Genomic DNA, 72,089 nt, shown 5'->3' on the forward strand with positions numbered 1-72,089 from the left:
AAATCCCAAGTTTCTGCATGCTTTAGCAGAGATATAATCGACGTGACGGCGCCAGCTCTCAAATCAGGAGTAAAATAAACGCCTAGACATTTAAATTCAAATACCTGTTCTAACATTGTGTTCCTAACAACATATGAATACACATCAGGGTTTTTTTTCTTGTAAACTTCATATGGACAGTCTTGGACAAATTCAAATTCATATTCCATTTAACGCACCACTCTGAGATTCTGTTCAAATCTTCTTGGAGCATTTCCACATCTCGTTCACTAGTGACAACACTATAAAGAACGCAGTCATCCGCAAATAACCGCATTTGAGATACTATTCCGTCACCAATGTCATTCACGTAGAGGAGGAACAATAGTGGTCCCAACACGGAGCCCTGGGGAACACCAGACACAACCTGCACTCTTTGAGACTCGGCGCCATTCATAACCACAAACTGCTGCCGTAAACATAGGTAATCTTTTACCCATGATATCACTTGAGGGCTAATATTATAAAAAGACATTTTTTTGAATTAGTAAAGAATGCGTCACGGTATCAAAGGCCTTTTTAAGTACAAAAACACGCAGTCCACGCTAAGTTGCCTGTCCAGTGCCTCAGCCAGATCGTGCGCAAATTCAGTCAGCTGCGTAGTACACGATAGGCCCCTTCGAAAACCATGCTGACGAGGATTAAACAATGAATGTGCGTCCTTATGTGCTGCTATACTGGTGAACAAAATATGTTCGAGTGTCTTGCACGCAACTGAAGTTAGAGATACCGGTCTATAATTTGATACAGTGTTGCGAGGGCCAGATTTGTAGATTGGCACAACACATGCAATTTTCCAGTCATCTGGAAGGCAGGATTCTTCAAGCGATTTTTCAAAAATTATCTTTAAGTAGCGTGCAACCGACTCAGCACACAGTTTGTAGAATTTGTTTGGCAAGTCATCAGGACCACCAGCCTTAGCAATCTTCAGATTCTGCAGCAGAGACTGTATGCCGTTGATGCTGATCACAACATCATCCATAACACTCGCCACTGGCTGGAAACTCGGGGTATTCATATCAGCATGTTCGATTTCAGAGCTGCAAACAGAGCTGAAATATTTATTAAAGAACTCAGTTTTTTGTGCATCATCATCAACAAAGGTGTCCTGTATGGAACACCAACGAGATCTGAGCGCCGGAGAAAACAGGAGTTGGCGATGGTGTACACTTTACTAAATGGACTCCAGGTTACGCCAATAGGCATGGGGCATGCATGTTTTGTAATACCCCGTACATCAAAACAAACCTTGCTAAACCTCGCCAAAAAACCCCGTTGATCTCGGCTCACGCAAACACAAATCATACGTAATCAGCGGCAGAAGATTCGCCACCACCTGGAAGTATCTTCGTGCGCGCACCATCGCGAACATTTTGCGCATTAGCTAGAAAGAAATTCAACACAGTACGTAAGCAACCCGCAGCACCATTCCTCGTACAACTTTTTGACGCGCACTACGAAACGTGCGGCCATGCTGGGGGAAGTTGTGAGGTTGTCACGTTATTACGCTGCAAACTGCCGTTAAATCGTTAAACTTGGTCTAGGTCGCCTGGACCATGCAGGGAACCATGAGCTGAGTAACAAGATGGCTGTCGTCCACGGTTTTAAAAAACGTGGAGAGGGTTTACATGAGAGTGCTGCCGCCGCTTTCGCTCTAGTGTTGGTAGTAGTAGCTCTATGGCCGCGTCATAGCCGCGGCAGACGCATTGGCTCCGGCGCGTGCCCAGCTGTGCGCCTCCGTTGCGCAGTAGCCAGTGTGACACTGCGCCGGAGCCGCTTCATAGCACCTCTCATTTTGTGCGCATGCGCAGAAGTATGAGAGGGGGGGGGGGGGGGTATACATATAGCGGGGCGTTTGCCAGTACGAATAGCCATAGAGAAGGAGTGCGAAATTGCTGCTCGGCGGCAAGTGATACTCAGCTGCTCAGCATAGCTCACGTTACGTACATCCTGGCATATCCGAGCTAAGCCACTGATAATTTTCTTTATCCTTTCCGCGATGTTTGAATGGCTTTGGCGCTTGGCTGCTCACCCTAGTGTCACAGGTCGAATCACGCTGCATTTAAATTTGTGCGAAATACGAAAGCGCATTCCGCGATGTCGGTGCGCAATAATGAATCCTGTTCTGTTGGGGATTGAGAGTTTTAGCATGGGCGTGTGCCTGATATTACCAATATGATAACGCATATGCCGTTTCTACCAGTGTCGCGCTTGCTTAGCAGCTTCTTCCGCATGGTCGTCTTTACTGCAGATGGCGTACTTACCCTACTGATATCTAAAAATGATATCTGTTAATCCGGGGCCCTTCAAAAATGGCTTTGCACACAACCTACGCATAGCCTTGGGACGTTAAACTCCTGAAACCACTGGCACGACTCAGTTCTGATGCGCATCGACGGGGAACGTAGCACTATTGAGCGGCCGCCTAAGGTCCACAGTCCGTGGTCTGCAATCTGCAGATCCACACTGCTACCGCATGTTTACGCAGAGACACCAGGTTAATTCGCATGTGAAATCGTGTGTGCCATCTTCGCCTTTGCAGTTGTATGCGGCACCAACTTTACGTGGTGGCGGTCGAGTAAGTGCACATATTTTAAGGGCCCGCCAGCGCTCTTGGCTGTTGCCGCAGGGGGTGGATCATTAGTACTATTTTTTCATCAATACTGCAGCGCCCGATACTGAACCGGTACCTCGCATTGAACGATTCCTGCCCCCTGCGTAATTTCTGTTGACAGCACGCACGGCAGTAAGCAAATCCGTCATTTCATGGAAGCCCACAAGTCAAGCAAGACGCTTCCCCGCCTTTAGGCAACCACGGTGCAGCGTGCCCCTTTGATCAGCGCGTAAAAACTGCCCACCGGTGGACATAATCGGCGCTGTGCAGTTGTCAGGCTGTGCTTGCATCCGTCGCGCCCGCGAGGAGACGGGCGCGAGCATCACGCGGAGAGAAAGCGCGCGCAGCACGCGAACACGGCCAGTCAGAGCGCCGCGGCGCCGTCGCTTCCGATGGACATTCAGAATTCCGCGGGAGGAGTACGGTGCTGTAGTCACGCGGCAAACTTTAGGTTGGGGCCCCTATACACCACAACTGGTCCCGCACGAAGGAAATAGGCACGTGACAGCATGGCTGAAACCCGCCGCTTTGCAGAAACAAAAGCGCTCCCGCAATATTAAGCATCCTCGTCATCCCTCATTCCATATCCCTTTATGCCCTGAGGCAATAAGCATCGCTTTAAAAAAACTTCAAATAATGCGACCTCTAGATTTATCGTAGGAGTAAACAGCGATACAGAAAAAAAAGTGGGTGCATAGTTGGAGAGGGATTGTAAGTTGTTAAAGGAATGAAGAGACGACTATTGCGTTCGTTTGATTCAATAAATTAAATCACCTATATAGAATATAATATCAAATATATAAAAGAAAATTTGCACCGGCTCTCTCCGTTGCGGCTCAGGGCCGCCTGAAAGATTTGAGATGTCAACAAGATTAATACTGACCAGCCTGCGTAGGCGAGAAAGGTGTGAATTAAGGTTGTGAATCAAAGCGGGACAACAGGGCTTCAGTCACAAAGAAACCGTGTTCAACGCAGCAAATTGCTTACGAGGGACCTCTCAGGCCCTGCGGTGTTATTCGAAGCGAGACACTGCGTGAGGTATAATTCCGGTCACAGTGAGGCACCCTCTATCAGTTATCAGGGTTCTGCCAAGAGAAGAGTGAGGTCAGGGGTACAGCTGTCTCTTGGCTCGATAGGCCTGAATCAGCTCACTGAATGTGTACATGCGCTTTCGGAAGACTTCCGACACAGGGAACGCCTGTTCCCGGTGTACCAGACCCCAGGCTAAGCTGTTGGGGGCCTCATTGCTGAGGTTTCCCAAGTGCGCAGGCACCCAGGGCAGCTCCACATGGGTGGGCGGGTTGGCACTGGCTGAAGCCAGTATGCAAATAGTAGGAACATGAACACGCCAGCTTGCGAAATTTAATTACTAGTGCATTGTTTGAATATTTGTCAACATAACGGGCTTCCGTGATGGCAGTTGCAATGGCGATGGCTGCTTATTGGGCCACTTCTGAGATTACTTAGGGGAGAGGGAGCTTACAACCGGCAAGAATCCTGGTTTGATTGCGCATATTATCCATCGACGGGGACATCACATGACATTCTTCAAGACGTTCAGCATAAAAGGCCCCATCCGTACCGTTTTTACTTCAGTGGGAAAGGCAGCGGCAACGGCACGAACATGCTTCTAACCAGGCAATTTTTCTCTCTACAGTTGCTGCTCTCCGCCATTGGTGACACAACAACAGCACGTTTCCGGTGACAAGGACACACCCTCCTCAAGATAGCGGCCATGGAATTCACCGCCTGGAAGATCTTCATTACAACCGGCAAGAATCCTGGTTTGATTGCGCATATTATCCATCGACGGGGACATCACATGACATTCTTCAAGACGTTCATAAAAGGCCCCATCCGTACCGTTTTTACTTCAGTGGGAAAGGCAGCGGCAACGGCACGAACATGCTTCTAACCAGGCAATTTTTCACTCTGCAGTTGCTGCTCTCCGCCATTGGTGGCAACAACAGCAGCGCGTTTCCGGTGACAAGGACACACCCTCCTCAAGATAGCGGCCATGGAATTCACCGCCTGGCAGATCTTCATTACAACCGGCAAGAATCCAGGTTTGATTGCGCATATTATCCATCGACGGGGACATCACATGACATTCTTCAAGACGTTCAGCATAAAGGCCCCATCCCTACCGTTTTTACTTCAGTGGGAAAGGCAGCGGCAACGGCACGAACTTGCTTCTAACCAGGAAATTTTTCACTCTGCAGTTGCTGCTCTCCGCCATTGGTGGCAACAACAGCAGCGCGTTTCCGGTGACAAGGACACACCCTCCTCAAGATAGCGGCCATGGAATTCACCGCCTGGCAGATCTTCATTACAACCGGCAAGAATCCAGGTTTGATTGCGCATATTATCCATCGACGGGGACATCACATGACATTCTTCAAGACGTTCAGCATAAAGGCCCCATCCCTACCGTTTTTACTTCAGTGGGAAAGGCAGCGGCAACGGCACGAACTTGCTTCTAACCAGGAAATTTTTCACTCTGCAGTTGCTGCTCTCCGCCATTGGTGACAACAACAACAGCACGTTTCCGGTGACAAGGACACACCCTCCTCAAGATAGCGGCCATGGAATTCACCGCCTGGCAGATCTTCATTACAACCGGCAAGAATCCTGATTTGATTGCGCATATTATCCATCGACGGGGACATCGCATGACTTTCTTCAAGACGTTCAGCATAAAAGGCCCCATCCGTACCGTTTTTACTTCAGTGGGAAAGGCAGCGGCAACGGCACGAACATGCTTCTAGTCAGGCAATTTTTCACTCTGCGGGTAAGACTTTCGTTCCCTTGCTATAGAAGTGATGACCGCTTTTTGCTGCTGCTGCCTTTCCCACAAAGGATGTGCAATGTAGTTATGTCAGTGAAGGCGTTCTTCGCCAAACTGTTGTTGCTGTCGGGCGACATTGAACAAAACCCCGGTCCTGAAACGGCTATTATCCTTCAAAGTTTGCAAGAGGGTCAGGCAACAATTTTTAATAGGCTAAGTGACATAATGGAAAGACAAAGCAATCTTGAAAGCATAATGTTTGATTTCAGGGTAAGCTTACATTCACTAGCATCAAGGAAAGCCGTCCTCGAAAGCAAAGAACGCGAGACTGTTAGTAGAAATAGAGGTATGCAAATATGTTCGGAAAAAGTTGATATGACAGCCAAAAAATAGATCACTTAGAGAATAGCAGCAGAAGGATGAACCTAATTTTCTTTGGCTTCGAAGACAAGGAACCACGCGAAAGCTGGCAAACTTCTGAAAACTTTGTTAGGAATATTTGCCAGGACATGTTAAAAGTAAACATAGGGGACATTCAGCGGACCCATATGATAGGCAAACACACTATTGAGCGTAAACGACCAATAATAGCAAACTTTGCATCATACAAGCACATCGAACTGATCTTAAGCAACGGCAATAAACTAAAAGGCTCTGATTATGTTATCTCACGGGACTACTCTCGACGTGTGAGAGAAATTCGTCAGAAGCTCTGGGCTCTTGGTAAGCCAAAAAAACTTAGCGGTAAGGACAAGGAGTCCCTAGTATATGACAAACTAATTATAAATGGGGAGGCTTTTGGGTGGGATGAGGATGCCCAGTCTGTAAATAAACTAAATAAGGAATGACCAGTTTTAAGTAATAGGAAGTTCCAAAATTCTGAATGCTCTGTTCTCTTAATAAACTGCCAAAGCATTAAAAACAAAATCGATGAGTTTTATGGTTTGGTACAGATGCTCAACCCAGACAAAATTTTTGCTACGGAATCATGGCTAGGCCACTCAGTAAGAGACAGTGAAGTGTTTCCTTCGCGTTATCAGATCTTTAGAAACGACAGGAACTCTAGAGGCGGCGGAGTATTTATTTTAGTTAAGGAAGTCTTGCAGTGTACTGCAATTGATGTTGAAAACAGCGATCACGAATCAGTTTGGTGCAGGCTTCCCACTCGTGATAAAGGAACGATAACGTTGGGTGTAGTTTACCGTCCACCCAGCGCGCGACCACAAGTTATCTCATCACTAGATGACACACTGGCTTCTCTTCCTGATAATCGCATTGTGTTAGGAGGTGACTTTAACTTTCCAAACTTAAACTGGGATGAGAGCATGCGCTCAGATGTAACCTGTTCAGCATTTTTTGACATGGTTTGCAAATATGGGTTTGTTCAATACGTTGTGAAAGGCACACGCGGAAATAACATCCTTGACCTGTTATTTTGCAATGACCCGAGTGTTGTTCATGATGTTTCCCCAGTAGCGCAAGGTGGCGGGCCCATGCGGGTCCGACATGGGCATTGAGGGCTGGTGGCTGCCCGCAATAAATCTACATGGGTCGCTCGTGGGCGCAGTGCTGGCAAAAAAGGTTTGGGCTCCCCATTTTATGCCTAAGTGGGCCCATCGTCAGCTACGCATGGGCTTAAAAAGAGCGGCCAGCCCACCTGTGTCCCGCCACAGATACATGCGGGCAACAGTGCGGGCTCTATCATGGCGAAGTATGGGCAGCCCCTCTTGGGGCTGCCCGTGCAGCGCCTTGAGGGAGCCATGGTGGTTTTTTGTGGGCAGAGAGATAGTATTCCCGCCTTCGGCCTACATGGGTCCTGTGTGGAAAATACAGGGGCTAAACTTTGGGCTGCACAGCGGTGAAGTGTTGTAGGCATGCAGTTTTGGCTGTCTGAACAACGCCTACGCTGGTCCCGCATCGGCTAGGCGTGGGCACATTTGTCATTTCCGCATCTTCCCCGCCTCTATCCTAAACAGGGTATGAAAGGGCTAAGTATGGGCTGTATGCATGCCGCCACAGATACATGCGGGCAAAAGTGCGGGCTCTATCATGGTTCAGTGTGGGCAGCCCCTCTTGGGGCTGCCCGTGCAGCGCCTTGAGGGAGCCACGGTGGTTTTGTGTGGGCAGAGAGATAGTATTCCCGCCTTCGCCCTACATGGGTCCTGTGTGGAAAATACAGGGGCTAAACTTTGGGCTGCACAGCGGCGAAGCGTTGTAGGCATGCAGTTTGGGCTGTCTGAGCAACGCCTACGTTGGTCCCGCATGGGCTAGGCGTGGGCACGTTTGTAATTTCCGCATCTTACCCGCCTTTATCCTAACCAGGGTATAAAAGGGCTAAGCATGGGCTGCATGCAGTTCGTGTGCATAAAATATGGGGTCACATGATGGTGAAGTGCGGGCAAATCCAATAGAGGCGGCCCCTGCAGCACCCTCAAGGATCCAAGGAGGCTAGCTGCGTGTGGGCAAACATACAATATTTCCGCCTACAGCCTACAAAGGCACTGCGTAGAAAATACGTGGCGGCGCTTGGGCATATATCAGCCATTCCCACACCTTCCCCGCCTACATATCTGGTAGAAAAGGGCTATGTGTGGACTATGCAGTGGCAAAATGTGTGTGCGTGAACCGGGGCTATACGATGGTGAATTGCGGGCAACCGCGATGGGGGCTTGCCGTGCATCACTCTGACGACACTGTGTGTGGAAACATGAGTATATTTCAGCCTGTAGCCTTTGTAAGTCCTGCGTCGATTATTCTGGAGTTTGCAGTGCAGAAAAATCACGCGTAATGTTACCGATCAGTGCCCGGCGACACCTATGGACATGTAGTTCCACTTACATTAGCCTGGATGCATATCCTACATTACATGTAAAAGGGCTGCATGGGTACCACAGCGATGGAGCCTGGCCGCATGGGTGAAGTGCGGGCATATATATATATATATATATATATATATATATATATATATATATATATATATATATATATGCATGCTCAGTATATGGGCTGCCACTCAGCACGTTGATGAAGTCAGACGAATGTGGGCAAATAGCTTGCATTCCCGCTTTCAAGCTAAATATATTCTGCATAGAATATGCAATTCAGCATGTAATTGAAGTTATATGTGCTTCAAAATGGCAAAGCATATAAGTAGACGAATTCCGGCTGCCAGCAATAGCTGAGGCGGTCCCTCTTCCGACCTATACTCTGGTACAAATGGTTCTTGTCAGTTTTGTTGGGGGTCATTTGATAATTTGAATTTTTTATGGTCGCTTGATGTTCGATTTAATGAGATTTTGCAGTAATACACATTTTGTTGCAATCTACAATAGCACCTTTGAGATTAACTTTTTTTTTGAAGTTGAGTAAAGCAGACTTGTTCTGCGGATCATATCTTTGTAGCATAAGGCGAAATGTGGTTTACGAGAAACTTGGTGCTGTGCTAAAAAATATGCAGTGAAAGCTCGTTATTCCGGTCGGCAAAAGACCAGAAAAAAGAGACAAGCTAAGAAAACAATGTGTAAAGTTGTTCTGCAAGGAGCTGAAACATTGTCGCCTGCTTTTGACATCAAAACTGCACGGCAATGATGCAAGGAGGCGCGGAGCCCCTTAGTCTTACTGCAATTTTGTAACAGTTCACAGTATATATTTACCATGACGCTAATAGCCACGCAAATAGCCATGCGCCAGCGCCTAGCGTTCTTCCCAACGCCGTTCAAATCCGGCGCGCTGCTGCCAGATCACGTGGAAGGACGCAGCACACCGTCCTCCCCTCCTCTCTCTCGGTGCATTACGGAGTGATATCCGGCTAGGCCTTACGCCGCGCCGTGCTGCTGCTGTTCGTGTGCTGTTTGTGTCTGATTTCAAAATCGTTCCTTCAAACTTCCGTTTGGATTTCCTGCTTATCGTAGCTTGCGCCGTGTCTCAGCAATGCAGCCGTTCGCGTACTTTGTGAAAAGTGACCACGCCGAGAAGCATGGAGCCGTTTCATATTGACAACACAATCGGCTTCAACCGTAGCCGCCGCGAAGCAAGAGAAGAAAGCGGTTACTGGAATGCGTCGAGTCTTCGTTTCCACGACACGTTCGACTTCAACCATAGCAGCCACGAAGCAAGAGAAGAAAGCGGTTACTGGAATGCATAGAGTCCTCGTTTCCAGGTGAGACCCATAGTGTAGCGCAAGAGTTCGTGCAATTTGCGACCGCTAAAATAAACGAGCGAGCGCAAAGGCGAGAAGAAGCGGAAGGGACGAGGCTCTGTCAGCTCTGTCCTGTTCGTTTCCCTTCGGCATTGCGCGTGAGTCACTGGTTGTTTCCGCGGCAGCAAAGTGCATTCCACATCGAATCATCAAACTGCTGGTCCGTCAGTGTTCACAGTGTATGCGTTGCGACGCGAGCGCCGAGGTGTATGCATAGATTTGTTTGCTGAATGGCAGGCACGCGTAGGAGCCCTAAATGTAAATGTGGCAATTGTATACCGCCCAGCAAGGCGCGTGACTATGTTTTGGGCTTTCGTTAAGGTGGTTTCCCGACTTCTTGTTCATTATTCGACGTGGGACGTGATCGTGCACTGCCTGCACGCGTGTTTTTGACGCCAGTATCGGCCCGTTGCGGACTGCCGATAGCGTGCGCCGCTCGGTCTGTTTAGCGTTCTGTTATTCGCTACGCGTATGTGCGTCTTTATATTGATCTGGTGTGGCGTCTTAAGGTTAGAACACACCTCTAAGAGCCGATTACACCAGCTGTCAAGCTCAGAGTGGGAGGGGTGTGACGCGTCAAGGCATGCAAGCGACTGAAGCAGTAAAGCCTGGACTCCACGTACGCGAAAACTCACGCGAAAGCGACGGCGGCAGGCGACGCCGTCGCGCGAAGCAAAATGCATGTGTCGCTTGCCGTGTCGCTCGGATCTGCACACACAGAAAATTTCGCTCGTCGCCCGGAAGTCCCCCACGCGACTGGCCAATCAGAGCCCCCCAAACCCGTTTCCGGTTTGTCCACGGTTTCTCACGGGTACATCTCACGAAACCCGCCCGTCGTCTTGGTCATCGCCACCGTCGATAAAATATTTGGTTTTGTAGCTGAGAGGCACACCCGCATGATTTAAATAATTCAAACAAAATTCTTCTTGTGTGCGGGAGGGCTAACAGCATTTGGAGCGGGCTACGCGAGCGGGCGTGTCGCGCCGCGGGTACCGGCGCTCGATCCACCGTGCCGCTGCGCTCCAACTGTGCAGAAACACTCGCGGCGCGCATTCTCACTGGTAAATTATAGTTTGCTCACTTACAATCAAACTGCGGTGGCAGTTTATGGGAGTGTTTTTACGAAGCCGGAGTGCACAGGCACCGGACGAAAGCACACCTCCCTCGTGAACCCGTGATGTGACTTCGTCTCCGCAAGCACGCTGTTGGTTATCTACACTGCCGCTACACCGCTGCCGTAGAGGAAATATTCCTTTGGCCCTGACTATGAGGCACACTCACAAAATTTTCAGAGAGAACAGGTTACGGGCGTGTTTCTAAGCTAGAGTGTGCTAAGCACGGAGTCCACTGCGCACGTCGCGGGTTCGCGTCGCCTGCCGCCTTTGCTTGCATGGAGGTTGCCCATAAGCGACGGAGCGAAAGCCATCCGTCACCGCCGCCGTCGCGTTCGCGTTCACGTGAGTTTTCACGTACGTACATGGAGCCTAGGTGTAGAGGCGAAAATTCGCGGCGACATGCCGCGCGATGGGCTGAGGGCCGCCGAAGCATTGTCGCTCATCGCGTCACCCAGGTTCTGCGTTTGCAAGAAATTTCGCCCATCGCCCGAAAGTGCCGTGCGAGACTAGCCAATGACGGTAGGCCTTGCGGATGAGTAACTTCCGATCCGTCTTGCGCGCGAAAGTCGATTTTTTTCAGCAGGCTTTCCGCGCGGAGCAACAGCCGACGCATCCCACACCATGGCAGCTATGCAAGAATTTATTGAAATGCTCATTAATGAAGTTCAAAATTAAAGGGTGTTGTGGGTATGTCCTACACGCACTTAAGTCGCAAGAGCGCAGGAATGTCGCGTGGCGCCTCATCGCAGCGTCCCTCGGGCGCACTTTTCTGCGTCACGTGACTTTGTGTACACTAAAAATAAAATTATTATCTCAATATATTTTCAATGTTTTATTGTGTTTTATCTTGTATGAAGCCTTAAGAGCGTTGTTATACGCGTTAATTGAAGCAAAATGACTGAACGCTGAAGCGGCCGCAATCGAGCAACACTGAAAACGCGCCGCTCCGACGCCGAGTCCCGTCGCTTCGTGCGGTTTGCGCCAGCGGCAGCGATGGGCGACGGCGGCGTCATCGCGCGACGTATCGCGAAGGAATATCGCCTCATGCGGTTACCGCTTGAGTGAATTGAAGCGACGCGTCACTTCGATACCACAACAGGTAGCTGCCTGCTCGATCACTTTTGTAACATTGGTAACGTTGCCTGCAGCTGTAAAGTTCTTTTAATTGCTGGCGGCCGTGAATAAAAATCATTGCTAAATGATGACGAAGAAGTAGCCCTAGAAAAATAGTGCTTTGTAGCCCTTTCAAATTAAGTGGTTTTGAATAACCTAAGTAGTACAGAGCTTATCATAGAAACTAGTGTGAGCAAGTGGCGTTATGTATTCGAAGTTTGGCTGTTTAAACATTTTCTTGTGGTTTTGTGAAATGCCAGCAATACAAATAATTATCAGGAAGTGCCAGGCATTGTGGGTGCAAAATACACAGCTGGAAATTATGATATGCAGGTGAAGTGCCTTCTCTTCTGTAGTGAAGAGGTCTGAAAAGAGCTTCATCGGAGAAGATGTCTCCACTGTCCAGATTTGGGGCTGTTCTTGTCTGTGCCCGTTCAGCGTACATTGCAGAGCACAAGTATGTGTCGAGTTTCCTCAGATCTGCCTTTTTTCACCTCTGCATTGAGATCAGTGTGTTGCAATGTCTGCTTTGGACCAGAACATTGATGGCATGTATTGGCATTCCCCTATTCAAAATAACGTGTGTGTCTCTTCTCAATAGGTCATCATCAGATAGTGCCAGTTTCATGCTCAGAAAGAAGCAGTGATTAAATACAGGGGGGTCTCGGCTGGCCTCGGAACCCTTACAAAACTAGCGAGGAATCTGAGACTCCCTGTACTAGAATGTAGGGAGTGTATGAATCCGAAGCAAGCAACCAATTTTCTTTTTTTGTTAATGGTAGTAGAACATTTGTTCTGTCATTTCTGAAATTTTGTGGTAATTTTTACAAGAATCATTAACACGTTTTATTAAAGCCGAGATGAAAAAAATGCAGTTGACAGCACAATACAAAGGGTGGAAGAAAAAGGGAAACCCGCACCCTCATACCACGATTGAGTTCAGAGCTAGCCGCTCAGCTCCAAGGCTACACAGCAACAACGAGCACACTGGCATAGCCTCAGCTCAGCCGCTTTCTCTCTCTCCCTCTTTAGTTCCCTCCCCACCTGTTCTCGAGTCACTAGAGACCCCCTTCAATGCAGCCAGGCTTTAAAAAATGCCAATATGAAGTAATGGGCTACAGGGCAGCATTCTAAGGTGATATTACAGCATGAGAACAATGCTTTTATTCTTTTTTCCTCTAGTATCCATCTTCCATGGCACTCCTCATAGACAATCATAGTAGAAGGATAACCATGTCAAGCTTCTGCAGAAATGCCGGTGTCACATGGCACTCCTCAGAGACTAGTCCAGCAAATACGTCTTATTTCACTTGATGAAAAGAATATGAATGGTGTTATATAGCGCAGCTATGAATGCACCTCAAAGGTGAAACATTACTTGGACTTGACAGCTTCTCTTCTGTGGCCTCTCACTGTATAACGAAAGTAGAAACAGCGCTAATTTTTACACAAACCACACAGAAAGAACAGGCAGGACAGCGCCCGTCCTGTCTGTTCTTTCTGTGTTGTTTGTGTAAAAATTAGCGCAGTTTTTATCGCATAGTGCATCCCTTCTTTTTTGTTTGTGCAGTACTTCTGTTCAGTGTTTTTTTGTGGCAGGCCTCATGAAAGCTGGCAGCTTTCCTTTCATTTTTGCCTTCTCCTCTGACGGTGTTCATATTACTAGACAAAATATAGTTTACTGAAAGGCTGAATTCTAAATTGTACAGCATCATTAAGGTGCCCTCTTCCTTTTTAGCACATGCCATTAATGGTGATGCCTACTGTTGCCAAGTATCTTACATTGACACAAATTTGTTTCACAAGTGCAGGGCATGCTTTGCTCTCATGTAGAGTTTGTGCATTTACAGTGTATAGTTTGTACATGGTCTCTTAGTTGGTGACTGACACAGTGGCCTCATTGGCTGACTTTTATATTATGAAGGTTAGAATTTGTTTTTCTCACTGCTGATGAGCTTTACAGGAGCTTATGATGCCTTCAACAGTAATGTCTTTTTTATTGCTTTAGGATACTGAGGCTCAAATGAGCTGGCATCTGAGGCCAAAATACCAGTATAACTTCGTGCCATTTGTCAGCTTCCTTTATGATGTGCATAACTGTTCAAGTAGGAAATAATTTCAGGTCTTAGTGGTTCTTCATTTGCTTTTGCTTTTCAGCCTTAATGCCAGATGGCAGATTTTGGAGGATAGTTTGTCACATCCTTCATCATTGAAGTAGGTAGCACAATGTACCAGCCGTGACAATTGGTCATTATAACTAAGCACCCCACCCTCCCTTTATGAGGACACCAAAGCTGAGATCTGATGGCAACTTTGATGAGTATTGACACCTGAAGTGGTCTTGTTACAAGCATAGTGTTACGGACGACTTTAAAATTTCCTTATGCTATTGGGTTCAAATCATATTTTTGCTTGCTGTCAAACTCGCTCAATGGCACTTTCATTGTGAAAATTAGTATAACATTTGGAAAAGGCAGCCTGGTCCTTCATTGAATGTGAGTGGTGCACACTGGAATCCAGCTCCTGCAGCCAATCATGGGGGTCATATTGGAGGTTGTGTTAAAAAGTAATGAAGCATAGATATGAAAATGGTGATACACAGTTATTACCATTTTGTGGCCCTTGACCAATTTCTGTCACCTTTTGTGTGAAGAAAAGGCATACTGACTGTGCTCATGACAATTTGATGATTGTGCAAAATTTCAAAATGACCATTTTACTACTTCTTTATGAACATGTACTCTCTAGTGTCACATAAGGTGTAATGACAGAACTTGTCTCTAATTTTTCTTTGCACTTCACTTTTGTTTCTATTTTTATTTTGTATTTCTTAGCATGAACACCACAGGCCATGCACTCCTGTATTACTTTGTATAAGGAAACAGTGGCAAGTCAAGCATCTCTGCGTGTGGGCCCCTCGTTGAACACTATTCTAAGGCACAAAGTTGTTTGCCTTGGACTATATAAATAGCTCATGCGCTTCTAGCTGAAAAAATGTTTCGTTCAATTTTGACTCCAAGAACTTTGCTAACTAGGCAGCATGTTGAGGACACGTTAGGTTTACTGCAGGTCAACCGGCAGTAGTGCCTTGTTTGGCAAAGGCATGGGCAAGAACTGCAATTAGAAAATTGCTCTTACCAGTCACTGCGAAGCCGCCGCGGTGGATGAGTGGTTATGGCACTCGGCTGCTGGCCCGAAAGACGCGAATTCAATCCCGGCCGCGGCGGTCAAATTTCGATGAAGGCGAAATTCTTGAGGCCCGTGTACTGTGCGGAGTCAGAGCACTCTAAAAAACCTCAGGTGGTCGAAACTTCTGGAGCCCTTCATTACGGTGCCTCTCATTGCCTGAGTCACTTTGGGACGTTAAACCCATATAAACCAAACCATAAACCAAACCAGTCACTGCGTGTTGATTTAAACACTGGCAGTGCTCCTACTATTTTATTTTCAGTATTTGCTACCACACATACTAATCTGCGATTTTCAAGGATGATGTCAATTTTTTTAAATAATTGTGCAGTTAAAGTTGCATGTTCTAAAATTCGAAGCAAGCAGTTGCCTTTTGTACTTCACTCTGCTAACAAAACTCGCCACTATTTCATGACACCATCAACGTCAAGGTGCAAGTCTTGTGTTGGTAATAAACGAAATGATTTCTTACTTTCTTGCTTCAGCAGGCGTTAAAGCATACTGCTGTTGTTGCTGTGAAGCGTACAAATACAATTATTATCATATTCCTGGCTGCAAATATGGCTAAGAATTCTTATATGCGTGTTCTTTTTCCTTTAGGTGTTTCTAAATTCAAGGTAGAGAAGGCAATGTATGACACCGTGAAGGGAATCCCAAAGGATACAGTATTTCACAAGAGAACTGCCATTCCCATCTCGTCAACAGAAGCAGTTGTACTATGCAGTTCCAGTGGAAAGGGCTCAGGAGGTGACAGCGGAAGGCAAGGAAAAGGTTCTCCACAAGGCTAAGCATAGAGGGCTGGGATAGTCGGTTCTGGGAAGAATTATGAGACATCATTCCAGCGTACAAAAAATATGTCTGGTGTCCGTGATGTCTATCCTATTCGTTCGTGTATTTTTCTGCGCTGGAGTGTGAAAAATAGATGCACTGAGAGATAATTGCTAGCTGTAGCTGGATTTATCTCAGGGGCATATACTCACTCCATCAGTGTATGTGAGAATTACGACTCTGGTTTGTTAGGGGTTTATAATATGAAAGCGCCAAACAAAGGATAATGCCAAACATACAAGACGTGATCAAATAATTGTAGATGTTGTCTTCATGTGAAAGTTTATTTACAGGAGGTTAATTGATGGGTTCAGTTAGCTCGCGTGGGGATAAAAGCAGCTTAAACGCCTAGGCTCTATGTGCAGTGCGGCAGTGCATGATCAGTGAAATTACTCATAATGAACAACTTTATTGAATATGTACTTCTCATGCCAGGGAAACAGAAGACGGACGGTACTTAGCAGTCATTTGCTCTGAAGCTTGGATTTTAGGCACTGGGGCCAAGTGATGCTGATTCAGTATAGGCATTTGTGGGTGCCGCCACATTTGCCATCGTCCATGAATCCTCTGGTTGCCTCTACTTAACAACGAAAATTTATATGTTATAATTTGTAGCCATCACTGAAAGCATTTTGCATGAAAATAAGCTTGAATTGAATGCTAGCTGGCCTATTGTTTAAATGTCAAGATGCCATGATGGAAGTGACGGTTAGAGTCCATCATGTAGCCCATAATGAGCCCCTGTTTGCTTTTACCTTCTCTGCTCTCTTGTCTAGCTGTTATGCATACAGTTTTACAAATCACGTTATAACTTCGGCTACTTCAGTTTACATGTAAAAAGATTTTGGCTACTTTTTATTCAAGCATAGGTGTGCTTGAGCACTCTTTCGCTAGCTTTGCTGCATGCTTTGTAAAAATAGTTTGTAGCATTGAATATGACAAAGCATATCTTAGCCACTTTTTTTCAAACTTAGCAGAGACGGCCCAGTTGGGCCTGTAGATATGGCTCGAAGCGGTTGCAATACTTTGTTGCATACATGTTGGGAGGAATCATGCGACTTGTGAGTTATGTATATGTGTGGCAGCAAACATTGCTACTTTGGAAAAGGCGCCAGTCTGCCATACAATATCAGCGAAGCTTAACGAACTCCCACTTGATCTAAACTAATTTGGAGCCCTGCACTGCAGTGTCCTGAAGCCATTATTGTTTTCTGCCTTGCTGTGAGAAGCGGCTCTTGCAAGTGATCTGCCTGCTTAGAATCAGTCAACTTGTTAAGATTATTCACTTAACTCATAATCAACTCGGACATTTTTTTATAACTGGAACCCTAACGCCTAGATGCACCAAAAGAAGTGCATCTCACTGGAAGGTGTGCTAGGCACTATAGTGGACAATGCACAGTACGCAGATTCTAGTGTGGGTTTGTATGTGCGCAAGTGTCTGCAGCTACTCTGCAGTCAACTGCACCAGAGGCTCAGGATGTGTATAGCAAGCTATACCTAAACAAAACTCATGTGCGCTCAGGCAGCTTTGGTTTTAATATTCAGCAGGAAAAATAATCTGGCAGCTTTATTTTGCACATCTGTTGGGGTTTTACCAGAGCCAGAGTTCATCGCATCTTGTTTAAGGTTTCCTTTCGAATCATTAGCATACCACCCTTGTCATTTTGTATGTGGCATTCAGCTGAAAGTAAATTTCAGCAGTCGGCTTTTTATGCTTTGCTGCCACTTTTTTGGAAGAAATGAAGAGGAATGGCCTTCTAAATAGATGCAACCAGCCATGCAGCAGTGCTTTACAGTTCTGCGCCCTGTGCGCATAAAAAGTCTCAGTACGTGGATTTTGTCACCCTGAAATATACTCGCATCTGATATTTTTTTTAGTCGAACTACATCTTATCTCATTTTTGTACCCATCTTTATGGGCATCTTGTAATCATTTCTGTAATTCCTTAATTTCTCTTATTTTTGTTTTCTGCAGCAGTAGAATTTACATATCAATTTATTTCTCTAGGCTACCAAGTATTAGTATCTCTGAGCCTCGTAATGAATCAAATTACCGGAGATGCTACATTGCTGTTGATTGTCTCAGAAAGCCTGACTGTGTTAGAAGGACTGTCATGCTCAATATCAGCTGCAATGCCAAAATATGATAGGAATTCAGATTATGATGCAGGCGTACCCAACTGTGTTGTAAATATATGCAGTTAGCTATGAATACAAAAGAAAATCACAACGCAATATTTCACATTTTCATTCACACAGCATGATGATGAACAGGGGCAAGGGAGGAGGCACCTCAGTGTTTTTCGGTGTCTTCCCCCTTGTCCGTGGTCATCGTTGTACTTTGTGAACGAAAGTGTGAAATACTTGCTCATCCAGACACTGATTTCAAGCAAATTAATGCAAGTGGGGTGCTTTATGTGAGTAGCATTGATTTACTATAAAGCAGAAGACAGTTGATTTACTGCAGAGGCTTTGCAAGTCGTATTGAATGTGTACTGTGTGTTTACACCACTGAGCTAAATTTAATAGCAGTATTTGCTGGTTGTCTTTGTACTGTGATTATTATAGTGTATTTCACACAAGTTCATGATTTTGTTCTGTTATTCTTCAGGCATTGTGGCTACACAGCTGGAGTCAAGCTGCTATCAGGGAAATTCAACCTATTCGACTTTGTCAGAAAAGATGCACGCTATGATGCTAGGGGCCTCCATCTTGGCTGTTCTGCCAATTTTGTCTACCAATGAAGCTAAGGATGCTTTTGTGCAAATGTGAGCATTTTTTCTTTCTTTACAATACGTGCTTGCTCTTAGTCTTCGGCAATAACAGAAATGATGTGGTTATGTGCATGCTCCAGTGTACAATCATGTGAAAAATTATGATGCTGCGAATGTGTGCCACACTATGCCTAACTGCGTGCAGGTGCCTTCTGATGAAATGCTCGTGCCATCAAGGCCGGCGCAACGAGATTGATGGATGTTAGTGCACCTGACTCGACATCAGGAGTGCTTGACGTTTTACATCATTTGGCATGCATTCGCTGGGATCTCTTAATTTTTCTCACGATAGTACGTCCAAACTCACAGCATCTCAATCAAGACATTCTACGGTATACCAACCACACCAAATCGAATGGTACACCGACCACACCAGGAAACACTAAACCAAAGCACACCAGAGCCGGTATCAGACAACCGGGTCACAGCACAGAAAACCAGACCAGAACACACTAAAGCACACCACACTACGCCACATCAGGACCCATGTCTGAAAATCCTGGTCTGGTCGGAACACCAGACACGGTCACACCAGAACCCGTGTCTAAAATAGCCAGTTTGGTGTAAACACCAGAAACGGGCTGGTGTTTTTTTTTCGACTGGGTATATGGCATTTCTTTAAATTGTGCCTATGAACTACTCGCAACGTATTGATTCCTTTTAATATAATTTTGATGCATAGTGTTTTGTTCAGCTGTAGTTTAATTTGAGCCCTCTACATATGGTGAGTCCACTTCAGATTAAGTTGGGACTTCGAAATTGCCTCATGTTGCATTTGGATTTGTAGACCTGAAAGCTTCATTTTGTACAAGTGTATTTGAAAGAGGAGTTTCAGTATATAATATCTAGCCTACTACAAGAAATTAGCACAAGCATTAGCATTGCTGTTCATAGTGGCAGCTAGCGATTATGTTCTTAAATCACTCATTTAGCTCCAGACTACAATTTTGCCATGGTTCAAGGTGGCCTTAAAGTAATGGCTTCACTTTTTCTCCCTTACTTTTTAAGAAGCGCATGGCATTGAGTCGTGCATAAAAGGAAGTTAACATGATGATGCGAAAATGGGCGTTTAGAAGACAACAGAGAATTATGTTATCATTAAGCTGAGTCACACCACTGTGATCATAGGTCTCTGAGTCCTCTGTATTATCCTGTTCAACATCCTTCTGATTTTTTGTTGACTTGCACATGGTTCCTCGAAGAGGGAGTTTTATGAATGGTTCAGTGTATGGTTTTCATGGCATAGTTCACTTCGTATAATCCGTATAGTCTATTTCAGATCAAAAAGCTAGCACTCATTGAGAGTGAGCCAGCTGATGAGGCTACAAAACTTATTATGAAGACTAGTGAAGACTCCTGTGGCCCTTATGTAAACATTGAAGGGGCGGGGCAAAAAAGAAGCATTTAAGAACCTTCGGCTGTACAGCGCAAATTCTGGTGAGTACATGTGAATCTTCTGAAGGTTATAGACACTTTGTGAACACATCATCTAATTGCAGGAAAAAGCTGCTTTCAATTTACTTGGTGTGGTTTTCAGCACTTCCGTTATCAATTACTGAGTAGCCATCCAAATTTAAAAGACTACAGGTACCAAATGTTTGCTTGTGCGTTTTCTTCTTTCAAACTGCGTTAGACATTGTATACATCTACGACCACTAAATAATTTATTATTTAATTCATGGTGGTGGTTCAAAAGTGAAAACACACACGGACCAAGAGACAAGACTCACACAAACCAGCACTGATCTTATAACTGATTTTTTTATTAGGAAGAAGCACGTCATATATATACACACTGAAAAACGGCGCACATGTGCATGTCAACAAGACTCCTAGTGCTAGTAAAAGATAAAAACTGCTTTAAAAGCACGTGAATATCTGCAGAACCACTACCCACTAAGTAGCATATTGATTTCTTGAAGCGAGAACGTAACAGATGGCATACTCACGCACCCTCTACTTTTTCTGATAATATGAAACGCCTCAGCTACTTCTCTAGAGCGCTGGTTAGAATGAGCGAACAAGACACCAGTATCGTAAAAAATGGTGTACATTTGCACGTGAAACAATGCTTAGCTAGGTTAGTTTCCTAAAAAATTAGCGTGCTCCATGAGCCGCACGTTAACGCAGCGGCCAATTTGACCTATGTAGGTAAGGCCACAGGACTGAGGGCTTTGATACGCTACGCCAGTCTTACAGGGAACATGTCTATTTTCATGATTTATGTTGAAAGCATTTCTTTTGCGCCCTTCACGCTTTCTTTGAACTGCCGCCCCCTCTCTCTAGCTTGTTAGGTGCAGGGAACAGAACCTTTACCCCATGCTTGCTTCCCACTCTATTTAATCCGGTGCGACAGCATGTGGACATATGGCATAACCCACTACCTTTCTTCTCCCATCTTCCGAACCCTTTTCCATCCCCGAGGTACTTGAAAACGGTTTCAGCTCACGGAGTACTTTGTCTGCACTCGAAACGAGAACTTAGTCCCAGAAACCAGCTTCCCTACATCTGTCTATTTGGGCTAAGAGACTGGGCATCATTTTTTGATAAGATTTCTTTATTGCCATGCCTAAGCATCCCGTAACAATGCCACTTTTTGCAAGCTTTTAATGAAAGGACCTGTAATTCAAAAGGGACTTTTCACTTCTAGGGGAATACTGACAACAGACATGGTTGGGTTCGAAAGAGAATTTTAAATCAAGAAATTGCAAGACTCTTTCTTGAGGGACTTCATGTGTGAATCTCAGCCCCGACCAATTATGTGCAAAACTATGAACATTTGACACAAATTCGGGATTCACGGACCTAGCCAGCACCAGGTAATCAGCCACATAACAGAAAATGCATATGCAATAACCGGCTAGATCAGTCTCAACTTACATATCAACCCGGCTTAGATAAATGTTACCGAGAATGGGAGCTACCTTGGCACCTATGCACACACCCGATTTTTGCATATAAGGTCGACCATTCCACTCAACAAGCGTGTTACTCAGGTAGTAAGATAACAGTTTCAGAAAGGGACCTGTTGTGATTCAACACTCATTTTGGAGCATGCATTCATTGTTGTCCTCTGTGATACATTGCTGAACATACTGGATTAGTTCAAAGTGTGGAACAGAATAAAACAAATCAACCACATCTATGCCTAAACCATCACATAGTGCCAGGCTCTCATTTCGGTGGAAATCAGCTACTGCCTCAGAATTAGGTACGAGAAACGGATCCTTTACGCGAAGTGACGACAAATGCTTGCAAAGATAGGTAGACACAACCAACTGCCAAGAATTGGTCTCAGAGGCGATTGCGTAGAAAGGAACGTTAGGCTTGTGCGTCTTAACACTACAGAAAATTTCTAGCACCGATGTTCAGAGGAGGCGATGAATTTACTTCGGAAGTTTTAAGTATGAAGGTATAGCAAAGAAAGTGAAGAAAGCTGAACAATCGGTGCTAGAAATTTTCTTTAGTGCTAAGATGCACAAGCCTAAAGTTCCTTTCCGGGCAAGCGTATCTGAGCACAATTCTTGGCTGTTGTTTGTGTCTGCCTATCTTCGCAAACATTTGTTGTCACTTCGCGTAAAGGATCCGTTTCTCGTATCTAATTCTGAGGCAGTAGCGGATTTCCTCCGAAATGAGAGCCGGGCGCTATGTGATGAGAGCGATGAATGCGTGTTCCAAAGTGAGTGCTTACCAAAAATATAAAAAGAATCCTTCAAACAAACTTGAGCGCCGTCTTCAAGAGCTACATACAAAATATATCGAAGCTATCAGTACAGCAAAAGATATGTACGTTTTCGGACTAGCTGAATCTATTTAAACAAATACAAAAGCTTTTTGGAGCTATCTAAGAAAGACGCGCAAGGAAAAGACTGGTATTCCGAGTATTCTTCACAATGGAATCCAGATATCTGAAAGCAGCGCCAAAGCGAACTGTTTTAATAATTATTTCCAATCAGTATTTATAAAAAAGAAAAAGATGAATACTTTTCTAAGTACTACTTCCAGTGTGCCAAACATAATGTCTCCAATCACGATTACACTGGAAGGTATAAGTGTTTCAATTGTATGAATGAAGCCAAAGCCACTGGTCCAGACAGAATCTCTCCGAAGATACTCAGAACCTGTTCTTTCATTATATCTCAATACTTACAAATCATATTCTGCAAAACCCACGAAGGTGGCATACTCCCTAATGATTGGAAAAAGCCTAGGTAGTACCAGTGTTTAAAAGCGGTTCTAAATCCTCCCTAACTAACTATAGGCCAATTTCACTTTGTTCCATATGTTGTAAAGTTTTTGAGCACATTCTTTATGGAAATATTATTACACTTAGAAGGAAGCAATTTTTTCTTTCCAAATCAGCATGGTTTCCGCAAAGGAGTGAGCTGCACCACTCAGTTAATTGAACTATTTTATGAGCTTGCAGATACTGCCGCAAAAACAATGCGTACCAATGCAGTCTTTCTTGATTATCGCAAAGCATTTGATTCCGTATCACATGATCTGTTAATACACAAAATGAGAACTCTTAACTTAGATACAAAAATCATCAAGGTTATTGAAGACTACCTGATCGACAGAACGCAAAGCGTAGTTATTGGTGGCAAGAATTCGAGTTTTGCTCAAATCACCTCGGGAGTGCCGCAGGGCTCTGTGCTAGGACCGCTACTCTTTTTAATTTACATCGATGATATCGCTTCAAACATTTCCTCACAAATGAGACTATTTGCAGACGACTGCATTGTGTACAGAGCCATTTGCAATCAACCTAATATAGATGCAATCCAGCATGACCTAAACAGTATAGTTTTCTGGTGCCAAAACTGGGAACTTAGCCTGAATACAGACAAATGTTACCAGGTAACATTTACTAAATCAAAAATCACTAGTGAACCCACCTACAAACTGGGTGATTCGATGCTAAGAAAGGTGAATGAAGTTAAGTATTTAGGGGTTCTTTTGACGGCAGTCTGTCCTTTTCTAATCATATTACCACGACTGTCCAAAAAGCTGGGAAAATGCTTAGCCTACTTACACAAACCCTTAGGACTGCCCCTCAGATTCTAAAAATTGCAGCATATAAGTCGCTGGTAAGGCTGCAATTAGAATATGCGTCCGCATTATGGGATCCCCATCAGCGGTACCTGATTGATAAAATAGAAGCCATACAAAACCGCGCTGCCAGATTCATACCAAGGCAGTACTCCGGACACTTAAGCGTTACAGAAATAAAGAAACAAGTCGGACTAGAACCGCTACACATAAGACGTCAAAAGCACTGCCTGAAACTACTACATGCAATATACACTGACTCTACAGGCATTGACAAGCTTACATACCTCAAACCCCCCCATTATGTTTCAAACACAAGAGACCACAGTTTCAAAATACGCGAAATTACCTGCAAAACAAACTACATGAAGTATTCCTTTTCTCCCCGTAGTATTTCTGAATGGAATAAGTTGCCGGTTGACGTCGTGGGTGCTCCCCGAGATGTATTTTTAAATCTAATCAGTGATTTGTAATTGCACTGTTCTTTTAAGCCATTGACTATGTTTTGTCCTAAAGTGCATGCATGCATGGTTTTTTGTCTTTTTTTCTGTTCTACTGATCTTGATGCATTGCTCTTTGTCATCCCTCCCTATTAGGATTATTATATTCATGTACTCGTCACTTTATGCTGTACCCACTCCCCTGCTAAAATGCTTCGGCGCTGCAGGGTGTACTTTAAATAAATAGAGTTTGAAGAGCATCGTACACCACGGCTGCCGCCGCTTCCCCTTCCGAGCATGCGGCGTCCGCCCATCCGGCATCCATCTCAGGGACTTAAGATTTGTGGAGCGCCTTTTCCTGGGCCCGGCGGCGCGGCTCGTGATGTTGTGGTTGTGCTTTTCTAGAAACTGGTTTGACGAGGAGGTAGGAGTGGATAGGGCGTGGGATGGAAAGGAGCGTGGGGTTGTTAGTCGCAAATGTGAATGCCTAGAGTATTGAGGATGTGGCGTCTGGTGGTTGTCTGTTTAATCGCGTATACTGGTTCTCTCTGTGAGCCTCCAAAAGCTCTCCGCCAGTATTTTGGATACCCAGCAGGATTAGTTCCTCGGTAAAACTACTGAGATGTAGGTGGTGGGCTGTCCTGAACGCAGTCCGAAGCATCACGTCCAACGTGGAGACCTCCTCAACTCTAGGTATGAGGTAGAGGAAAGTGTATAGGAATCTACTCGGGATAAAGAGGTGAAAAAGACGTTGTAGGTCGTGCTCCTTCATGCCCTAATGGTGGCCCTAAATTATTCGCATGATGCGAGATATGACCCGTTACCTTCTTGAGTTTGTTTATGGTGAGACTGTTCCTACTGTTTTGGATATGATAGCCCAGGACCCGGAGAGTGTCCACTTCCGGGATGGGGCTATTGTCCAGAGCAATGGCTATGGGAGCGAGGAGAAAGTCGACACAGAATCAGTAGAATTTCTATGGTCGTTCGCTTCTTCGGGGAAGGTTTACGAACCCCTCCTCTAGTGTCGTTCGGCTTGGAAGATTGCCAGGAGGCGAGCTTGTAGATGATAACAGCATTGCATATATTTACAGCATACATATACAGAAAGCCAAACTGGAAAAAGCAGAACTGAATTTACAAAAGAACAAACTTCGCGCTACTTACTCATCGACCGGGCAGGTTAGAGCCTAAGTAGCATCACATTACATGCTAAGCATGGAGCCCCAGCGAAGATTGGACTGGACTGCATCCGTTTACATGCGCTTTTAAGCACTTCATTAACAAAGGACTAAGGGCGGTCTTTTTCAGTGGCCCGCCCTAAGCAATAATTCTTCAATCAAAAATAACATGAGAGATGGGGACAACCCATTGGCTTGGGCATAGCCTCGAACCCAGGGTCTTGTTAACAACACAAACTAAATAAAAAAACAAATACGCCACCACTCTCTCTCAAGTGAGAGTATCTACACGCTCTCCCTTCGGAGCTAATCCTTGCCTCAGGCATACCGCCACCCATCATCAGTCCGTGTCGTCCGTCAGCACGAGAGGAGGGGGCGAAAGGGCCCACGACGCTGCCGCGCTATCGACTGCGGGACACAGCTAATATGCATGAAGGTGTTTGTCTGCCGCTCCGGGAAACCAGATTAAGGATCGCCGCTGTCCTCCCACATTCATGGCGATTACTGCCTGTCCGCCATGACAGGTGTCCGTCACGGCCCTCCTAGGGATGCGCTTTTGGTTCACGAGGCACGGCGGGACGCTGCGGGTGCCTTCCCGGCGATAGCCCACGTCGTTAGGGAGGGGGGGGGGGGTCCGTGCGTCAAGCGGCTATTTTCGTTCCCCGTATGTACTCGGGGGCTCTCGCTTATACTGGGGAGCGGTTTCCGCGTGTGCTGGCATCCTGCTTCCTGCAAATGTATGCAGCTGGAAAAGAGGGGCGGCCTTACAGAATCTTTGTCTGCCGATGTTAACTTTGTCATCCCAGAAGCTTGTTTTTATCTTTGCTGTTTTCAATAACAGAAACCTATCTGGCCCTCCTCGTGACTTACTTGACCAGGTAGAATTAAGCGATCACTTCATACGGCTTCACGCCACCTTTACTTTACCCATATACCAAAATTTCGATTGGCGTACACGTCAAGAAAAGGCAACCAGACAGGAGGTTGAACTTGCGCAGCAAATTCCTGCCGCTCTACAATGGACTGTTATTACCTTGTTGAAGAGCGACAGCGTTCAGCGCGGCGCTTCACCGTGTTTATCCATAATGCGGCTTTTCCACGCTCTAAACAGTCCTATGCGCGCAAAAAAAATCACACAGAATCCTGGCGGGAGCATTCTATTGCAGGCAGAAATTTTATAGTGTGAGGTATGATGCCAATGTCCTTTTTTTAAGAGTCTCCTGAAGTGTATCCCAAGGCAACACAACACTAATACCTATATAAATCATTGTTCAATAGGGTGTGGATATGCAAATATGAAAGAAAGGCCCTCTTGGAGTGAAGCCACTCTTAATGGGCAAGGTCCACATATGGAGTCTAGAAACACCTTTTGAGGCTGATTGAATCTGCATCCGCTCAATTCGCTTTCACACACAGGTGCCAGAGAAAAAACATAGGGCTGCAGGTACCTGGTTGGAGGATGTAATGACCACTCAAAGAATTTTTCACCTGCCTTTTGGATAGACCGTACAGGTGTACTAAACAAAAAAGACGAGGGAGCAAACCGAACGTACCAGCCCAAAACTCTCGGTTATGACCAGAAAAGAGAGATGCGCACTTAGACTCCTATTAAGCACTCCTTCCAGGAAGGTGTGGTGTGGCTTGTGGTTCTGAAAGATAAAAAGCCTCAAACAAGCTAATGGAAAACAAGTGCACGATAGATAATGTGGGTGTTCAATTTTCAATTCCATCTTGTTTTTTATGAAAGTGCATTTAGTATTCAATTTCAAGGTGGGGTCAAAGACCCCACCTTGAGCAAACGAAAATATCTTATCCCATGGCGCGCTTTGGGCGCAGATGCCCTTGCGCCAAAAAAATCACTGGCATCATCATCAGCAGTATACGATTTCGTGTATGATTTTTCATGTCATTTCTGATGCGTCGGGTTCGAATTTCATGTATGTTCTTCCATGTGATTTTTATGTTACACTTTTTTCGTTGTATTGTTCAGTTTTCTACAAGGAAGGAAGCATATGTTGTATTTTCGGTCTTGGTGCCGGTTTCAGTTGATTGGTTAGTCTTGTGTTTTTTTATACATGTGTACTTCTTATTTTTTGTTTTATGTATTATAGGACAAACGGTTATAAATATCAGTGTCGTCCTCGAATAAAGGTTGGTCATAGTTACCATTCGACAAGTGAGCCTCGTCTCAATTCATTGGAGTCCGGGCACCGGGCCCCAAGTCTACATGGCGGTTTTTCCCTACTTCCCGCTCGATTTGCGCAGTGTCCCAGGAAACGTCGCAATTAATTCGGAGGCTCCGGAGAGTGCGATTATTTCAATGCAGGAAGGTATTTTAAGTCTGCAATCGCTGAATCCCCGCGTCAGTCATGTCCGCGGTCTTCTGTCCGGGCACTCTCGAAGATGGTGAAGATAGAATATTATTAATGTGGGGCTTCCAAAAAGAAGAACACGGAGACGAATAAGAGAGAAAAAGCACTAAAGCAAGCAGGGGCTTCAGTGGTAACTCCTGTAAGAAGCAGGAGAAAAGCAGACGAAAGGCGGGACGGTTTCTGCTCCTCGCTTACCTTTGTGATTAGGACGCAATTCTAGCTGTCCAGCTGGGCTTGAAGGCCAAGAGGAAGAAGTAGTTGGCAGCGAAGAAAAATTCATTGAAAGTGAGAGCAGGAAAGAGGGAAAGAGGGATGATTACTCAAAAAGGAAAGCAGGAAGAGAGCTTATGATTTTCTGCCGTGCTGCTCAGTCCCTAGGGTAGAGAGAAGTGGCAGGGTGACAACAGGGAAAGAACAGAATTTCGAATATGCCGGTTGGAAAACACAGCTGCTCTCTCCGCAGGGTCATGAGAATGTGCGGCTGTTTTTTTGCGGGCGCAGTACTACTGCCGGTCGATTCTATACAGCTTAAACCATGTTGCTAAACGAGTAGGCACCGCGACAGAAGATGACAGACCGAACGGACCTGAAAACTGTCCACACTGCTGTCCTCATTGCTTTTTTCGCCATTCTCGTGCTGGCTTCCGATAATCTCTGGAGCAGCGAGACAGGTACCGACCACCAGAACTTCATCCGCTCAAAGGAAATGTGCAGGTGGCAGCACTATAAGCGATGCACGACGCTTTGCAGAAACAAAAGCGCTCCCGCAATATTAAAAAAATAATGCTCCCTCTTATTTTTTCAAGTGAAGAGACGATCCATGCCTCTAGCAGACTGTCGTCGGACCATCCGCTGCTATCCTGTGCATGCAATTTATACCACACGTGTCACACGTGTTCTAAGAAAACTTACATGTACCATGAAGCTGACTGCCAGAACAAGACATGAAAATAAAACTTCGCTTTGCAAACTATAGCTGTTCGCGAAAGATTAGCATCTCGCTGCTTCTGAGCTACTGCTTGTGTGAAGAGCACGGCGACGGGATCAGTCGCTCTGAGCACGCGCATTAACCGAAAAAAGAAAACATCACTGCTGCCAGACGCGAGACTGATAGATGTTGAGACTCGAAAGAAAGCTGCCGGAACACCTGAGGGAAAAAGCATCTTCTACGACAGTGGCGGGAGCGGTGACGTGGAGTTACGGCTTTGTGCACCATTTGGATTCTGTTTAACCGCAGCCTCTGGCTGCCGAGCCATTTTGGCAGCTAGCCACAGACTCCTAGTATCAGGACGCATGAAGGTTTGCGGTGCGGTATTCAAGTTGTATTCAAGGCTCCCCGGTTGCCGCTGCGAAGTTCATCGCTTGGACCTATTTCATCTGAATCACCAAACCTTCTTAATGGTGGTCAATTACGGCTCATGGTTCCTTAGGTTGGCACTGTAAACCACGACAGCGCAGATGTCATTGATATACATAAAAGCCTGTACTCCCGTCACGGAATACCGCTAGAGGTTCGGTCGGGCAATAGTCCACATTTCTCTGCACCATAATTCGCCACCTTTGCTGCCTTCTACAGCTTCAAACACATCACTAGAAATCCTCATTATTCACTAAGAGGGAGGCGGTACGAATGAGTCGTACTGTGAAAGACGTCCTCGTCGAGGCGAAGGATGCTTACCTGCTCTTCTCAGCTATAGAAATACACAAGGAGTGAGCGGATTTAGCCCTTCTGAACTTTTAACGGGACGGCGATTGAGAATGCGAATCCCAAAATGGAAAAGCAGCTTCCGTACTGGCCGGAAAGAGAGGAGGTAGCGGTCAGAGATGAACCTTACTAGAAAAAGACTGCTGAAGACTTTCACAGAGAGCATCGAGCCAGAGATTTACCCTCACTACAAGCTGGCGACCAGTCTGGATTTGGGCAGATCATGTGCGTGCTACAGTTTTGAGCTGTGCTCAGCATACGAGGTCTTTTGTAGTCAAAATGAAGCATGGAACAGTTCTCCAGCGGAATCGCAGGCAACTAGCTCCCTTCGTGTTAAATTCAGCGCGTCCCCAACTTCAACCTCATCGCAAAACAAAAGTGGCAGCAGCCAGCCACCGACAGCTGTAACTTTAACCAATTTTTTTAAGTTCCACGCACCGCAAGAGAAGAAGGCGGAAGCGACGGTCCTCAAAATTCTCGAAACTACTACTGTCCTCGTAGCCCTCCTTGCCACACCTCCCTAGAATCACTGGAAGAGCGAGACAAGCACCACGCGCCACAACTGCATCATCAGAATGGAAAAGCACAAAGTAAAAGAGGTGGCAAAAGCCATTCCGCTATAGTAAATATACCAACGTTTAATCTAGACTTGAGTATTTTCGTTCTTGAAACGCAGGAGACGGCCTCCTGAATCGTGGAGGAAGACGGTGTCCGCGGACGAGGCGGGCATGGTCACGTGTTGCGATGCCTGTTCCCAGAAACTGAGATTTCGCCCATCGGGACGAGCCTGCTTTAACGCGGCATACAGCAACCTACCAACTTAGGTAGCTGGTCATTAGCCCCAAGTAGCATGTAGCATGTTTGGCGGTGCGGTATTTTAGAAGAGTCCTATCAATACGCGCAGCATTTTTCTCAGACGCAATTGTCCTCGAAATTAGCAAAACTGTTAAAACTCAACCGTTAGAAGAATAACAACTGCTCTCAGGATACATGGTCAGCCCATCTGAGTAGCACGTCCTAAGCGAAAATTGCTGCAGTACCTTACTTAGCGATACCACCTTTCGCTATGTGGCAACCCTCGGCGGACGGTTTGGGGGAAGTGGGAGGAGTCGAGAGCGCTCCGCCTGTAGTTGTACGGCCTAGAAGCGGGACACTGCAGAGATTCTGTGTGAGTGACGTAACTTCATTAACGTAACCTCCTTTCTCTAAATGCTTTGTCCCCCATTCGTGGCATGGACTCAATATTTCTTGTAGAATCCGGAACTAGTTTAGTGCATTACAACTCCAGTTTTATCCGCTTCTTGCTGTGAACAGTCCCCAGAGAACAACGGTGGACAAGCGCCCACAGAGCGCTAGCAGGTTGTTAAAAAGAATTGAGACGACTGACACATTATTTTGATTTATTTAATTACAATACTATTTAAAATATATCCAGTAAATGCTCCAGTATTTTAGAAGTCCTACCAATATGCACAGCATTATTCTGAGACGCAATTATCCTCAAAATTAACAAAACTGTTAGAACACTACCCTTAGAAGAATAACAACTGCTCTCGGGATACATGGTCAGCCCATTTGAGTAGCATGTCCTAAGCGAAAATTGCGGCACCACCTTACTGAGCGATACCACCGTTCTGTATGTGGCTCCCCTCGGCGGAGGGTTTGGGGTGAAGTGGGAGGTGTCGAGAGCGCACCGCCTGTAGTTGTACGGCCTAGAAACGAGGCACTGCAAAGAATCTGTGTAAGTGACGAATACTTGATCATTAACGTAACTTCCTTTCTCTGAATGCTTTGTCCCCCATTCGTGGCATGCACTCAGTCTTTCTTATAGAATCCGGAACTTGTTTAGTGCATTTCAGCTCGAATTTTATCCACTTCTTACTGTGAACAGTCCAGAGAGAACAACAGCGGAAAAGTGCACACAGAGCTCTAGCTGGTTGTTAAAAAGAATTATGAGACGACTGATGCGTTCATTTCATTTAAAAAATAACAATACTATTGAAGATGTATTCAATCCACTGATATCGCCAGCTCTCCCCGTGGGTCCGTGGCGCTCAAGGGCACTGAAGTCCAGCTCTCTGCGTAGGCGAAAAAAGACAATGAGAGTGGCGAATCAGAGGAAGACACAGACATTGGTTGCTAAGAAATTGTGTTGAACGCCGCAAATTGCTCGCAAGTGATGTCTGCGGCCCGTGCGATTTCATTAATGCTAGGCGGTGAGAAGTGGTTCTGGTCAGAGTGGGGCACCCTCAGAAATTCCGGCTGCTCCTTCAGTTGCACTCCCCCGCAATCGGGAACAACTTTCGACAGTCGCAGTATTTGACACTGCATTTCGTGCCTACGTGTAACAGAAGTATTTGTCGCTGTGCGACCACGTCCGCTCCTTTGCATGTTGTTATTACTTGATCAAATGTTTAGGGTAACCGCCTGTGGTGAAGGAGGTATGTAATATGCGAGTAATTACTCATTGGTATCTACCCTAGCGCAGTCAAACGGCTACAGAGAAATGCTATACAGCTTTCTCAGAAACTTCAGAGTTAAAGAAAAATTCGTCCTGGTCCCGGGTTTGAACCCAGGACGACCGCTTCGACTGAGCAGTTGCTCTACCAACGGAACTAACCGGGACGGCAAGCTTATGGTAGGGCGAGAGCGAACTGATCAATAACTGGAAATGAGAACAGTTTTGGTGTGTTGGTCAAATGTTACTTATGCTTGCAGCCGTGTTAGGCACGTAGAAAAACGAGTCGATTAATCAAAAAGAGGAGCCTAGGCTGTAAATGTTTCGCGCTTTTTATATGTTACATTTTCTATGGTCCCGTCGTTGTGCATTCTCAGCAAATGTAAAGATGCTTGCATGAGCACTTCATACTTTAAAGGGACACTGAGGACACCTGTACCCATCTTTGATCTGTTCTTAGTAAAAACCGATTTTGTGACTTCTCTGACTATTTTTATCTTCATACAGAAGAAAAAAACGCCTCTATTGATAGTTCCCCCGCCGTTCGATTCAAACACGTGACGTCATCACCTGCAAGTAATTCACGATCACCATCTGGAAGTGAACAGTCATGCTGCCTAACCTCAGGGAACCGCACTAAAAAAAATAGTTTAAAACACTGCACATTCCTTACAAGAACAGGCGGATTTAGCGCCACCGTTCATTTTCTTTAACATTTGTAGCAAATAAAAGTTGAATTTTCAATTAATCCAGGCGCTTTTCATATTAACTCGTGAATATATCGATAAAGATCAATATCGCTTTGTCTGTAACCCACGACTGATTGATTCAGCGGGCGCTGATTTCGACAAAAAAAAAACGTGTTTGCGCAGTGCATGAGACATTCGCCGCTTAAGTGACCGCGCCAATGAGCAACATGCGGCTGTTCTATGTGAATCCTGTGCCACTTTTTAGATGAATGGCGTACGTATTAGTACCACAGAGGTCATGAGGAAAACCGCCGCAGGTGAATGTCAAGATTATTCCGAAATTTATGTAGTAGGTACGTCACAATAAAGCATAATTTGGGAAAAACGCGACTAGAAACAGCGAGGAACCGCTTCAGCCGGCTGTCTTTAGGTCGAGCCCCTCGGCGAGGTCTGGAGCTTCCCGGCAGAATAATAAAAAGAGATATGTTGCCTTTAACCTTCCTACCTGTCGGTTTGCACCGTTCATTCTGTATCGATTGCACTTGCTTTCTTACGCCTACACATGGACGACTGTCCGAGTTAACACAACATATTCCCTACCACAAATAGCTCGAAAATTTGTTGGCAACAACCAATGTCTGCAGAGAGAACCCAAGAGCAAAATGAAATGCGGCACTATTTAGCAAAGGAATATACCACCACAAAACTACCACTAAGGGAAGGGGCGCATTAAGTAAGAAGGTTGACTGCAGGCGTGCATGCAAGCCCTCCTATTATTTGATTAGAAAGAGCTAAATGGAGTTTAGAAGTTATACGCAATTCACGCATCATCGCGATGGATCCTGCGACGGTTAGGAGGGCGATTTCATACGACTTTAAGCCTTTCAACATCCTTTTATTTCTTCATACGCATACTGTCTATGCAGCACTGTTCCTCCAACACCTACTGAATGCATATTCTATAACAGGGATAAAGTTTTGTAGCTATAAGAGTAATGAAGCTGCGTGAAGTAAATTTTCTTCTCGATAAGATGGCGGAGCTGCGTTTTTAAGGAACTGACGCTTCACTGGTAGCAGCGTTCGCTCCTTTCTGCTCGATGTAAAAAAATAGCTCGGAAAAAAATTTCCAGGCACAAAAGTTTTGTTTTTATTTGCACGGCGTATACCACCTATTTTGATCCGGATTCACAGACCCTGTTGTGCCGTGAAAAGGCGCACGACCTGACGTCAAGAATAACATTTTTTGTTGCTTTCTCAGCTCAACAACTACAAAAGACGATACACGAAAAAAAAAACTGCCAATCAAATCAGAAGTCAGAGCCTATTATAACAACTGCTTGTAAGCTGTTATTGTTGCGACAAATTTCTTAACGTGAACGTCGCGGCAGTTTCATTTGTTTGCCCAACATATGTATTTGCGTATTCCTAAAGATTCAAAACACATCTGCGAAAGTACTGTAAAGAGCACAGAGAAACTTAGTAGAATCGACCGCGCTACACAAATTCAGATGCATGCGCCCCATTTCCTTGAGCGTTTAATTCCTATAAAACAGGCCCTGCGTGTTTGCTCTGCCACAGCTAGAAAAACTTCAAAACGCGCTTATTTTTCGAATGCTGATTTCCTCAGGATTGTCTGCCGGAATAACCAAAAGTCGTCCACGCATTCGAGTGTGCCTTTGGCCGTTGTGTATGAGTTTGGTTTCCCCTTGATGCGGCAGGCACTGGAGTAGTTTTTGAGCACTCACGATACCGGTTACTCTCCCTTGCAGATGCACATTGTCGTAATCACCTTTAAGCGCACGTGGAGTCTTTCTTCATTTGTCCTGTGTTTTGACGCTAAGCCTATCTACCAAAAACGGCTTGGAAACCCAGGAAACAATCAGCCGTTAAATGCTGAGAGGAAAGGATCAACTTGCACACCCGTTCCCCACTGTGGGAACGACCGCCAAACTACAGTGTGTGTGCGAGTGGCAGCGCGGTAGTTAGATGCAATGTAAGCTTCTTGCAAATCTACATTTTTGTTTTGCTTTAGGTCTGGACTGTCCTTTTCTTTCATTACAATGGAGCAACTTTCTGCCCTAGGGAGATGTGTTCAATGCTAGTCAGATGCGTATGCCGGGACACCCAGCTCCGTGCGCAAGCATCTGTGGATGGCTGTTTCATTTTGGTTTAGTTCAGTTTTCTTTATGTGGTGGAATGGACGCATACATGACTTGTGAGAACACGGCAGGTTCGACTATCTTGTGCAGCTCGTGGTCTGGCACGGGTAATTAATTTAAGTCTATTAGCGTGCGGAGGGAGGGATATTTATTTGCAGGACAATTATTTATGTCCACAGCGTGCTCTTGACATCCCGTTACTAGATGAAGCCAAGGATGCGAACATGTGCCTGACATGGAATAGAGCGTCTGTCAATTTTCAAACTAATGAGAGAGCGGTAGGCATTAGCGGCCCTCCTCTTGTGGTTGAAAACAACTGTGTAGTCTGATTTGCCGGCTGGGCATTCGAGCCCCACACTGGTAGCGTCGGATTGAATAATGTCCAGGCATTGTTGGAAGGTGCCTTCTTCACATCCTGGGTTTCCAAGGGCACACCAGGGTGTCATGCCATCCACATAGATGGCATGGCATAGATGGCTAATGCCAGCACATTTAGCCGGAAGAGGTTTCACTACCTAGTTACACAACGTAGACGACTGAATAGGCCTGATTATACGATTCAGAGTCTTAGTGACCTACAGGACAGGAAGTTTAGCATTAGTTTAATAGTCGGACTCCTGCATCGGTTTACTGAAGGCTGGCTAAGATTGCACTGCGCGACATATTGTCGTAAGACCCTCGACGTCATCACCCACAACAGTGCAAAGTTGCACAGCGTTGGGGACTGCGCATAAGTCTTTTTATAATCGTGCCGCAACATTTTGACAGCACAAATTCTTGCTGAACAGTTCGGGAGGATCTACCTACCACGCTCAATATGACTTGCAACGCGCGGCCGCGTGGCTGGAGCGCTTACTAGAAGCATTGTGGGGCCGGAAAACGCCGAGCTTGAAAACGAAAGGGAAAGGGTTTTTCTGTTCCAGCAGTGACCCTTCTCCCCTGTGCCTTCTCGTCTTTAAAGGAGCATAGCGTTACCGCATCGCCAACGCTAATGCAAGGCGAATGTCGCAGTTGATCTCACATTGTGTAGATCAGACGGGGCGGTGGATGCAGCTGGCTAGTGGAACACCAGAATCCTTTTCCTTTTGTTTTCAAGCACGACGCTTGTTGGCACCACCGTGCGTCCGGAAAGCGCTGCGGCCACTCGATCGTGTGTTGCATGTTATTTTGAGCGCGGTAGTACATGGCGGAAGTGGTACAGTTGTCATTCCGGGCGATTGAGCGCTTTGAGCACCATTCTCTCCATAACTTTTCCCATACACGTAGGGATTGATGTAGGGCGGAGGTTTTCCGGTGAATTCATACGCACTGTCTGGTTTTAGTAAAATATGACATCGGCTCATTGCAGATAGGGGTTCTTCCAAACATGATTTACGTGAATCAGTGTAGTTCGAGCAAAACGTCGGGAAGATCACGAAGCATGCTGTAGATGACATGACTCAGTGTATTGCGGTGCAGTATTCAAGCACTGTCCTAAAAATACGCGCAGCCAACCCATGAAGTATGAAAATAAGCAAAAAGATTCAAATACATTCATTACAGCAGGAACTGGAGCAACAAACTACCTACGGGTTAAACGGCGTGGCCGCTGGCGTGGTGCGTCCTATAAGCACAAAGTGCCGCAGAACATTGTTCAGCGACAGAATTATCTCCGTGGACCTCCCCTAGACAGACATTTTAATCTCAAGAGAGCGATGTCGAGAGCTTAGCCCCGTGATTATAATGGCCTGGTGGTGGATACTTCATAGAATCTATTTGTGATGACTCTACGCCACCATTAACAGAACTTCGTTTCACTGAATACTTGTCCACAATGTGTGCTATGGACTCAGTAACCTCTCTAAATACATTTCAACAGCCAGCTATAGGCGCTTTTTGTGAGTCAATAACCCCTCACAGAACCACGGCGCAGTGGTCTAAGAGTGCTGCTAGGCTGCGAAAGGAATAAAGGTACCGCATATGCGTTCTTTCGATTTAATAAATTGCAAAACTCTTGATAATATTTTCCATTAGAACCATATCGAAAAAAACACCAAAATATAAAAACAAAACTGCCACCAATTATCTCCGTAGCCCATGAGGACACTCAAACACGCTCTGGATGTCCACAAACTTCCGGGCTAGCAGTCTGCAGAAGAGAGAATGAGAGTGAATGAGGGCAGTGAATCAACCGGAGGGATCTCGACACTAAGGAACCCTGCTCAACGCATTTATGCCTGCGATTTCAGTGGCTCCCACGGTTGCTTTACTAAGCAAGAGACAAAGGTACAGTTCTGGTCAGTGTGATGCACCCTCGGGAATGACGGCTGCTGCTTCAGTTACACTCCACCCTAATGCCACAACGCAAGAGCTTTCTCTACTGAGTCTTGGATACTCCATATGTGCCGCTGGGGAACTGAAGTATTCTCCAGTATGCGAACACTTTCCCTCGTTTGCATATTGCCGTTATTTTCTTCAGTACTCCATGTGGCAGTAAAATAACGACCGTAATAAGCATGCGATGCTCGCAGCAACGTTGGACGTTTAGAAATACAAGTGAAGTATTCCAAAGAAGAAGCGACACAGATAATTGTGTTGCGCCATTTATTTATTTATTTATTTATTTACAGAAGACTGCTGGCTTTATTGCAAAGCCTTAAGCAGGTGTGGGTGTAAAATACACTTTGACAAAAAGAAAACCTCCCTGAGGTACACGCAACTCAGCACACAATACCGAAAAAATGAACGACGAAAAGAAACAACATTATACAATATTAGACGACGCCTGGCGTCAAAATGAGCACTGGGGAAAGAAAAAAAAAGGAAAATGTTGAATGCTGCAAAATTGTTACGAATTCCTAAGCGACTCCGTAAATGACTCCACAGTAGAAGCCTCTACAATATTCGCTTTGAGGACATTCCATTCCCGCACAGTACGGGGGAAGAAAGAATTCTTGTATGTTTCAGTGCGGCATGAGTATTCCTTCACTTTTAAAGAATGGTAGGATCGTGTCGAACGACCCGGGACGAGCTCAATGTACTTGCTGCTGTTAATTCCAAATTTGTTGTGAACAATCATGAACATGTATTTAAGCCTCTCGCGGTATCTCCTGAGCTGCAAAGAATTCAAATTTGCTTTCTCAAGTAGCATGGTAGGGGACGTCTGCCAGCTGTATGAATTATAAATAAATCGCACTGACTTTCTTTGAATATTTTCGAGTGTTTTAATGTTTTCTTTAGTATAAGGGTCCCACACAACAGAGGCGTATTCTAAAACAGGTCGGATGAAAGTTTTGTAAGCTAGTAACCTAATTTCCTGCGTAGAGTACCGGAGAGATCTTCTTAAAAAGCCAAGTTTTTTCATAGCTTTATTTTTAATATTAGAAATGTGTTTGTTCCACCGTAGGTCAGAGCTAATCGTTAATCCCAAGTACTTGTAGCTGTCCACGGTAGACAGGGGATGGTTATTAATAGTATAGGCAAAACTTAATGGCCGCTTCTTCCGCGTAATAGATATTGAAACTGTTTTTTTAGTATTAATACTCATCTGCCACGTTGAGCACCAATCTGAGCACCACGTTGAGCACCAACTCTATTTTCGTGGCCCCTTCGCTGTGTACAGCCTACGTAAGCAAAGGCTCTAGCGTGAGCTTTTTGTACTTGAGCTGGACACTGAGGATAACTCGCTCCAACTTTTGGTCTCAGTAAAAACCGATCTGAGGGCTTTTTATCGCTACGTTGATATTTGGCTGCATCAATATAGGAATTTATAGTTGAGAAAATTGCATCGAAAAATGTCTCGGCGCCCGATCCAAATTTGCGCCTTCAAGACCAAAAAAAAATCCCTGATCACCGCAAGGAGTGAGTAAGAGTATTGCCTAGCCTCAGAGATGGGCATTAAATGAATGGATTCACGCGTCCCACTTTGCTCGCGAAAGCTGGAGAGGGCAAAGATTCCAGTATTTATTTTTAAAACTTTTGTATCCAATAAAGCCGCCCATTTATAGTTGACGTAGCCTATTTTCATATCTACAGTTTAATTTATCCGTACAGATAAACATCACTTTGTCTTGGGTGTCTCTTCAGCACTCTTAGCCTACATCCCACGACATTTAGACAGATACGAGCCTCGTCGCCAAGCATGAGGTTGGCCCCGCTAGAATGGCTGCGCCATTGAGCCAGGGATGGCAGTTCCAGATCACTGCTGTGTCGCTTAGAGTGCGTTAACACTAAGTTCCTCGCTGGCGAAAACGCCGTCTCGTCTGGGGATGAAGCCTCGGAGCACAAATAAACTTAAATAAAACACTTAACACCCTCGAGTGGAGTCAAACCCGGGGTGTTAGTCGGAGAGAGCTTAGCCGGAAAAATAAATATCTAGACTGCTACAGCGTAAGTGCCGCCAAAAGATCGCACTTACTGCGCGTGATTACAATTGATAGCTCTAAACATAACACGCGATTTAAACCCCATAGCGCAATCACCGAGTCCAACGCATTCCGAACGATTCTGGACAAAAGCATTTTTTGTGTACCTTCAATAGTTTTCATAACAGTAACTTACAATTTTCTAGTTTTCAAAAATTTTCTCCCAGAATGTTGGACACCGAAGACTCACAAAGCAAAGGGAATATGCTAGCGCACTTCAAGTAAACGTGTGGCTATTTTTTTCGTTACAACCGCGTTGTAAACAACGGAGATGACGTCATGAGGATCCTGCCACAAGGTACGAAACAATTATTCTGCGCATGATGTGGCAGCCATCGAATAATGCAGGATGCTCTGGATAAAGCGCGATTCAAAAAAGCGAGAAGACGGTTTGTTCCCCCGCTTTCCCCTCGAGACCTGCTGTTGGGCTTGTTGCAAAGGCTCGAAATAAAACTGCGTTTTTTGTGAGTTCTTGGGGCCGCTTGAACTTCTTACCTTGCTCTATTCACTTTTGTGATATATTTAATATGCCTTATTACCCATGTTCCTGGACGCCTGTCCGAATGAACTGCACATAAGCCTCAAATCTATGTTGCTATCGACAGCTAATGTCTATAGGGAGGCTGCATGCACGGAGTGATACGCGGTACTCTTTGGGAACGGAATAGCTTAAGGAAACCACCACAGAAACGGCGCGCAGTAATTAAGAAGGACGACCGCAAGCGGCTGTATTCGCCTCTCTCTATGTTTTAGTGGTAAAGGTGAACTCCTGATAAGCCGAAACATATAAGGCGCATCACTATGTCGGTTGCTGCAATGGTTAGCAGAACGGACTTTATAGACAGCAACCCTCGCAATATATGTTCATTACTTCAAATGCATGCCATCTAAACTGCACTGTTGCGCCTAAAGTGACTACTTATTAAATAGCAGCAGACATCCAGTAATGTGGCTATAAATGCACTGAAGCATCACAGACCAAATTTGTCTTGTTTCTATGGCCTAACAACGCATTTAAGAACTGCTGCTTTGTTTACATCAACGTTCGCTTAATTTACTAGCTCCATGTGAGAAATCAGCCGCCAAAAAACATTTACCTGGAAATTTAGGTCTCTGATTTGTTGCACAGCCGTTACCACCATTTTCACCATGACGCGCATAATACCTTGCGCCACGAAACCCGGCACGATGTACCGTCATAAATGGCATTTGCGGTTTCATTTCCAGGTGAACAACTAGGAGGGAAGACGGAGTGCGCATGCATCTGCGAGATGCCACTTACGGCAGCGGCTGGCAGGGGAAGCCGCGGCAGCACGGCCGGACGCCCTCCTAGCTACAGCGTCTCGGCTGTCATGCATGGCCGCCCATGGAAGCCTGGGCTGCTGCCTGCGGTGTCTGCACCGCACAGGCTGCGATGAGGGGGGCCCAAGTCGATGTCTTGCTCCACTGGAAACGGGTTCGAGCGCTGTGTTGTTGGCTGCACGCGATAAGATGTGTGGAAGAATTTCGAGATAAACGATGAGCCACAGTGAATTTGGGTTTTTAAGCACAAATAAACAAACACTCGGGCAAGAAAATTGGCTGAGCCGTACGTGAAGCTAGAATGGTGCTTGAGCAATGAATTTCTTATTCATGAAAACTGTTCATCGATGTGGTGAAGTTCATTAGGAAGGGCAAGCAATGGCCGATGTACAATTACGAATATGAGACATCTCTAATTGGCCTCAGTTGTTTTGTACCACATGCTGTAAAAACGACGACTACCCATTCACAATTATTACAATTACAAGAAATTAAGGCAAAATCTAATTGTCCTCAATAACATAGTCCCTGTTCTGCATGCGCCGTCACATTGACGTACAAATGTGTTCAGCGAGGCACTGCCGCAGCACCAGCGCCATGGTATGTTTGCCTCATAGCTTACTCACAGAGGGAACCCATCAATTATAGCAAGGTAAATCCCCTACAGATGATACGGAAAGCTCCGTGACCGGTTCAGTTTTCGGCGCCGCATCGAGCCTACAAACCGAAACCATGGTCACAGCACGATCATGCGAGTTTAAATGGCTGATGACAAAGTAAATAGATGACTACTGAGAAGGATGTAGTCTTCATTAGTGAAAGGGTCCGAACAAACGATTATCGTCGTGCCCCCATTCCCATTAGTGCTGAGCATTTTTCTTTCAGGCGATCTTCGGAGGCATCGTCTTGCTACCTCAATATGCAACACGATAGCACCATTAGGATTTTTCAGTAACAGGACACGCAAAATGGGAGGCAGCCTTCGGGACGTTATCTTTTTCGTTTTTTTTACTCTTCACGCGACGGCATCACGAACGGCATCACGGCGTTGCGAAAACTAACGCCCGTTGCATGCCGGACCTAATTAGATGCATTCTCGCACAGGCTGCTAGTTGGCGAGTACTGATATTCAGTTGCGAATTGCGAGGGGGCTTATGTCACCATTATCCATGCCTTCTAGGTTATAACTTCAACATTTCTAGCACGACAGTTTGAAATCTGTATTTTTACAGCGCCAGATCATAGGGCTTCTGTTCCATGCATGCGGCGTCGCTATCGTTGTCAGTAACCAAAATGATATGACGTGACGCATGCTCCAGTGCAAAGCAATGCTGATTCGCCAGACAGATAATCAATGATTGCTGCCAACAAAATGGGTGACAGCCGCGCCTTTCCTCTCTTTTTTCATCTACTTTACCCCATGCTTTACTGTATATGTTCCACCGGACCTTATAAGGGCATCAGTGCTTGGCTCCCCTACTGTACGCCCCACGCAATTCCACACGCATACCTGTACACCCCGTGACTGGGGAGCGCTCCTGACTACTCTAGCACTCTTGACAATAAGCACACGTACCCTTTTCTGCGAACAACATCTGTATTCCGCTGTTCCTCTCGAGAGGTAGCTCAAATTCTCATATTCAAAAGAGTAACCACCAGGTCAATTTTTTTTATCATTTGCATATTTTACCGGTGAAGTCCTTCCTCTTCATTCAAATGCACAGAGGGTGCTATCATCAGTAGCCTGCAAGATGCTAGCTTTTCCTCCCATGAAAGACATGCTACACCAGTGTTAGTTTGCTCTACAAAAGCTTACGGGTATAGCAAGGAGTTGTTTCGAAGCGCTACGCGGAGAAAATAAAATTAGATTGCCCGCAAGGGCTGCTCACAATGGAGTACCATCTGGCTACCATCGAACTTTCGCTGACGGCACCTGCACACAACGGGCTGAACCTTCTGAACGCGCGCACTGACCGAATGCCTTGAACAAAAAGGTTCGGAGAAGCACCTGACAGGAGAATTCGAACAGAGCACCAAAGAAAATCAACGGGGCTAAGAAGCAAGCTCACCGTGCCTGTCGCTGGGGGGACGGCTGACGGCTGCGCCCGGATGGGTGCATTCCCGCACACGCGCTTCTCGGAGTCTAAGAGCCCCTTTTGGTAGTCATGGTGGTAGTAGTGATCAGCGCCTTGTTCTCCGAAGGCAAAGCCGAGGCGCCGGACGTAGGCCACGAAGCGCTTGGCGACCTCGGCGACCGGTGGCTTACAAGCTGGCCGCGTGACGCGAGTTGCGATGTTCCGGCTCCTCTCGTGGCAGCACTGGGCTTCTTGTGCAAGATCATCCTTCCTCGCGAGCTGGAGACCGGAACCAGTTGGATGGCGCTGAGTAGTGGGCCGGTCAGGAAAGCTTGGGTGGACAAATATAGCTCCGCGACGCATCATCAAAGAAAGGTTCTAATAAAGAGATGGCGTGCGTTCTATGTCTCGCGCTGTTTGAGCGGCAGACAAGAGATGAACGAAGACCTCGAAAGGGTTTTCTTCATCCTTTAACCCGTTGGTTTGCGCGCGTGCAAGGAAACGACGCTTATGACACCTATATTTCAAAGGTCACTGAGCGCGCATGTTATTGCAATGCAGGTAGACATTTGGCGTCTACTATCGTGAAACTTCGGCAGAAAATTTTGCCGTGATTTTTGTCTAGGGACGCTAAAAGATGTAGAAGTTAGAATGTTATCCATGTGGGCTTCCGAAAGGAAGATGAAGACTTAGACGAACGAGGAAGAAAACTTCGAATAAATTATTTTTCTGCTGTTTGGATATGCTTCAAACTGTCGCCAATCCCCCACCGAGGGTAAGTGCCATAGCTTCAAAGGCAACAACAGCACGGTTTATTAAGGGAGCTCTGGCAAGGAAATGGAGGAGAGCAGAAAAGAGGAGCCGTATAGTTTGTCGCGAAGCCCACATCCGCTCCTCACATTGCGTTGCTGCCTGATCTCCTTGTATGTAGCCAGGTGAGCTTGCACGAAGATTAAGAAGTGGAAGTAGTTGAAAAAAAGATGATGGCCGTCAGGATGAGAGAGGCAAGGAAAGAGATAGCTGTGGTGTGAAAGGCACTGAGGGGTGCCTTAACTGCGACTACCTAGACTTCTAGTCAACAGCGAGGTAGAGACAAATTAAATATGTATAATGTGCGATGGTAGGGGCAGAAAGGCGAATATATACAAGCTCATCACTAGTGCCCCGGATAACTTTTTGCGGGGCATCCCCAGATGCTGACGCACACCTCACGACTGCAGCAAATAGCCGGCCGTGTTGACGGCGGCATACTAAGAAGTTCGTTCTTTGTGCGCTGGTCTAGGAACGCTAAAAAGCGACGCAGTCATGATACTAGCGCCTCACGTGCTGCGCTAAAAAATTCACTCTTTGTCCTGTGGTCGGTAGTAAGATGCACGAAATGCACAGAAGGAAAGGCATGGCCTGTTCTAGGATGGCTTAGATGGTGGTAGCCCCACTCAGGCCTTTCACGTCTTGCAGAGCCTCGTCAGCTGAACTTTTTTTTCCTTAACCTGTCTTATCCAGCGACAGCGCTTCCAGCTTTCTTCACTGCATTTTGTGTTTAGCGACACGAGTGTTGAAAGCTAATCACGAGCGAATAAATCTCGGCGGCGTCAACATGTGGGACTCAAAATGCTTGGGACGACTGTTTCACTCACATCTTATGGATGAAAAATGCCTTTGATGACAACGGTTGATAAGCGCGTAAAGAACGCTGCGAGGCTGTGGAAGGAATGAACAGACGGCTGATGCGTTTTTTTTTTTCATTTAATACAATACAATAGTATACAACTGTTTTCAGTTCACTAATTTCCAAAAAAGACAAAATAGAACATTGATAACTCCGCCAGCTCTCTCCGTGGCGGCTCAGGGCCCGAGGAACTTTCTCCGCTGATCCACAAACTTCACATTCATTAGTTTCCACAGGCGAGAAAAGCGTGAATGAGGGCGGTGAATAAAAAAGGACATCCAGACAGGACCCGATCAAAACGCACGACAGAATTTTTTGTCGCGCATCTGTCGCGCGACACAATTTTGTGTCGCAAGACAAGCTGTCTTGTCGTGCCTTCTGTCGTGCGACAAGCTTCGTGTCGTGGGTTCTTTCGCGCGACAAAGTTGTTTGTAGTAGGTTCTGCCGCACGATAGACATCTTTCCTGCATTTTGTCGTGCGAAGAAGGTCCCTGTCGCAGCATTTGTCGCGCGACAGGTTTTTGTCGCAGGTACTGTCGCGCGACAGAGGGAGTCGTGCCGCGCGACAGAGATTGCGTGCCTCAGCAAAGCTGCCTGTCGTGGGTTCAGTAGCGCGACAGATTTCTATCGCGCCTCTTTTCACGCGACAAAAGTACCTGTCGTGCGGCCTGTCGCGCGACACAACAGCTTGTCGTGGGATATGCCGCGCGACAGATACCTGTCGTGGGATGAGTCACGCGACAGATACCTGTCGTGGATTGTGCCGCGCGATAGATACCTATCGTGGGATGTGTCATACGACAGATTCCTGGTGAGGGTAGTTGTTTTACTGCAGAATTGTAGAAATACTGTCGTGCTGTCGTGTGACAGCGATATGATCAAATTAACCAAAGATGCTTCAAAGCGCGTTCACTGTGGCGAGTCGCGAAGAGGATGCGAGGTGCTCTGGTCTGTTGGTGACGGGCACCGAGCGAAATGAAGTGCTCATTCACATTGGCGAATCGAGTTTTCAACTCGCTTCCCGCGACCTGGCTCTCTCACCGAACGAGAATTGGCTTAGAGGAGAGGCACTGCTCGAGCACTCAACTAATTCCCTTCTGTTCACACATGACAATGTGACGAAAATAGTGCATGCTCAAGAGTATAATGCGGCTTTGAAAGCCCAAAGAGCTGTAATGCACAAGGGACGAAGCCAGCGGTGCCTGCGTATCCGCATGCGCTTGCGGTGGCGGCATGTAGCTGCAGCCACGACAGCGCCTGCACACCAATCGGTGTGCGGAAGTCGAATGGCGCTACTGAAAGTCAGTGTCCTCTTGGCTTCTGTGACATGTTCAAGCCATGTAACATAATGTACCGCTACTACTACATGCGCAGAAAAGGCCAAGGACACTTCTGTGTGTCGCGGAAAAGAATGTCGTTAATCGTCAATCAGGGAAAATTACTCGCCATGACCAACCGGCTACACAAAGGCAGCATGTGTGTACATGCACGCAGTTCTCTGTATAAATGTTCAAAGCAACCCCGATATTATTTTTCCGCGTTTCAGTTTTAAGAGCGTCAGCTCTTACCACTTACGTTTGTCAAGGACACGTCTGTCTGCAGGGAAGGTCAAATTGGCCAAGACAGTTACCACACTATATCACAAAGCAACAGCGGGTGCGTAGAGCCTCAGTTTTCACAGATACCTTCGATCCGTTTTACATATGCCAGTATAGCGGCTATCGAAGTGGAACCCCGGGGACCCTCATTTGCATCAAATTTGGGGGCCGCCCGTTTGACGCATAACGATCGAAGTGGTGTCATTTGACTTGTCATGTTCCTGAGGATAAAATAAATATTTAGATGAAGCCCAAAATATGTGGAGGATTCGCACCGACGACCTTCTCGCACCCAAACCGTGTATTTTGGGGACTTCCAGACAGCCATATGGCCTAATCGTTTGTCGCAGAGGGTTCCGGTTGCGGTCAAACAATTCGTCTTGTTGTAATGCACACGTTTATAAAATTCGTTAACTGATATATAAGGAGGAAACATACCTGATTTAGCGAAGGTGGCTGTAAATCGCAATAGTAGTGCAAAATCTTTGAAGTAGACGACGCTGCTTGTATCTTAGAACGAATGTTTCCGAAACGAAACGCCCTCAGATGTTTGTATTTTGTCATCTCCACGTTTGCTGAGCACCCCGATCTAAACACTTAAAGCTCTCGTAGCTAACGCTCTTAAGTCCAACGCTGATGCAGTGTTGGCGGAGAATTTTTTTTAGCGGCACTGACGTGGTGCTTATCATAAAATAGCAAAAAAAAATACTTTACGACGTCGTTCATTGCCTTCACTGAAAATTTCATGACGGTGACACGAAAATGTCGCTAAATATAGACAGCAGCGTATGCAGCCGAAGGTGAAATGCGGCGGCCGGCGAGTTTGAACCGATTTGATTCTCGGTCGAAATGAGAATAAAGTCTTGGGACTGACGTCAACCGCGCGCTTTAAAGAGTTTCGCCTGCTTTGACACAGTCTAGCTCCTGTGCACCCGCGCTCGGTCCTCTAAACTACTCTTGTCCCAGTGTGACTGTGTGCTATGACAATCTGAGAGAAAAGGAGGATGTCTGGGGGTTTTGATGTGCACCACGGCCATACAGTTGAGCGACATGATAACGTACGGGCGCGGCATGCCAGCCTGAATACCGGCCGCCAGCGTCAGAAACATGCGACAGTAATGTTTGTTCAAGTCCATACTAAGCCGTCGGATGGAGTATCGTTGTCCAATATCGAGTCATTGGTAGAAGCGATAACAGGAATACAAACAAATGTCTCCCCACGGCGCCTTTAATTGCTGCTGAATCGCGGCTCTCCTGGCCTCAGCTGGCTCTGCTCCTGAAGGTGTCACGGAAACCGAGCATATCTTTGTTTTACTATGAGACGAGGTTCACAGTAAAACGATGACGAGAGCAGCACCTCAGCGCTAGCCAGTTTCGAAGTGCACTCAGCTGCTGCATCGATGTGAAACCGGCTAGGCTTAGCGACGACTAGGGCAGCCAGGGGGTAGCGCGTAGTTCATTGCCCGGCGCGCCCGCGGGCGGCGTCGTTCCCGAAAGTTCGCCTCGCTCACTCCGGCTGGCTCACTGATTGGCTCAACAGCTTGCGACCTTCACTCGGAAGGCTGGAAAATCGAGAAGCGAGCGACTGGCGCTGCGACTGAGCGATACTTTATGCCCACGTTTGCAGTACTGGTGAACAACCTTTAACGCCCATATGCTTGGGTTATCGGCTGCGTTGCGGCGAGTCTTAGTTAAGATCGTCCTCGACGCCATCGTCACCGTCCGTGACATACCGGCTGAGAACTTCAATTCCAGTACGTGCCAAAACAGCTCGTATTTATCGTAACGATACGAACTCGAAAACACGGCTGCTTCGATGCGCTAGTGGGCTCTTGCTTGTTAAACTACACGCGATCAGGGTGCGGCGAGTGCTAGCCGCTGTTGCATATTAGCTAAAGTGAGACGCAAGTATCGACGTAGTTACGTAACGCAGTTGATATCTAAGCAATCCGCTTGTACTGGTCACCGATTAGCTGTTAAGTTTCATTATCTCCGGTGAGCGTTCCAGTGTCGCGCAAATTAATGCATCGCAGCTACTCTCCATCGTGCCAATTGCGTTCAACTTATCCACGATATTCGCCAGCTTGAGATACGGTGCTTTTCTTCGCTGTTTTTGTAGCAACTTAGTGATTTTATCTGGCATGAAACGAAATTGCATTCTGTCAGCACCATCGTCTGCTCTGTCGTCTGCTCCGTCGTCTGCTAGAGCATCCGGGTCACTTCAGGGGATCACAGGATCGCAGCTTCTACAAACGACATGCCAGAAAAAGTAACTGAAAGCGCTTTAGTATTCTTAAATAATCTAAAAATAATTTAAAATAAATGCAGTGTCTTTGTTGTGAAGATAATATAAATATTCATGGTTTAAAAAGAAATTTTTTTGTCGGTTTCAATTTTTCACCGACACGGAAGCGCAGCCGTCGGCGCCATTGCAGCGCAACCGACGCGTCATGTTTTGTATTATTTGCCTCTTTGAAGCATTGCTTGAGTACTTGTACGGCGGACACGTGTGAAGAACTCATTCAATGGGAAGGTGAGCAGTAGTGTGTTTTGGAAGCCAACGACCAGGATTTCGGCCTGTCAACATTGGCGAGTTTCAACGGGTAAGCCATGAAGAAAGACAGTGCTGGGACGTCTTGTCATCTCTAAAGGGAACGAAGACTCCTGCGCCGTTTTACTAAGCCTGGATGAATCGCATGGCCGGTGAGTCCCGCTCAGCGTTTCTTTGCTAATGATCTGTATTCACACGCGCTATTTGTATGCGGCTATATAGGGATGTGAGTGGAGGCAATCCGCCTGCGGTTGCCGCAGCTATAATGTGGCGGCAAAAAAGCAGGGCCTATATCCTGCATGACAAGTGTTGTTCTCATTGTCTTTATGTGCATTTAGTACTCGCGTGCCGTGGTAAATAAAAATGGCACCAGATATCACAACAGAGTTCGCTTGCTAGCGCTTCGACACTCGGTGAAAAAACATGGATTTGCAAAGCGTAGAAGACGGTGAGCGAGAAGTGCCGCGCGGCGGAGCGCTCGCGCTAGGCTAGCTGCGATCAGACACCGCACTATTTTGCTCAGGGTTAGTACTCATCGGATTAGTGCTTGTGCCTTAATATGCGTCATACTAAATTCTGAGACAGTGATCGCATGCGAAAGGCTAGTTCAAATTCATCGCCTTGTCATTTGTAAACTTGTCTGTGCTTCCCCAGTGGAACAGGATTTGAGGCAGTGTTATGTCAAAGTTAGATCAATCTTGCGTCTCCTGAGCTGTAAACGTTGATGCTTCCTCTCCTTCTGAGCACTGCGAGCTGTCGGGGATGCAACTGCACAATTATTTACGATTTCTACCTTTTTGGTATATCCCTCGCTTTTGCGGCCCGCATTCAAGTCGTTCGCCATTGTCGATGTTTTTCTTTGTTACTTATTTTCGCTATGCTATTTATTCTTGGTTGCGTGCCATCAGCTGTGGTGCCGGCGATTCTTCGAGCTCGGAACTCTTCCCAGGCACGGGATCCTACCCACAGACCTCCCTTCGGCGCACTCACGAGTGTTCTTTGGTATTTTTTTGTTTCTCTTGCCCTTACTTGCATTGTCAGTCGACAAATTTGTGCAGCTTTTAATTGTATGCAGATTTGTTAAATGCGCTAGCAATTTTTCTATGATGCTAAGTTGTGCTGTGAGATATCAAGCTTCTTGCTAGTGAAGGCATGCTTTTTTCCATTCTCTCTTCTCATTTAACAAAGGCAGACTGGTTGCAACTTTCAATTTAATACCTAGACATTGGTGCAAGGCAGCATCATAGGAATTGATGAAAACCTGCACATCATATATTTCAGCCAGCTCATCTTTCAGTGTGGTTACAACAGTTATTGTGACTCTTCTCAAAGAATGTATATGGGTGCAATACATAAAATCTGTTCATTTGTTTTGTCATGGGCTAGCTCATTGTTTTTTTATTTACTTATATTACGTCTGAATTTAGTTTTTAAAGCAGTAGACGATTTCCTCTCTTGTCATTCATGACATATCTACAGCCACTGACAGCTGTTGCTCTGGATGTATTTATTTGCAGTTGCCAGCGGCTAGCATTCTATTGGGCCATGCGTGCTTCCTGCCTTCGGCTGTGTCATCCCTCCTGATCTGTTCATGGTAGTTATTCTTTTTCAGTGATGCATATCATAGCTGCCTATTTAGAAAAATATTTTCCATATAGGCTTGCAGCTAGGTTTAGAAATGCATGAAACTCTACATACACTTCACAGCAGTGCCTCAGCTTATAATTACCGGAACTGTAGACTTGTACAAAATATAGTCGCTGATGTAGCTCTTGACGCAGCTGCTGTTAACATAAACGTGCTTTGACATTGCACACCTGTTGCCTGGTATGCATATGTGTCCTAGAAAAGGACCTATATGTTCATTTATTCCTTTAAAAACATTGTGCTCTACAATGATGGTTTACCAGTATTTCTGATGCAGAGACCAAACTATCAGTCAGTAATGTATCATTGCACGATGACACCAATAATTGTATGCCATAGCATCCTTGCAATGCACTGGGCAAGCTGCTATCAGCACAGATTTATTGCTGGTTTATTGCCATAGCATATGGTTATACTGCACAGTTTGTACCTCTACCCTCTTAAAGCTGTATACTTGAAAAATTTAAAATTAGTTGGAGGAAAATTCAAGGAAATGTAACAGTAACTGTCTCACATTTTGGTGGACACTTGAACCGTGATATAAGGGAGGGATATAGAAGCGAAGTAATGAAGAGCTGATGCCCATGTTAGATGCCCCTCTTTAGTTAAACATACCTCGCAATTAACACATTTGGTGCAAAACAAACCTGGGACTTGCACGCTCACAAGCACCCTCATGTCAGTAAAACAAAGTGCCAATGTTGCCGTACTTTAGAGCTTTGCTCTTAAAAGCGCAGCTGACTGCTGCTCAAAGTTGAGAGCAAAAATATGTCTACTTTTCCTCATGTGCAGTCTGCGGTGCTGGTGCCATTTCCAATGGTGATTGACATTGAGTTGCATGATGCGCAGTTCGTTCCTGGAGTTAGTGATTTTTGTCTGTCGTGTGAATGTGCTGTTAAAATTAGTGCAGAACAATGGTTCTCTAGTTCATTTTAGGTAACTGTGTCCTGTGCCACATGCTACCACCCTTTTTCCTCAAATTTCCTAATCTCATTTAGCCATCTGATTGCCACCCATTCATGCATTCACCTACTCTTGGAATCCTCCCAGTGTTTTAGTGTGGTATTGCTTATATTTTCTCTGCATTACACATGCATTGCACTTCCTCTTTTTTTGATTTAGTCAAGATATCTCTGTTCCTGTTTCTTGCATAAGCATAAGAGGCGACTCAAGTGCATCATCTGGGCTTGTGATGCAACGTGTAGGGTGATTCGTTTTTGGGTAAAACCTGGTTCTTCTTACTGTTGCACCAAAAAAGATTCTTAAAGATTAGGTTCAATGCAATTTCTGTGCAAATGTGCCTGTAAGAAAGTGTGGTTTGAAGGTGCACAAAGCCCAAGAACTGCTGGAGTGTAGTGGATGTCACATAATTCTTCTGACAGATTTTTAAACAATTTTGGTTATTTTATTTCCCTTTTATTGTTTATTGTTTGTCGGTTGCTTATAATTTTTGGATAAACTTAAAACTACATGTACTGACTGGTATTTCATTCCAATAATTATACCCATTATTATGAAGCTGTGTTGGAAGGTAGGTGTGCATTTAGTATGCGTGCTTTGAATTTCAGTGATTGTTTCTGCAATGCAAAATGGAGGACAGGCCTCTGCTGTGCGAGTTTTTTGCAATGGAGTGAAAGTAGCTGGAGCAGCATTTGCTACTGTGTCACCCATCCAAAAGTTCTCCCACAGACCACTGAGCTTCTGAATACCTATGGCTTAAAGCTCGAAGCTCTGATTGCCCTTTCCGAGGTTTTCTGCATTAACGAGTGCAAGCACAAGGGCTCAGAGCTAACAAGCATTTGAAACCATAGAGTAGTAGTGCTGGGGCCGTGCAGCAAGTCAGTGTGAAATAGGTCAGGTTAAACGTTGTTTACTGTAGAAAGCTAGTGTGAAAAACTAGTTGCGCTCACAGAAACCGCTGTTTTTTCTTAGTCGGTCATTGAAACAAAGCAATGCATGTAAAATTTGATATCTCACTGATCCCTCAATTTTTTTCCAGCTAAAAACCAAGAGTTGCATGGAAGGTGTGCAAGCCACCAAGTTGCGTATGATTTTTGCCAGGGACCTGGAACAGCCTGGGAAATTAGTGGATGGCCAGTGGTATTCACTCAATAAGGCAAGCTTTTTCTGTAAGTACAGTTTTTGGCATGGCATTGCTTAGGAACGCATGCACTAATCTGACTACTCTATGCTCGCCCATGCTTCAAGAATAACGAAGTACATGAAAAAAATTGATTGCCGAAAAAAAAATTGCTGCTTTTGTTATGTTTTTTCAGGAAAGTATTTGCCATTTAAAGGGCTGTGAAAACCATAAAAATTATGTGCTTGTAGTGGCTTTTTTTTTTCAAATTTCTTCCACGTCTATGTTGGCCTGACCTTGTAGCTTGTCTGCATGAGATTGGCTGCTACCTACAGTTCGCTTTTTTGTTGCTCCTTTATTGCCTGTCACAATCTTCACTTTGCGTGGCAGTGTCATGCAGTATGGGAAGTAATCTGATCTTATTTCTGCATTGGCCTGAAGTGCAAGCTTTTGCATGTGGGGCAGCTTTATGGTGTCCTTTTGTTTGCTGTAACTGCAGTTTGGCCATGAGGGTTAGAGGTTTAGTCCTTTATTTTGATGCAGTGTCATATACTTCATGCATAAATTAATCAAGCAAGCACTATTTTTTGTAATAAATGAACATTCATCGCTGTGCCCATCAGAAGTGCACTTGACTCTAAAATGGCTGTCTTCCGGCATTCAGTATTACATCTCAAAACTAGCCGGAAGACACAAAGCAGGAGATGAGATGAGCACATGATGAGGCTGGTCTAACAACTGAAATTTTATTGAAGGAAAGTGGCAAAAGACCTGCAAAGAGATTCAAGCACGCAAAACCCAAAAGCAGTGAGAGGGCAAAAACAATCGAAAGGCACTGACGTACTAGTAAACCATCTAAAAAACTAATTCCTTACAGTGAACGTTCACCGACGGTTTAGCCAGGCACTTGTTTTTAGCCTTACTGATGTAGTAAGCCTCGACTATATCAGGACAGATTTATCACTTCCCTAAACCACTAATCTGCCGCAGAAATCAGGCGTGCAAAGAGAAAGGTCGTCCTCCGATTGCATTCACGAGATTGAAGGTGCAGTGTCAGGTGAAAATTCGTATTCCGCTCTATACATTGAAAGTGCTCTCAGCCAGGCTCACATTCAGATATCTGCTTGTCTGCCCGTAGTAGTTTCAGCTACGAGGCAGTGGAATGCAAAAAACCCGTTTACTTTTGCAAGTGGTGAACATTTTTTATTTGCCACTGTACATAGCGGACGATTACCCGTAGTTGTATCAAGCCTAGTTTGAACGAAGAAGCATAGGGCTCCTAGCTTACTTTTAGCGGTCAAGACAACAGCAACATCATACTTTGGTGCAACTTTCTTGGGACGGTGAGAAATGGCGTGGAGGTAAGGTATAGAGCCTGTCTTTTTGTGCTGCTAAACTACGTCAGCATCGTGTGAATGGTGTTCAGTTCCCTCGAGAGAGTAAAAACACACTCTGACAGGTGCGCGAGATGGGCAAGTGGGAACCCAGGTGCCATTGGCTTGGAAACCTGCTCCGAGAATGCATTCTAAACACTGTGATGGCATGACTTCCATAAAGCGGTCGTGATGCATGCGATTGCCAACCTGTCCTTCACCAGCCTCGAGTGGTTCAACTCGTAGCTAAGAGGCTTCCTGATCTTGGGCTGTGGCGCCAACATATGTGGTCGTCCGCAAAGCGCAGGTCTAAGTCAAGAAGCTACAAACGGTTTTGCTTAGTGAAATTCAGACATAAAAGATAGGCTTTGACCACATGCCTAAAGGTTTCTAAAACGTCTTGTGCCAACTTATCTGAGCCCTCCTTGTGCAAAAAAATTAGGTAGCTATCAACATAACGAAATGCTACTATGCCGAGGTCTTCCAAACAGGGCTTTGATGCGGTATCGACTGGACAGAAGAATGTCGCGGAGGAACAGTGCAACCTGGGACCCTCTGCATATGCCTGATTTCTGATGTAAATACCGCCTTGCCAACTCACAAAAGTGGAGTTCTGTGGAGTTCTAGTTTCTTGTGGACAGCAACCTGGGCAGGTGCTCTGCAGTGAGCATCGACATGGAGGGCCTGCACTATTCATTGTCACATGATAGACCTCTGAGGCATGTGCAAACTGCATCAGGGTGAACAATGAACATGCTTTTACAGATGATTGCGTGATTTCGGTTGCTGGCTTCATGGGGCTGTTCTCCTTTTACTGCAAATCTGCATTTGTCAGTTGGCAGGGCGGTATTTACACGCAGGTCGTACCTTTGCTCAGCAACATTTTTTTGTCTAAAGTCGATAAGGCATTAGAGCCCTGTTTGGAAGACCTTGGAATAGTAGCAATTCGCTATGTTCATGACTATCTAATTTTTCTGAACATAGAAGGGTGAGATAAGTTGGCACAAGATGTTTTAGGAGTCTTTAACGCATGCGGTCAAGGCCTGCCTTTTACACCAGAATTGTCTAAGCAGAACCGTTAGCAGTTTCTTGATGCAGACCTGCGCTTTGTGGACGAATATGTTTGTCGGGGATACAGCTAAAGATCGGGGAAGGCTTTTTTTATCTGCGATTCGGACCACTCGTTGCTGGGGAAGGATGGTGAAGAGGTGTATTTGTCGCTGGTTAAGGTCAGTAAAGATGGAAACACTTGATGGGTGTGCAATCTATGCATGACATGAGCTTTACATAAGTCATGCCATCACTGCTGAGGACTCATTCTTGTAGCAGGTTTCCAAGCAGCTGGGTTCCCACTTGCCCATCTCAACAACCTGTCATAGTATGTTTTCCCTCGCTCGAGGGTAAGCAGCACATACTCCGATGATGCTGACACACCTTACCTCCACAGTATTTCACAGTTTCAAGAAAGTCGCGGGAAAGCGTAATGCTGCTGTTGTCTTAACAGCGAAGTGCAAGACAGGAGGCCTTTGCGCCGCCATTAAAGAGGCTTGATAAAACTGGGTACTTGTCCACAATGGACAGTATCACAAAAAAAGGTTCACCACTTGCAAAAGTAATCGAGATTATTGCGTTCCACTGCCTTATGGCTTCAACTAATATGGGCAGACAGGCAGATATTTGAATTTGCACTTGACTGAGCACTTTCACCCTATAGGGGGAAGGCAAATTCTAATCTGGCACTGTATGCTCAATCTTGTGAATGCAAATCTAAGGATGACATGTCTCTTTGCACGCCTAATTTCCACGACACATCAGTGGTTTATGGAAGGGATAAATCTGTCGGTAGATAGTTGAGGCTTACTACATCGGTAAGGCTAAGGACACGTGTGGCTAAGCCATCGGAAAACCTTCACCGTAAGGAATTTGCTTTTTTAGATGATTCATTAGTATGCCAGTGACCTTTAATTGCACTTCGCCCTTCCACTGCTTTGGGTTATTGTGCGCTTGTATCTTTCGCGGGTCTCCTTTTGCGGCTTTCCTTCAATGATGCCGCCGCAGTGGCTCAGTGGTTATGGCGCACGGCTGCTGTCCCAAAAGACGCAGGTTCGATCCTGGCCGCACCAGTCAGATTTCAATGGAGGCGAAATTTTAGAGGCCCGTGTACTCTGCGTTTTCAGTGCACGCTAATGAACCCCAGGTGGTCGAAATTTCTGGAGCCCTCCACTACGGCGTCCCTCATAGCCCGAGTCGCTTTGGGACGTTAAACCCTCACAAATCAAATAATCAAAATCTTAAATTAAATTTTTGTTAGTCCCGCCTCTTGAGCTCATGTCTTCTTGTGTGTTCTGGCTGGTTTTAAGGTGAGTCAGTACCAACTCGGCCAGTCATAAGGCTTGTTCAGTATTACAACATTTTTAATAAAGTGAGAAGTTTACTAGGCTATGTTTCCGGGGATCGTGTCCGTAGCAGTTGTGGGCAACTCGGAAGAGATAGCGTCATACGATTGGTTGTGTAATTGGCAGAGAATGATGTGAGGATGCTGCTCGAAAAGAAAATTTTATAATCGGATAATTATTTACAGCCAAAAATGTCCAAAAAGTGGCTGGGCCAGAGAAAAATTGCCGCGAAATTTGAAAACGCTGAAAGTAGGTGGAGCTACAGCGTAGTGCCAAGTTTGAAAAACTGGAAGTCTGGACAAAGCCAAAGCTTGGCGCCAAGTTTGAAAACTCGAAATGAGCAATCACGTGACCAGTGATAAGTGTCCTAAACTTAACCAGGAGATGGGAAAAAGAATGATAAATTAGAGGCAATTAGGTAATTATTGAGAAGGAAAGGCAATGAACGCGTGATTAGACTGGGCGGGTATTCAGTGAGTGGGCAGGAACGATCCGTGGAGGGAAATTTGAAAACTCGAAATCGTTGCTGGGATGAAATGAGGGTAATATAAGAGTTAATTGATAACCAATCAAGTCAACGAGAAAACAACCATGGCGCCAAATTTCAAAGGCGACCAGTGTCGAGGAAGCATCAACGCTTTCACATTTTTTTTGAGCAGGTAGCAGCGGTGATCTCTATTTTTTGTTTTTTTCAGCCAAGACAAAAACCATTTTTCTTCGCTCATGGGCGATGCATCTAGGAACCTGCGGCCAGGAGAACGCTGGACAGCATGCATCAGCAAGCTCGAAAAAAAAAGCACGAAACAGTAAATAAATATTGATCATTTTCGTTTCAATTCTAGTGGTTTCGTGCACGAATTACTCTGGAATGCACAAAGCTTGTGTTAATTGACAGGCAACCATTAACAAGCTGTGCATTTTTGTGCATAGCCTACTCCAGAACACAAATCCTGTGTTAATTGACAGGTGAGAGTAACGACTGTTACACAGTGTATGAGCACTGCACAAGACACACTACAGAAGACAAGGCAAACTACAGAAGACAAGACAGACTACAGAAGACAAGACAGACTACAGAAGTCAAGACAGACTACAAAAGAGAGGACAAACTACAGAAGACAGACTATAAAAGAGAAGACAGACTACAGAAGACAGGACTACAAAAGACAAGACAGACTACACAAGACATGCCCAAAATACGACAAGACTACAGACTACAGAAATTTTCTGTCTTAGAATCCTATAGTGCGTTTTGACTGGGGAGTCACTCGGAAATCGTGTTCAACGCGGCATACTTTTCCCCAGAGACCTCTGAGGCCTCCGCAGTGTTATACAAAGCGAGACGATGTGGTATAATTCCGGTCGGAGTGAGGCACCAACATGCCGGTCGCTCCTTCACTGGCACTGTATACCGTAATGCGACAGCGCAAGAGCTTTCGTCCACATGGAACGAAGCATTCGCTGATATGGCAGCCCATGTTTCCTCCTTTGCATAATGTCGTTATTTAGGTTTGATGCAGTGTTGGACGTTTAAAAATAAAAAACACCCTTCAAAAAGAAAAGGCCGCGCTGGTAAACATCTGTGTGAGGAACTTATTCGCTTCTAGGTAAGTAGCTTTATTGTTTTCATCGAACGTACTCAGCGCAGATAAATGCCCACTATACACTTTTTTCACCGCTTTACAAGTATTGCTGAAGTGCTGCAGTTCCCAGCAGCTGTCTTAATAGAGAAGCATCAAATGATGACAAGAGAATTTGGAGAATGGCTGCGCTTATTCTAAAGATGTGCTCCTCCAAACCACGCTTTAAGGGCGATAATACTAACAGAACGCAAGAAAGCAAAAAGTCCTCACGTTTTATCGAGGAAAGCGTCCGCAGGAGACGTTTCGCGCTCGTATTCATTTACGCCGACTGATCTGCGTTTGTGTTCGAGTTCGGTGTCTGTGTCCATTAACCGGCAGATACGCCCACTGCGGAACCGGGGAGCTCGAGGAGGGCAGGGAGCGCCGAATGTATTTAAGCGAGGGCAGTTTGGCACCTCCTTTTGCAGGTTCCCAAACAAGGCGGGTATAAATAGAAGTAGGCAGAGGGGAGGAGGGCATCGAGAGATAGCGGCGAATATCTACTTGTCCTCAACGTGATCGGCCTTGTTCTGCGTGCACTGTCGCATTGACGTACGGCTGTGCTGAGCGAGGCACTGTCGCAGCCCGAGAGCACTGAAACGTTCCACTTCTGGCTTACTAGATATAATGATCTCCTTGAGGCGGCGGGACACCTGACGCCAGTAGGGCAATAATAAAGGTCTTTGCTGCGAGGGAGCGTTTTCTTCCTGCGTGTGCGGCTCACAAGACTTTACCTCACGAATCTTGCTTTCCACCATTAATGCCGGTTGCCCAAAGAGATCCATATTCGTGAGGTATGGTTTGGCAGACGGCTCATGCAGTAATAAAACGCACGTTTGCCGCAACGACCTGCGGCCGTGGCATCTTGTGTTACACCGCTCAAAAAGGTTGGCGAAAACGGTGGTGTCCGTGTTGTGCTTTCGGCCCACGAAAAGTTGGCGCGCATGTCCCGCCTTGTAAATGACACCAGAAGTAGTCCAGCTGGACAAATTAGGCACACCATGACACTTGTATACTGTGAGTCAGGCGTGGTGTACAACGTTCTTCTCGCCTGTGGCAAAAGTTACATCGGCAGACTGCAGGCTTTATCAATAAACGCCGACAGGAGTACCATCGGGCAGTTATTTTCCTAAATGGTCGAGATCATTCAGCCGACCACCTTCTTCATTGTACGCATGAGCCCGCATGCAAGGTATTTTTAAACCGAACACGCTTATTGTGCAGGTTCGGCACGCAAAAAGCTAGAAACGTTTTATGCCTTCTGTGTTTGCAATGAAGAAGACAAACATATCAATCATCCTGCTTTTGCACTCAGGAAAAAGATATACTTTAATTACCGGACAATATTCCGCGCACCGTGTTTAATAAGCCGGGAAAAATTTCGGGTGAAAAGTTGTTTAGATTGTCGGTAAGTGGCATACAGTGGGTAAGAAAGCATTTTGTTATCAAGAAGTATAAGTGAGCATATAATTAGACAGCGCAGATTATAGTCCTAAAAACCGTTGAAATTGCTTTTCCTGATTTCGCTGATAACAAATCTGATTTTGCTATATGCTAATTAGCACGACAACATGCCGTAGGCGTCCACAGAGGGCCCTGTTTTTTTCTTATCACTGCTCCTCTGGCAAAACGACCTGAAAAAATAAAATCATATATATTCCGCGCTCATAGATTGTCGTTACGACTCAGAACTTCAGCTTTTTCACAAGTATATAGTCCGCGGACTATACACCGGAATTTACAGTCGGTTAGCTGAAGGCGAACATTTCCGTCACGTCAGCCACGTAAAAAGAAGGAAGAATACCTTGATACGAATGAATGAGCGTGAGTTGTCCGAAACGTAAGCTTTCGTTTGGTTTTGATCTTTGAATGATAATTATCGTGGTCCTGAAATCTATTCGGGCGCTAGGGGTAACCAGCGCCGCTTAATGTGTTCGAAAGCCCACTTGTGGCACAAAATCCAGTTCAGATCCAGCGTTCGTTGTGTCTACGTTCCCTCCGCCCGTGCGTTTTATCAGCGCTGGAAACGGGATTCACTCTTTCGACATTTTTCACGCTTTCAAGGTTGTAGCCTCTTCGCTATGAACTCAAAAGTTCGTAATTGCCTTTTATTTTTCACAGCGCCATTTGTTAACGCCATGTTTTCGTTTATGTGGCGACATTGTCGACTGCGAACACCAGATTGGCCTGACGACTCGCGTGACATCATTGCAGAGCACCACGCATATTGGCCAGATTGCTGGTCACTTATTGGTTCAAACACAGTGATCACAGCCGTGGGCTCCTTTTCTCTCCTCAGCCCCCTTTCCCTCTTTTTCACTGTATCAGTCCCGCCGAACGTACGCCCAACTTGTAAGGGGTTCTTGCGCGACCATCCGTGACGTGCCGAACGTGCGTGACGCACCTCTACTCTACACACCACACAGCTCCCGCCATTATCTTCGCACCACGTGACTGATGACAGCACATGACAACCGCAGCAGTTTCGGCAAATGGCATCCGTAAGCATAGTTACTGAACCGCAGCTGCATTTCCCAATCCCCTAGCTGTCGCCTAAATTCACATAACGTCAGGTGTTAACGTGCTAGAAGTTTTTTATGTGCATATATTACGACTGTCCCTGCACTTCTTTGAAAACAGGGAGGCCACTGCATACAGCAGTTCCTCGGAAGACCGGACTGCATGCTTCTGCTTTTCAACTTCACGCATGTCATAAAATGCTTGTGCCACCTGTCCTGCAAAAAAATTTTCGGGATACGAGAAGCTTCTTCCAGAAAAGAAAAGGTGAAAACACAGTTTTTCTTTCATCAAGAATGCTGCTCGCAATGAATTATCAGTTGGATTCTGCTGAACTGCCTCCGGTCACACGTACACGCACACAGTCTGAGCCTTAGGAACAAGCGCCCTAAATCATATCAATGCCTTAAATAGAATATTCGAAAAAAAACAACTTACAGGAGGATTAAGCCGGAACACCAAAGCAACTCACCCTAGCGGTCGCGGGGTGCCCGGCTGGGTGAATTCCTGCTGAGGCGCTTCTCAAAGGTTAAGCGCCCCTTGGCCTCGACAGCGGGAGTGGTGGTAGTCACCAGCGGCTTCTCTTCTGATGATACTGGTGCGACGTGGGACGTAGGCGACAAAGCGCTTGGGGAGCTCGGCGACCGCTGGCTGCCCAGATGACCACGTGACGCAGGTTGTGACGTTCCGTCAGCGCTCACGGCAGCAGTCTGCTTCTTATCTGAGATCGTCCTGCATCGCGAGGTGGATTCGGTACAAAGTCTGATGGAACTGAGCGGCGAACAGGTCGGTATGCCCTGGGTGGACGCACATAGCTCTGCGACGCCCCATGAAGAAATAATTCTACAAAAAAAATATTGCCTTCCTACGATGCCTCGCGCAGCTCGAGCCACAGTCTAGCAATGCTGTTCTTGTTCGTTTCTTGGAAGATGGCACATACCCACCAGGGGGACTGGGCAGACATTAAAGCGTGGGGAATAGACAATAGTCTGCATGATGTAAAAAAGAATAAAAAGAAGAATATAATCAGTGTGGCAAGAACGGCCGACGGATCAAAAGAGAAGTAGATGTTTTAGAACAATAAGAAAAGGAAGAGGAGGGCGCAGAATTGTTAGATTTTCCAGGGAATCGTTTCAGATGCAGTAATGAATTTATCGACTGCGAAGAGAACTATCGCGCCGCTGAATCCCATCTGTGTAGCGCCGAACGCGGGTAAAGTTAGAAAAAATCTTAAAGCGAATTTCCCGCAAAATTTTTCGGATGGAGGCGCAATAGCGACAGGACAGGAAGAAACGATCCAACGTTTCAGGTACATTGCTGAAGGGCCACATCCCTGAGGAAGAGCATCCAGATCTATGAAGATAAAAGTTTACGGGAGGTATTCTGCACCTAAGACTTTTCAGGGAACTCTAACTTCAGAGCTCCCTGAGCAATCAGTGATTTCGATGCAGGAATACATTTGACAAATAAATCTTCGAACATCGGCGTCCGTGACATTCATGATGTTCTTTTTGGGTGCACTAGAAGATAGGGCAGAAGTTAGAAAGCTCATCACGTGAGAACTAGAAAAATTTGAATGCATGCGAACACGAAAGAAAACCTCGAAAGAATACAGCGGTTCCAGTGGGAGCTCGGAAACAAGGGTGAGTAATAGAAAGGAAAGGCGGGCTGAGAAGATCAAGAAGAGGAAGAAGTGAATACGTGCCATTCAAGCTGAGTACATCACCATCATCATCAAGGATATGCTCAAGATAAGATAGGCAAGAAAATACGCTTATTGACGAGAAATCGTGCGAAGTGGGTGTTCATTAGAATTTTCTGGCCAGCTAGTCAGCCCTTGGGAGGAGGAACAAGAAGGAGCTAGTGGGTGAGAATGCGGCAGAACGGAATTGCGAATATGCCAGTTGGAAGACGAAGCTCCAGGTAAGAATAATGTGAATGGGGTGCTTATTTTACGTGCGCTGTGCTACTGGAAGCTCATTCTATAGAACTTTAAAGATTTTGGAAATGTGTATGAACCGCCAGAGGAGATGGAAGGGGCGGAATTCAGAATTCTCACAACTGCCGCCCTCGTTGCGCTCCTCGCACTGGCTTACCAAAATCCCGGGAGGAGTGAGACAGGTACTGGTCACCGCAACTGCACCAGCACAAAGGATATGGGCCAGTGACGGTCCCGCGCCAAATAAAATACCTGGTACCGAACAATTTCAGCACCTAGCTATAGGCAATCCGTTTCAGCAGAGGCAGAGAGAAAACATCTATTTCCCCACCCTGGTCTGGGCCGGTCCAGGCGGTGAGTCCGAGACCATATCGCCCAATACGTGGGTGATATGTGCGGCTAGCAGAGGCCACACCATTGGAAGGAGTGCTGCAGGAGGAGCCACCAAGATTTACAAAGAATTAGATGCTTTGGTGGGTAGGGATCTGGGTTGAAGCCTGCTCATCCTTGGGGTTGTAATCATGCGGCCAAGGGAAGGGTTGCACGGAGACGTGTCTCTGTCGAGGACATGTGGCCGCTCGTTCCTTCTCGTCCCTGGTGAACTTCTACCGATTCCAGAAAGGCGTGCAGGTTTTGTGGGGAGAAGTTAGGTGTTTAGCTGCACAGCATATGTGCAGTTAGCATGTAGGTGGCGAAGTAACAGAGGGCGTTCTCGCTGTCCATGCCGACTGTGATGATGTTAGCGTGGTTATGGTGGTGAAGTACCACCACTGCGTTTGCTTGTGTTTCAAATGAGTACCTAGAAGAACAGCGCTAAGAAGGACACGACGAACGAAGTAAGGACAGATATATCCGCTCAAGAAAAAGTGAAATTTTCTTTCCAAGCAAAGGCACACACAAGTTTAACAAAAAGAGCATGGAGCCGGGGCGATGCTGCGAGATCACTGAAAAGCAGTGTGATCGCGCCGTATCGCCCCGGCTTCACGCCCTTTTCGTCCATCGTCTTGTTCCCAGCGCTGTTCTTCAAGGTAAGCAGTACCAGCTAGCACCGACCTTGCCCTTTTTGAACGTCAAATGAGGTAGGATCTGAAGTTCCGATGTGATAATGGACTTTCTGATGGCGGTTGCCCACAGAGCTTTTGTAGCATTGGAGTCGGCTAACGTTGCATCTCTGTGGCAAGTGTCATGGGATGGGGTCTCAACGTGGCGGATCACTTTCCAGTAACATGTTTATGCGTAACGGCTGGATGATTATGCGCGTTAGACGGTCCGACGGCGTTCTAAAATAAGGGATAGGTTGGAGGTACCACGTGCTCTTTCCAAGTGTTCCTAGTATGGCACATCCTGGTATGGCAGGGGAAGTGTTCAAGCGGTGGTGCACAGCTACATGAAGAGCGCCAGTCTTCTCTAATGTGTTGTGCGACATTCTGTTGAATAAAGTAGTTATAGTTATATACCTATTACGGGCCACCTAGCTCAGCGCGGAAGTATTTCTGGATGGCTGGGCGAATTGAAGTTTTAGGTAGGTGGTGGTATGGGAGCACACATGACTCGGGAGAACACGGTAGCTTCAACAATCTTGTGGAGGTCGTGTTCACTAAGTCCAGTGCTGGTACCGGTAATGCATTTGAGCTTTTGGAGGGGAGATGGATATTTATTTTAGGATTATTGATTTCCACACCATGCTTTTCTGGTCCCCTTCTTCGATGAAGTCAAGGATGCGAACATGTCCCTTACCTCGAAGAGGAAGGTTTGTCATTTTCAAATTATTGAGAGAGCACTTTTTAAACACTCTCCTATTGTGGTTGCAAAAAAGTGTGTAGTCCGATTCGAGCATTCGAGCCACACGCTGGCAGAGTGGGAGTGAATGATGTCCAAGCTTTAATGGACGGTAGTTGACATTCTCGGTTACAATGGGCACAGCAGCTCGTTATAGCATCCGGATAAATGGCATGTTGGAGCTGAGAAATGGAGGAAACACATTTCTTTACCACGTTAAACAATGGGTAGATACAATCGGCCGTCTGGTTGTGCCCTAATTGATGGGCACTGTTGGTGAGGGCTGATTGTGTGGGAAAATGAGTCTTAGAAACAGATTGGAAAGGAATATTTGTATTAGTTGAATAGTAGGGATCCTGGGTTGTTTCCCGAAAGTTGGCTAGGATTGTGCTGTGGGAGACATTGTAGAAAACCCATTTATGGCCACACCCACAGTGGTGTGTAGTTGGACCGCGCAGGGGACTGTGTACCTGTAACTCTGTGTAGTCTTGCTCGCGGGAGCCACCGAGTGTAGCGGGCAGATGACGGAAGTCTTACAGATGTCACTACAGCAGAGTGAGCACTGTGAGCACCATTCTCTCCATAACCTTTCCCGTACAGGGAGGGAGTGATAATGGCCAGACGTTTTCTGGTGGATTCATCCGACTTCCTAGTTTCAGCACAGGAGTGACATTGGCTTCCTTACATGCTGTAGGTGACGTAAGTCATGTTTTGCGATCCTGTATTTCAGCATAGCGTTTCGGTTACCATAAGAAGTCTTTTCCTTCTAAAAATGAGCAAAATGAGTAAAATGAAACCAGTACAAAGTTAGCTGGAATATTAAACTACTTACGGCATAAACGGTGCGGCCACTGGCGTAGCCCCTCCTAAGAGAAGACTGCCACATACCTTGTTGAGCGACAGAATTATCTCCGTGAACCTCCCCTTGGGAGGCATTTCGGTCTGAACTGGCTGATGTCGAGAGCTTACCACCGGGATTGCATGGCCCTGCTGGTTTGTACAGCGGAGAATCTGTCTGGGATGTCACAATTAACATAACTTCATTTCATTCATTCCTTTATCAACCATGTGTGCAACGCACTCACTCTTTTTCGTAATCTCCTGAAGTACATTTATGCCGCTCTAAGGCCATCCTCCCGCTTTTGTGGCTGAACAATACCTCTCAGAAACAACGGCACATAAGCGCCCGCAGAACGCTGCCAGGCCGCCAATGGAAGGAAGAGACCGCATATGCGTTCTTTTGATTTAATAAATTACAACACTGCTGATAATGATAATCAAATCAGTAATATCCAAAAATATAAAAAATCGAAATTGCTGCCAGGATTGTCCGCTGCGCATCAGGCTGTTTCAAACTCTGCAGGGCACAGTCTGCAATTGAGAGAAAAAGTGAATGAGGGTTGTGAATCAACCGGAGGGACCCCGACCACAGTCACTTAGAAATCGCGTTGAAAGCAGCATATTGTACATAGGGATTTCAGAGGCTCGCTTGGGTTTATACTGAGTGGGTTTCTACTGCGTTATAGCTACGGTCAGAGTGAGACACCCAGGAAAATGCCGGCGGCTCCCTCAGTTAGACTCCACCCTTGTGCCTCAACGCAAAAGGTTTCGCCACTCACAGTCTTGAGTACTACATGTTCTGCACAAGTGGAACGAAAGTATTCGATTGTAATCGAGCAGGTTCGCTTTAGCATCTTGCCATTATTTTCTCCAGCACTCTTTGTGGCCGTTCAAACAATTCGTGCTATAAGAAGGCAATTTTTGCAGCCGTCATGAAAGTTTAGAAAAACAAGTCAAATATTCAAAAGAATAGCCCAGTCAGATGAGATTTCCCAGACTGTTATAAGTTCGGTTTTTCTGACATCGTCGATGTCGGTACTCTGCATAGGCAACGTATCTAGCGTGAGTTCTTCGCAGATGAGTAGGACACTCCATCCAACTTTTCATTTCAGTAAAACCTGATCTGGCGGCTTTTTATGGCCTTATGTTTATCTTTTTCCAGCAGGAATATACTCAATTATTGCCGAAAAATTTCAATGTGAAAATTTTCTCGCAACCCGAATCGTGGTTGGGACGTCCAGACCGATACGTGATTTGAAGAGCACTTAATCCAGCTTACTTGCATCAAGGCGAAAGTCTTTCCGTTGTCCTGTTGAGCTCTATAGCTCAATACGATCACCTCACGCTTCTCGAAGTAGTTTTGGTTTCACGTTACAACCTACTATACCTTTGTTATATCTGATGTGTTCGCTATATCCGGTTTCAATTTACGACCAATACCTTCTAAAACAACCTCTTTCCGTCGGACTAGGTGGCCGAGTAGTTAAGGTAATGGATTGCTTTCCGCCCATTGTGGGTTCGTGTCCCATCCTCGTCGACGCTTTTATTCTTTCATATTATTTCACTGATAGCTTGAGCGCACAGTTTCCGAGGATACGCAAATCCTGTCCACCACGATAATCCTAAGGCTGTCGCCTTAAGAGAACTCCGTGATCAGCGCTTTAGAGAGAACACCAGCGTTTCTTAGCCTCAGAGTCGTTGTACGTAGCAGTTGCTCAGAAGTCATGAGGTACCTGTCACAATACACGACACAATTATTCTGGGTATGATGTGGTAGCCATCAAATATGGCAGGATGCCCTGGACAAACCGCGACTTGAAACATCGAGAAGCCGGATTAGCTACCTGTCTTTCATTCGGGCCACGGGGCGATGTCTGCTCTCGTGCTTGCTTGAAAGACTCAGAAATAAATCTACGTTGTTTTCGAGTGTCCAGTAAACCTTGAAGTTCTTTCCTTGCACTATTCGCTTTTTTCTAGATTACATTTGCTATTTTACCCATGTTCTAGGACGACTGTCCCAATGAACTGCACATAAGCCTCAACTCTATGTTGCTATCGGCAGGTAATGTGCTTAGGTACACAACACACACGAGATGAAATGTGATACTGTTTGGAAATGCAGTAGCATAAGAAAAACACAAGTACTGCGCCGTAAATAAGAAGGACGACCACTAGCGGCTGTCTCCGAATCTCTATATGCTTTAATGGTAAAAGTGGGCTCCTGATAAGCCGCGACATATAACGCGCATCGCTATCTCGGATACTGACGTGGTAAGCAGGGGAGGCTCTGTAGACACCAAGCCTTGCAATATGTTGTCATAGCTACACATCCATGCCCCTGAATGAACACAGTTGTGCCAAAAGTGTCTGCTTATTAAATAGCAGCCAGGACACAGTAATGCGGCTATAAATGCACTGAAGCTTCGCAGAGGAAATTTGTCTCGTTTCTACGGCATAATAACGCATTTAAGAACTGCTGCTTCGCGCATATCAACATTCACTTCGTTTCGCTAGGTGGATGTAAAACCTAGCCACCAAAACATATTTACCTGGCACACATTAGCTTTGCGATTTGTTGCACTGCGGATACCAACAATTTTCACCACGACTCGCTATAATACTTTGTGCCGCAAAAACGCTAATGGTATACCGTCAAGAATGGCATTTGCGGTTGCGTTGTCAGCCGAACAACTGCGACGGAGGACGTACTGCGCATGCGTCTGTGAGATGCCACTTACGGCAGCGGCTGGCAGGGGCAGCAGCAGCACCGCGGCCGGACGCCCTCCTAGGTGCAGCAACTCGGCCGCCATGACGAGGCGATGGCAGCCTGGGCCTTTGCCTGCGAAGTCTGCGCCGCAAAGGCGGCGATGCGTGAGGCCCAAGTCGATGTCTTGCTGCGCTGGAAACGCGTTTGAGGACTGTGTTAGTGGCGGCAGCCGATAAGATTTTGCAATAATGTTGAGGTACCGAAGAGGCACAATGAATTTTTGTTCTTAAACTAAAATAAACAAACACTCGCGTTTCAATCCTTCCTCTGCATCACGGGTTTGTAAAATGGTGCTTGTGCATTGAATTTAGCATTCATGAAACTGTTGATCGATGTGGTTAACTTTCTGAGGGTCGAGAAATTGCCGATGCATAATTAGCCAATTTCCTTCTCTACTTGGCCTCAGTTGTTTTATACCAAATCCTTAACAATGACAGCTGGATATTTAGAATTATTATGAATGAAAATGAAAATGTAAATCATATAGTATTCGGCGGTCTATGTCAACCGCAACTGCGAAAGTAAGGAATAAATACTTTGCCACACACGACACGAGATCATACTTTCGCATTTCCTCATCAACATTAAAGTCTTAAATATATAAATGGACAACAATTTTACATCATTAGTTCATCTCTGAAAAATTTACTTGCTTTTGCAATTGGGTCAAATTTCCTTTGGAGTACTCAAACATGGGCTAGAATTTACTGATTCCACATTGCCGCCCTACTATACCCACTGCGTCTAGGAGGTATTAAACTCCGGAGAAAGTTACGTTTCTGGCCACAGCGCGCAACAATAGGAGGCCATCACATGGGTCTGCGGCGGCCTTTCGACATCGTGCCGTTCTTCGGTCTCTATTCGTTACGGCACGGATTCAGGTGCTTTGGCGAAGGCGACCAGGATATAGTGGGTAACCAGCTCATCGTAACGGAACTGACGAAGACCGGAAATCGAAGCCTTGTTTGTGGAGGCGTCAGATTGCATTATGGGAAGCACCAGGTCCCTTTCAAGATAAAATCATGCACGCTTCAGAGCAGAAACACTCGCCCTACCGGAGCCTCTGAATCAGAATAAGAATCATGTTTATTTATACAAGAAGGAAATACAGCCTGAATAAATGTATACAGACGGAGGTCCCGTAGTCAGCGACTGTACTGAGACCTCCTTGTGGAAACAACTGTGCGCAGAAACTACTCGCTCCCACAGGCAAACTTACTTGACTGTTGTCACCAAGCTGACTCGGCATAGATAAATGACCACTTTAAACTTTTCTCAGCCGGTGTATCGGTGAAGCCCAGCATTTCGCAGCATTAGTGCAGCGTAAAATTTAGACATCAGAAACGGTGAAATAGCTGCGCGTACTGTGAGACTATTGTTCTCAAAACTACGCTTCACCAACGAGCATTTATAAACCTCGCTTTGACTCTCAGAATCCTGAAACCAAGCTTTGATGCCTGCAGTGGGCGCCCGCCCATACACGTCGTCTTTGAATCGCATGGTATTGTGGAACAAGCGGTCCTCACGAGGAGACCGTATTCCGGAGTAGTTTTGGACTTGTGCAGGTTTACACCGTCCAATATGCCTCTGCGTACCGTTTCGTTGTCTGCGTCCGTTGAGCGACAGCTCCATCTTGTGTGAGCACGCTATGCTCTTGGCGGGCAAGGAGTATCGAAAATTGACGGTTCAGTAGTTGGAAAAGTTATACGCATGTTCCAAAAAAGAACGGATTTGAACGAGAATATACGGCAGTGTGTGTGAGTGGGGAGAGGTTGGGGGGCGGGGTGTTGAGGGATCAAGACGAAGATCGGAGTGTCCTCAATTACACAGGCCCTGTTATGCATCCACCGTCACTTTGACGTACAACAGCGCGGCACTGTCGCGGCACGAGCCGAATGGAATATTTGCCTCATGGCTTACTCTTCGAGGGCACACCTCAGTTATAGCAACAAAAAAACTACGTGTGATGCGGAAAGCTGACTGACCGCTTCAATTTTCCGCGCCGCACCGTGCCTACAAAACAAAACCATGATCACAGCATGGTCATGCGAGATTAAATGAGTCATTACAAAGTAAATTGATGACTAAAGGGAGGGAAGTAGTCGTAATTAGAAAAAGGTTTCGAACAAACTATTATGGTCACAGTAACATTTCTTTAAGTGCTGAGGAATTTTCTCTTAAGCGTTATCCGTTGCGAATCGTCTTTTTCCCTCAAGGTGCAACAAGATAGCACTGTAAGAACTTTTCACTGACAAGACACACAAAATGGAACGCAGCATAACTGTCGCAACTTTCGCTTTTCAGCTTTTTTTGTCTTCACGCGACGGCACCGAGAACGGCATCACGGTGTTACAAAAACTAAAGCGCGTTGCCTAGCCGGATCTGATTTGGTGGACTTTCGCAAAGGCCGCCGTTTGGCGAAGAATGACGTTGAGTTGTGAATTTCGAGCGCATATGTCACCATTATCCATGCATTCTAGGTTATGACGTCAACATTTCAAACACGACTGTTTCAAATCCGTTTGGGCGTGTGTGTGTGTGTGTGTGTGTGTGTGTGTGTGTGTGTGTGTGTGTGTGTGTGTGTGTGTGTGTGTGTGCGTGTGCGTGTGCGTGTGCGTGTGCGTGTGTGTGTGTGTGTGTGTGTGTGTGTGTGTGTGTGTGTGTGTGTGTGTGTGTGTGTGTGTGTGTGTGTGTGTGTGTGTGTGTGTGTGTGTGTGTGTGTGTGTGTGTGTGTGTGTGTGTGTGTGTGTGTGTGTGGAGTCGCAATCGTTGTCACTAACCAAATTGGCATGCCGTGACGTATGCGCCATTGCAAGCCAACGCTGATTCGCCAGGATTCTGATCACTTATTGCTACTAACATAATGGAAGACAGCGGCGGCCTCCTTTTCTTCATCGCCTTAAGCCTGCCCTTCAGTGAATATGTTAAACGGGAGCTTATAAGGAGTTCATGCGCGACCGTGCGTGACGTGTGAAAAATGCGCTACGCGCCCTTACTATGCGCCCCACGCAATAGCAAACCCATACCACACAAACCGTGACTGTCTGCTGAATGCTCCTGATTTCTCGAGCACTCTCGACAATTGCCACAGCTACAATATGCTGCTAACGACATCTGCATTCCACTGTTCTCTACTATGCGTAATCGAAAATCGCAGTATCACTAGTATACCCGTGCGATCAATATATTTTTTCTGTATTGAATGTGTTACCGGTGAAGTACCTCCTCTTTGGAATGCTCGAAGGGCACTTTCATCAGCAGCCTGCAAGATGCTAGCTTTTCCTCTGTATGCAAGACTTGTCACATCCGTGCCACTATGTCCTGCAAAAGCTTACGGCCAGCGAGGAGTTGGTTCCAAGCGCTAGGCGTGAAAACAACATTACATTCCCGGCAAGAGCCGCTCGCAATGGAGTACCATCTGGCTACCATCGAACTTCCGCTGACGGCACCTGCACGCAATGGCTGAACCTTCTGAACACGCGCACTGACCGAATGCCTTGAATAACACGTCCGGTGAAGCACCTGACAGGATAAATCGAGCAGAACACGAAAGCAAACCAACAGGGCTCAAAAGCAAGCTTACAGTGCCTGTCGCTGGGGGGACGGCTGACGGCTGCACCCGGCAGGCTGCTTTCCCGCACTCGCGCTTCTAGGAGCCTAAGCGCCCCTTGCGGTAGTCATGGCGGTGGTAGTCGTCAGCGCCTCTTTCTTCGAAGGCAAGGGCGAGGCGCCTTACGGCGGCCACGAAGCGCTTGGCGACCTGGACGGCCGGTGGCTTCCCAGCTGGCCGTGTGACGCGGCTTGCGATGTCCCGGCTCCTCTCGCGGCAGCACTCGGCTCCTTGACCGAGATCATCCTGTATCGCGAGGTGGAGACCGGAACCAGGTGGATGGAGTTGAGGAGTGGGCCGGTCAGGACTGCTTCGATGAACGCACATAGCTCTGCGACGCATCATCGAAGAACGGTTATAAAAAATGATTTCGTGCGTTCTATCTCTTGTGCGGCTCGAGCGGCAGACAAGAGAGGAGCAAAGACCTCGGGACGCTTTTCTTTGTCCTTCATCCCATTCGACTGCGATCGGGCTAGAAAAAGACGGTTATCACGCCCATATTTCGGAGGTCACTGAGCGCGCATTTTATTTCAATGCCGGTAGACATTTGACGCTTGCTATCGGAAACATCGGCACGCTTTTGTCGTGATTTTTGTCTGGAGACGCTGAAAGATATAAAAGCTTGAATGTTATCGTAGTGCGATTCTGGAAGGAAGATTAAGACCTAGACGAACGACGAAGAAAACTTGGAAAGAACTATTTTTCTCCTCTATGGATGTTCTTCAAACTGGCCAATCCCCTACCGCGGGTATGTGGAACACGGTTTTTCACTGAATATCCAGTAAAAAAAAGGTGGAAAACAAAGAAAGGCGTTGTATAATATGTCGCGAAGCCCTCAGCCGCTCCTCTCTTACCGCTCATGTCTGATCTCCGGCATATGCATGCAGGCTATCTGGCAGAAAGATTAAGAAGTGTGAGCAGTAGAAGAAAAAGGAGAAGGAGATCTCCTCGCTCGACTACAGGCTTGCTATATCTCTTCCGATTCTCCTCTCCTACGGGGCAAGCGCCAAGGGATATGCCCTGACACCGGTGTGCAATTAAATTCGTACCTATATAAATAAATTAGGCAGATGCCGCTACTAGAATGAGGATTTACTGTTTTTCTTTTCCGTTTTTGTTTTGCATTTTTGTACAAAGTTTAGTCTAAGACAAAATATTATCCATATACTCCACTCAATGTTCATTAGTGCGTTCGTTTCCGCAGTGC

The 72,089-nt window shown here is 46.0% G+C and overlaps 1 protein-coding gene and 2 long non-coding RNA genes across 3 annotated transcripts; 2 read left to right on the plus strand and 1 right to left on the minus strand.

The window, feature by feature from the left end:
- The first annotated feature begins 9,266 nt into the window (after window positions 1-9,266).
- LOC144115340 (uncharacterized) lies at window positions 9,267-40,650 on the plus strand. The gene is made up of 5 exons (XR_013311364.1): window positions 9,267-9,600; window positions 12,201-12,324; window positions 18,499-18,655; window positions 19,941-20,098; window positions 40,345-40,650. It is a non-coding gene; the product is annotated as an uncharacterized LOC144115340 (long non-coding RNA).
- On the minus strand, window positions 40,451-42,909 carry LOC144115339 (uncharacterized). Its single transcript, XM_077649681.1, has 2 exons — window positions 42,489-42,909; window positions 40,451-40,594 (listed from the first exon to the last, which is right to left on the minus strand). The coding sequence occupies exons 1-2, from the start codon at window positions 42,858-42,860 to the stop codon at window positions 40,451-40,453; spliced, it is 516 nt and encodes a 171-aa protein (XP_077505807.1). The 5' UTR covers window positions 42,861-42,909.
- A 5,260-nt stretch (window positions 42,910-48,169) lies between these two features.
- Window positions 48,170-56,728, plus strand: LOC144098480 (uncharacterized). Its single transcript, XR_013307187.1, has 5 exons — window positions 48,170-48,464; window positions 49,221-49,314; window positions 49,830-49,906; window positions 51,959-52,088; window positions 56,504-56,728. It is a non-coding gene; the product is annotated as an uncharacterized LOC144098480 (long non-coding RNA).
- Window positions 56,729-72,089: the final 15,361 nt, after the last annotated feature.

This window comes from Amblyomma americanum, chromosome 1 (assembly GCF_052857255.1).
Source record: "Amblyomma americanum isolate KBUSLIRL-KWMA chromosome 1, ASM5285725v1, whole genome shotgun sequence".
Classification (NCBI taxonomy): domain Eukaryota; kingdom Metazoa; phylum Arthropoda; class Arachnida; order Ixodida; family Ixodidae; genus Amblyomma; species Amblyomma americanum.

What these genes read in the sequence shown, in the direction of transcription:
- LOC144115339 (XM_077649681.1), bottom strand. Translation starts at nt 42,860, where the DNA reads ATGATGCGTCGCGGAGCTATATTTGTCCACCCAAGCTTTCCTGACCGG. An exon ending in TCCCCCCAGCGACAGGCACG is followed by an intron (nt 40,595 to 42,488) that starts GTGAGCTTGCTT and finishes TATCGCGTGCAG; the next exon opens with CCAACAACACAGCGCTCGAA.